Below are 71,698 nucleotides of genomic sequence, written 5' to 3'. Positions count from 1 at the left end.
GGCTGCAATTGTGGCTCTTGTGTGATGTTTTTTCTCCACACTGACCTACTGCTTTGAGGTCGGGAAGCCGCTTAACCCTGGCCTCTGGAGCCAGCCGATTGGCTGGGCCAAACACGGTATTTTGAATGTGGTAGTGTAGTGTGTGTGCGCCTCCGGCAGAGATACTATGGTTGCGTGCAGTGGCTATGGCTTTGTAACCGAGACAGCCTACACATCATTATAATGGCTCCTTAGGCAAAGAGGCTAAAGATTCTTCAGAAATGTGCACATTATGTTTCCCCCATTGTGTCCTACTTACCTGCCCTCGTGCTCCCCAAACCTCCATAATAAAAGGCAAGCTAAGTAAAGGCTATGACTCAAATAAAGGTATAGTGACATTCCTCCACCAAAACACTTATATAGGCTTAAGTACCTCTATACAAAAGCTGCTTACAAATGATACAAGCTGTTTAAGACAGCTATTCCCAGCTTGCAGCAATTCAAATAATAAAGCAGCGCGGGGAGAATGTGGAAATTTGCTATGTAGTTAACTTGCGACAGCCACCAATTAGGTTTATGATTCGGGCGCCTTTGGGCCACTGTCGCCAGGCCTCAGTCTCCCTCTGATGTCATTACACAAATCTGCTGCAGTCTGACAGAGCAACAGGGCTGTAGGACACAGGGGGAGAAGGAGAAGGAAAGTTGGCTCGGCTCCTCTCCTCTGATAGCAGCAGATAAGTCGGCCTTGGGGCCTCTTATCTCATCTGTGCATCCTGTGTAAATGTAAGTTTTAGTCTGGCAGATTACATCAGCAGAGCCTGCTGGGGACAGAGGCCAGCCGCCAGGGGACCACGATGACTCCCCTCATGCGACAAATGCATCCCCTCCACCCTTCATGGACTAACAAAGTAAGACCAGGATGTACTGTGGGAGATGGCTCCTCTCAGCCAGTTAAAGCGAGTCCCTAGAGGAACCAGAATTAAAACTGTCAATTTCTATTTAGTGCAGAAGTTCACCCTGTAGCATTTGTTTTCACTGTCAGCTGCACACTGTGTGCCGTGATAATGATATTAGTGGACAGCATGCCTCACTTTTCATAAACGTCTGTATTACAACTGTGTGGAGGTGTGTGTCCTGACGGAGGAAGAACACACCGCTGACGTGGGATAGGCTGCTGCGGTCCAGAGACCACAAAGGTGCCATGTGACTGTGAGGGGGTCATTTTAGGATACATAAACACACCCTCCCTGTTTGTCTAAAAGCCTCTCTATTCGTATACTGTATGTACAGCAAATTCCAGTCAGCCAGACAGACAGGCCGCATCTGGGGACGACCAATGGAAGGGCAACCCCCCTCTCCACCCCCCATCCTTCTTTTCTCTCTGCTCCCTGCGACTGTCATCCCACCCAGAGAGGGGAAGTGGTGAGGTTGCAGCGGTTGGCCAGATGGGGCCAGCTGTGTGACCACAGACCTCTGAGGGAGAGATGGAGGGAGGGACCCACAGGCCTTATTACAGACCCAGCTACACACTGGGCCTCACAAACAACTACTTCACAGCCAGTGGCAGCCACCAAGTAGCAGAAACAGCACTGCAGGATTTGTACTAAGGCAGCATAAGAATTAGTGTTACTTTCAATTACAAACAAGAATAACTAGTAGCTAATGTTTCAGTGTGTACGTCACTGCAAGTGCAGTTTAGAAAGTAAACTTTAACTTTGCTGGTTCGCATGTAAAGCAAACAGAACAAGTAACTGGAATGACAAACTAACTGCAGTCATATAGATGCTGAATAACCCTGGCAGTTTTGGGTGGACTGTGTTGTACCACAGTCTGCTGCCAACTCATATCAGCTGAAAGCGACTGTTGCTGGAATGCATCGTCAGCCAGATCACAGGACAGAAAGTCTCAGAATGATGAAGTCACTGCTTTGCAATGGTCCCCAGGGCAGTGATTTGTGAGCTAATCTGGGTCTGTCTCCCCAGATTCCAGGTCTTTCTCTCCCTGGGGAGAAACTAATGGGACAGTGGGATGCAGCCACCATGCAGCAGAAGTCTTTTCAGCTCACAGCACTGACATCCATCTCTATCATCACAAAAGAAATAGAAAAATGCTGATTTCATATTGCAGCACGGCCAGCTGTACACATGTAAATGCATGTGTAGCGAGGGCCTTGTTTTTGAGCCCCACAAACACAGCGAATCAAGCCCACTTCCCACACACAGACAAACACACACACACATACACTTTCGCAGAAGCGAATGCAGAATAAATTAAGTACTGCATATATAACCTTGGCTATTTGCAATTTGTCATGCAGCCCAAGAAAGATAATTGAGGCAACCTCCCAGTATGCAAATAGAATGATAATCAGCCTCACTATAGCAAACACATGGACAGAGAAAAAGAAAAAAAGCAGTTACATTGTTAGCAATTTCTAATAGAGGACACCTATTGACCCATTTTCTCTCAGAAAGCAATTTGTCCCTCCAAAATAAAACTAATAGGTGGCAAGATGAATGGATTAGAGTGGGCTAGACTGGGTGCACTGTGCCACGAGGCACTAAATCACCAGATTATTAGTTTTATGAGCCAAGCCCATGAGAGAATGATTGCTAATGTTCCCAGAGTAACCAAGGGAAATAAAGGTAATGGAGCAATTTATAAATTCTGATTGGTATACATAGAAAACTTCCAGCCCATCTCCTCTGTTATTTCACTGCCCTCAATAAAATACGCCCCAAGCCACACAAACACAACGGCCAGCTATCAGAATCAATACAATCACAGAACCACGAGTGCTTCTTCTGCTCCTTTGTTATTTTTAGCGCAATGCAATCTGACTTGCTGCTATAAATCAAAATAATGTGGGGAAAGGGCAGGAAAAAAACCAAACAATCGCCAACATCAACTTCCATTTCTTAACTTCATTTAGCCCATCTGGGAGACACACGGATGATGATTCACCAACAGCAAACTCTGCATAGGTGAGCGTTATTGATGACGAAGATGCGCTCTGTCTAAAAATCATGCATCACAATATGTCTGCAGAGCTTCTCAAGATTGTTGCACCCCAACACACACACACACACACACACACACACAAAGCCAGTCAGACAGACAGACATGCAGAGGAAAGGCAAGCCGCTGAGGCAGACAGGTGTTCTGTTTAATCCACCCAACTCAGATGAATAGCCACCCTTCACTCATCCTGTTTTTGTAACCACAGAAATTTCCATCATACAAACCCAAATCCCTAATTTCCACCTCTTCACAGCTCTCTGATGTTTAAATTGTATGTTGCACCGAGTCCAAATGTAGTCTGAAATGTTCTGCAGATGTAGGCCCCTCTCATGTGGTTCATGAAAGCAGAGATTTATCTGGTTAGAGAGGGCTCGTTGCTTTTGCGGCCACAGCCCGCCTGCCTCATATTGAAGTCGAGGTGGGTGGCCTCAGCGTCTTCCCGTGTCCATTTCTCAGGAGCACAAACAGCACGTATCCTGTGACGTCCTGCTCATATTGTTTTGTTTTAAACAAACCGCCTAATTATAATTTCATTAAAGTCAAGCAAGCTGTGCTCTGTGTAAGCTAGACGTGTGCAGCTCCCGCAGCTTCTAACGTAATTTGAGCCACTGCGGTACTGAAATTCACACCGAAGTCAAGGTGAGAGGAGGCAAAGCAGTTTAGAAAACAATATGGCAAGATAGGAGCTGGGTTATAGCGACGTGTCACCTATCGGCTCTGAGCAGCTCGTCTGTCGGAGCATCTGTGATAGATTTGTTCTGCAGCCTCACAGAGCTGATGTCTTACCATATGCAGACACAGCATACTGTCTCTCTGTCTCTCACAGACACAGAGTACTTGACCTTTCAACAGCAGTGCTGACAGCTCACAAACTCCTTTTGTAAGTGCAAATCTACTCATATACTTTCCACCCACTTCTTGTTTTTTTTTCTTTTTAATGGTGAAACTGCATTGCTCACTTGTGCTTTCACTTCCTTGTCTCACAGGTATGAAGTAACACTGTGAACTGTGACAGCACTACATGCTGAGACTTGTCAAGTAAAGTAAGTGTTGCTTTTGTGTATTTGATAGGCATTGCTAAGTGGGTGATTCAGCAGACACAATTCAGCGCTGTCCTCTGGCACTGTATGAATTTTTCAAATGCAGACTCCCACATATGCACACGTTGTAATTCCATACTCCCGGGGGTTGAGACTGCCGGCTCATCTTCACTTCACATTTCCTGTTGTGAAATAACATGCAGGAAAAACAGACCTCAACAAACCATGAGAGCTGAAACTATGTGGGATGACGGTTTTTCAGCTTCTTCTTCCTATGATGATGATTGTTATTTTATTTTAGTATTTTATTCTGATTTTGGCGTGTCGTTTAAATTGAAGCCGCTTCGCTGTTAACCTAAAATGTCAATTCAATTCCACACATCGCTTTCAAGAACCACTGACAGCGGGATGCAAGCTCAGACACAGAAATTGATTTTCCAGTGGATTGATTCCAGCCTGGATCTTGTGCGGATCTTCAGAGAAAGAAGCTGTAATGACACATTCTGTGATCCCACAGTTTCTATACGATGTGGTTAGGTTTTATCCAAATGCGACAAGGCCTGTAATAAATCTTGTCTTACTTCCATCAGATTGCCAGCAGCTGGGAGCTGTCAAGGGAAGCCACCCCAAGCAAAATGTTATTCCAGCTTGTTAGTGTTTGAAGTCACAGCAAGCTGGGCTGCAGAAGCTGCTGCCTGTGGTTTATGGCTTGTGGGGTTGCTCAAGATATGGAGTCTCACTTTCCAAGTCAGGATGTCTCACCGCCATTGAAGCCACAACTGTAGCTGTGCGATAACACAGGCACGTTGAGAAGAAAGGACTTCAGAGCAGATATGTGGTCTTGCCTCAGTGAGTGACAACACAGTATGTGTGCAAGTGTGTGCAAGTGTGTGCGTATGTGCGCGCGGGTCTCACTTCTTGTTGTTTTTCCACATCCACCCACTGATGCAGCACAGCAACTACTTGCCCAAACACTATTACTTCCTCTTCTTTCTGCTTTCATTTAGTTACTTTTATCCAAAACAGGTGGATTTTTTTTTCATGACACTTGTAAGCGATTTATGGCTCTTTTCATTGTGACAATAGAAGCATTAGACAAGCCAGAAAAAATAGTTTGTATAAAAACTGATGACAGTTGAGCAAATATGTGGAGTAAAAGTGCAATATTTAGAATGTCAAAGCTGCACAAAATAAATATCAGTAATTTACAGCAACTGTAAACCTAGGGAGACTAATTCATTTTCACAGGTGCAGAAATTACCATCTAGCATTGCCAACACAGCAATGCTATCGACATAATGTCAATGACAATGTTGTCATCAGTGCTTCTACATGTCATCTCTACCACGCATGTCAGTTATAATTAGAGCTCCAGGCCTTTCCTCTTGTCTATAAAATATCAGAAAATTGTATTAAAAAAATATCCGTTACAGTTTCACAGAACCCAGACAGCACCTTCAACTTTTGTTTTCTCATTTTAGTCAGCAGTACAATAAGCAAAATTTTCATTTTGCAATCATTAAAGACAATGAAAAGTGGCAAAACCTGCCACTTTTGGTGGATGAATGGCATTTTTGCCTAAAAAAAGTGTACTAAAATCATAAAACACTTGAACTGAATGCTTCAGCTTATCAGTACAGGTGTAGTTCTAATACCTGACAGTAACTGTTACCTGTGTGCACTCCCTTATTAGGATGAACGCTCCAAAGAAAAGAGGAGTACAGTTGGAACAAAGTATTCTGTGTGAGAATGGCAGGGGAGAATGTGAAAATGTCTCCTATGTACTACCATGAATAAACCATTAGAGCTTCACTGAAGGACACGTAGATACTAATTGGATATGCTTGGTTGATTCTATTACACTGTGAAGATAAGGTTAGGCAGAAAGGTCAAGAGGCCAATGTGATGCTCCGTCTGATTCAGTGATAGTTTGCTCCATTCACCATCCCAAACCTACCCTGTGCAGAAAGTGCATATGTGATCATGGGACCTGGTACGCACACACACACACACACACACACACACACACACACACACACACACACACACACACACACACACACACACACATGACCTGAGGGTCAGCTGTCATGGCTGCTGCTCCAGCTTGTCCCTCAGGGAGAGCAGGTAGACAGGCTATTGATCAGCCAGAGTATTATCAGAGCTGAAGCTGTTTATCACGCTGTCTGCTCTCAGCAGGCAGGCTCCGTCTCTAATGGCCCCTGGTAGGGTGCTCCCCGGCACCTGTCCTTGTCACCCCCACACCCTGAGCATCATTGATCCCGTTGTCACCCGTCCTTGTCCCACTACGGCCCCATTTTCTGTGGGAGAGTGGCTCCTCCTGTACTATCATCTCTGCAATGTTTCTCATTGGTGTTGTCCTGCTGATTACTTGGTACTTTGTCACAGTGCAAGGTGGAAACAATGATGAGCATATTATCACGCTCCGACCTATCACATTATTCATCCTCTGGGAAGAGGCATAAACAAGAGAGAGTCATTATTTTCCTCTTTAGGAATGTCTTTCCTCTTTTGTTCTTAGTAGCTAAAGGGCTAATCCAGGGAGAGTTTGGGAGAAATTACTGACCCTAATGACATCATTGTGACATAATAAGAGTTATTTTCACATACTAATGAGGCCTCTAAATTAAACAGCAGTAGCACACACATAATTATTGGAGTCATATATGCATCCATTGGCATGTGAGTGAAAAAGTGACTGAACTTCTTGCTTTATTTATAACCTCGGTAAACACTTTCCTGGTGATTTTATGACTTTGGCGGTTACTTTAAAGTCTTATTTAAAACAACATGATGTTCACATTATAATGGCGTAAAACAGACAATAAAGTAGGGTTTGCTTTGAGACCCAGGAATACCTACAGGATGAGTCTGCATTATCCTTAATTTCTGCTCATGATGCCAAAATGCCAAACTTTAAAAGGAGAACCCACAAACTAATAGGTGCTCTCAGGTGGCTGCGTCTTTCTTACATTTACAGTCAGTCAGGTATAATTTACCCGTTCCCATGTGGACTACTTTGAACCTATAGCAATGTCACCAGATTTACTCTTTTGCTCCCAATGTTGATAACTGAAAAAGCAAATGTGTCATTTTGGGTCAGAGAACTGACGCTGCTGATTTTCTTGGGAGAACAGTTTAAAGACATTACCCAGCTGTTTTAATTGCTGTATGGGATTATAAATGTGTAAATTTACCCAGTGTTTGTTTTCAGTAAGCTTGTAAGCTGCTTTTAACACTTGCCTTGATGGCTTTTAACACTTGCCTTGATGGCTTTTAGCCACATATTGTCCTTGTTTGCAGACAAAGCTAGAGTTTATTTTCCATTAACTGTGGGCTACCTTGAAGCCCTGTATGTACTCACTTGATGGGATAAACCAGTCACACACTATTCGGCAGTGGTCAATATCAGCTCTGTGTACAACAAAGCTGTTACACTGGCCTATTAAAAAGGAGGCAGTAAATGCCAGGCACCAGAAGCTGAGGCCATAAACAAGCCAGTGGACAGTGGTTTTTCAGAGGTCACGCAGAGTGCTCAGTCGTCTGTGGCGGCTGGCCGGGGGAAACAAAGTGATGAGGATTTAATGATATCCAGCTTTGTGGCTATTGATAGCAGAGTCAATGGGCTGCACTGTGGGTGTCTCTCTGATACACAGCAGATTAGCAGCTCTGTGCCAGATGAAAACGTCAGAGATCAATAGGACACAGGGGAGAATCAATAATCGTCCCGCTGCTCTGTGGCTTTCATTTGGTGGATTGCTCTGGTCCTTTATGGCTCACCGTGCTGTCAGCGTGCCATTAACTGCATTCATAAAACATGCATCACAGATCAGTCACGGGCATCATATGTTAATGTCAGCTGCTAATGAATATGAATGCTCTGCTCATAAGCCAAGTCTTTCTCTCATTACATTGCTTTACACCTCGCTGAGCCGGGGGAGCTTGCCTTGGATGAAATGTAAATCACTGCTTTATTGGGGGAAAATGCATGACTATCATACTAAATGCCATCCAGGTGAGAACCAAATATACTCCTCTTGCAGTAGATCAAATTCTCAGTGAAGGCAATAGTCTTGTAAAAGTAGGAGAAATGAGTGCTCTAATTACAGCATCATCACAGAGTCTAGGACAAGGAAATAACAGAGAACATTCAGTCATGTCCTTAAAACTATAATCAGCATTACCTGGCTTGTCGCGCTTCATTATAGTCCAGAGATCTTAGATTAATTAGCATTATTGTGCACAGTGAGTGAGAGAATTGGACAGTAATTACATTAACCTTCTGGATCACACCTTGTCTTTTTACAAGACGTGGCTGAGCAATAAAAGATTGCTGCTGCATAGATGATTACTCTTATCCTTGACAGTGTCTGCCTTCCAAATTGATCCAATTAGCCATTCAGGGCTAATTTAATTACTTAGGGCTGCTATAGCCTCTCTATGTTTCTGTCCTTGCCACCAGGATAATCATAACTCTGAGCTCTGGAACAGATTATCTTTAGCACATGCATGAAGAAAGCAAATTTAATCTGATATGGGAAAACATGAATTAGCCGTCCCTCTTAAAGCAGCTGAATGCAAGCAAAAATACCTCTCTGTCCTGGTTTCCCGGGTATTAATGTGCTCTATAGTGAGGTTTTTCTTCAGTGCAGACTGAACCGAGCAGGAGAAGATAGCGAGTCTTTGTCACAGTTATCAGTCTCAGAAGTCTCTCGCTTCCCCAGAATATCAAATATGTGAAAAAAAGTATGTTTTATTTTATACACTAATGAAGGTGAGAGCCGGTTCATATCAAAGAGCATATCCATATGATTAGTATGCATGGGGCAGGCTCATAGTTGATATTAGGTGAAACCATCTTCATGCACACAGAGTAATCTCATCTGCTTCACTTTGAGCACAGCGGCGGGACGTCGGGCACGTACCAATCTTCTCTGCTCCAGGGACAATACGAGTTTGAGAAATGAGAGGTGGAAGCCACAGCGTTGCCAGCCACATCCATAATTGGCAAAGTGAACAAAATGAGAATGAACTCTGGGCTTGGTTTAACTTCGTTGTAATTAAGATGAAATTCACCAGTCATTTAAACTCACAAATGGACGTTTGACAGAAGGCCAAGAGCCTATTGAAATACTATTGGCGTGCAGTTTCGAAATTCATCTGTCTTTGCAGAATGGAACAGGCGCTATTCAAGTTTCTTTAATCAGCATTCAGGATTGAGATTCCAGTAAAAGTCTGAGTCAAGGTCAAATGGGACTATCAGAGAAAGCAGACAACATGTACAATGTAATTAGATGCATATTAAGCTGGAGTGTGCGCGATAGAAGCGTGTCTTTTTGCTTTGTGGAAGAAAGAGAAACTCATTTGCACAATATATCTTCTGCCATATGAAAACTAGCATGTTGACAAAAAAGAAAAAAATACCACAGAGATCCACAGGAAACAAATCTGTTGAACCATACATTGGGAAAACGTGTCTCAGTTTGTATTTCTGTTGTATCTGCTCATCTCTCTGTGGATTTGATTCATGAGCATGACATATTAGATTCAGTCCAAGTTTTGGAGCTAATGAGTTGAAGCAGATCCAGAGACTCGGTGTTCACAACAGCCAGTGGGAGCCACATTAAAGACAGCCTGTTCACAGCTTTGCTCCTACTACACGGGCATTCTTCTGGGCTTGCGTGTGAATCTCACTCAGTCATGAACAGAACGTATAAACACAGCTTTAATCAGGGAGTTGTTTGGGGAGAGTTCTTTTAATATGTATTTATAACACCAGATCAATGAGGACCCCTGCTTTGAGTCATGTCAGTTGGTAAAAAGGAGGATTTACATCAAATATTCATATCCAGTTTCCCTAGAGGATTTAACACCACAGCCAACCACTGACTTTTATCCTATAGGGAGCAAACAGAACAAAACCACAAAACTGCATTCTCTGTGAAGCTGCTCCAGATTGGGGCCTTGTGTAAGGACGGCTACAAACTGCAGTGATTATCAACAAAGAGCTGCTTTATGTTTTGAGAAGTAGAAAAAAAGGGCTCTCTTTCTGTCCTCCTACCCAACCAGTAGCATTTTAAACATGGTGACACTGCAATAATGAGGCAAACTCGTCTTTCTCGTCAGATGGATTTTGTCATTGTTTCATGAAATTAAGAGTTACTTAAGAGCGGACATAGTCTTTTAAGAGCAACAGCACCATGAACATCAAATGATCACTATATTATTAACGATGATAAAGTTTCAGGAATTTGAATGTTTGATGTTTATTCAGTGCAGATGTTACCAAACATGTGTTTTTAGTGAATTTTCTTGTTTTACATGCAGTCATACTCAATGTAGTTGTCATATTCAATAATTTATTCATTATTTATTTCTGATTTATCCACCTAATGAAGGCCTACATTCCCCAAATACATACATTTAGATCCTTTATAGACCCCACTGGATGCTAACAAATCAGAGCCCTGATGTTTCGTGGCCATTTAAAACAAAGCAGAACCAACACAAGCATACCCGTGCAAGCCATTTTAATCTTTTAAAATGTTTGATGGTATTTTCTTGAAAGTGAAAGCAACAAGTACATAATTATCTGTCTAATTAAGCTGCCAAAACACAAGCACAGTGCTGGAGCACCTCTGAAACAGTGAGTGCACCATTCATTAGCATGTGCTATAAGCTTATTAATCATCTAACAGCCAATTAGCACACTGTTACCATTTGCAGTGGGTGTGTAAATAAATTCCTGGGTTAATTTCTTCCTCTGATAATAAAGGGAACATTATGAAAATTAGCTCTGTGACTATGTAAATGATCTATGTCGTTAATTGCATAGCAGCGATAGATGTTTGCCATGAACCAGGCTGGTGATGCAACAAATATTTCCCGGGCTGTTAGAGAAATTAAACGGGTAGCTGCTGATTCCCTGGAGGAATCCACAAGCAACAATAATGACATTTACCCAGCCCTCTGGCACACTGATAATGACAATGTCGCTGCTTGGCAGCAGGCCAGTGGGAGGTGAGGGCGATGGCGTGGGGCTGGCAATCATCTCTGAGAAAGACAGACACACAAATATGTGCACACACACACTCACACACTGGCCACACTGCCAGAAAAACAGTGGGCTTTAAAGACTAAATCAGCTCTTGTATCACCCACTGGTAATTAATAATAATTGCTTTCTAATAAGGGCCATGCCATTAGCAAATTACCTCTCTACTGAAATGCAACCACAGTAGAACATGCTGTTATTGGAAATGGAATCTAATGGGATTCACTTGACCAAAATAAAGATGTGTGCACGCGCGCACACACACATACACACCCACGTGCACACACCCACGTGCACACACACACACACTAAATTCATTGAAAACAAACGATGACCACTCACAGCTAATGGAATTAGATGCATAATGCATTACGGCTGTCAAAATAATGTCATCACTTCCAGAGACATCAGACTGATGCTGAATCACTGTGCAGCTCTGACAGCAGAACTGAGGGGGGATTTCACTGCTGACGTTTCCCTGACAAGTGAGAGATGTTTGGATGTTAGACAAACAAAGAGCAAGGTGGGCTCGGTTTCCCTTTGCTTGATCTCCACCAGCACACCACCTACCCCACCCCATGTTCTAGCTCTGTGATAAATGCTTCAAGCTGGTCTTAACCATGCGTGTGACAGAAGAGGAAATGAAGGCCAGTGCAGACAGACAGGATGAATGGAGCGTTTACTTCTGGTGGCTTCCATAAAACAACCTTCCATGCAATACTACCCCTGTGTTGCTGACAATGTCTGGATACTGGCTGTGCAGCTCAGGCGCTTTGGCAAATACACCCAGCATGGCCGACCGGATGAAGTTAGGCTTCACTAATGCCAAGAAGAAGAAAAAAAAGATTGAGGGAATGGATTGATCTGCCCCTTAGACAAGTTCTAAACTTTTCTTTTTGTGTACGGCCATGTTATTATCATGTGCTTTCATCAAAACAAGAGAGCGGCCTGTGTCGTTAAGCGAGTGTATGTAACTGTTTGGACCACAGCGATTTGTTACACTGTTCGAATGTTCCGAATTAGTGTCCAACTATCAGCTGCTTAGCCCTGAATTCTCGCAGTCAGCCCCCCCCCCTTCTGCTATCCAATCAATTAACACACACGTAATACCAGGCCTATTAGAGTCAGCCAAAACTTTCTCAGCCCTGTCATCTGCTGTTGGAACAATTGCTTAATATAACACCAGACTCGAAGGAGCACTTACCAGGGTCCAATCTTCTGAATCAATAACAACAGGCAGGCTATATTGTTTCAAACAAGGAAACCGTGGGGGATGAGAGGGAGAGAGAGGGAAAGAGATGGGAGGTGGGTCAATACAAGTGCTTGGGTTTAAGAGATGCTGGCTCAGCCGTAAACACACGCACACACCCACACACACACACACATTCTGCTCTAAAGTACCACTATTCTCTGACATGGATATGAGTACCACTTCCTGGGCAGAGGGGAGGGCATGGGGTCTGGGTGTTGTTGAGGTCTGAGAAAGGACGTGGCCTCTCACCAGGCCTCTCCACGACTATGAGAAAAGCTGTGAGGTTTAACCTCTGATCAGTAACACAAGAGCTAAAGGGCAGCAGCTTGAAGGGAGACACTGTGTGACTGTCTACAGCCTTTGTCAGCAGCACTGTGGGACACCGTCAAGGAGTGGCAGCAGCGGTGGCATTTAGGGTCAGGAAAGATTTCATTTTCTTGATGATAATTCTTCAGGAGCTGTCCATCAAAGTTGATGAAAATTTAAATTGTGCTGTGAGCAGATGATGAGAAAGGCATTTGCCATCCACATAACATAAATGTCACAGTCTCGCTAGCATAACAATGACAGGGCAAAGCCACCCAGCCGAGCTAATGGAGAGCATTTTTCTAGTAAGTGAAGCTGTTGCCTCCCTGGGGCCTGTCAATGTCAGAGCTGCATGGATCGCATCATTTCCTGTGCCAGCAGGGTGAGCTGGCTGGAGACACCACAAGGTATCGATCTGTCTGTAATCACACAAGCAGTTTTGGCTTCAGAAAAACTTCATCCTGAAGTGCTTAGCTTTAAGAAGAGGATCCAATTTCTTTCCACAGTGCAAGACAGGGCTGAAGGAAGGAAGGTGGGAGGGAGGGAGGGAGGGAGATACGGTGTCAATGATCTTTACTCGAGGCCTGACACAGAAGAGCAGACAGATATCAACATGATGCCGTCTGTCATCAGCAGTGGAGGCCTAAATCTGCCCCAGTATGATCCAGTGGAAACACTTGCATGAAAGCGCAGCAGCAGTGCTGAATGTTTTAGCCCACAATCGAATAACCAATCCTTACAGCTAGGAATGGGAATCAAGAACCGGCTCTTGTAGAAAACTGGTTCCCAGCAGTCATTTTTTCTTGGAATTGTTAGTCTGCCTGCTTATCGATTGTGCTTATCAGTTCTTGCACTTGCACTACAATTGGCTGATTTCAGTTTGCATGTCAGAGGAGGAAAATAACAATGTAGTCTAGAGCATGAATATGGACTTTGGTAAAGTGAAAAACTGCATCCAGGACAGAAACAACCCCATTATGCTGCTAACACAACTTCAGTTCTTTGCAAGCATCTGTCAAGACATTTGATCCACAACATGCAATTAATTTGCACGAATCTCTCTTTATTTCTCTTTAGTTCTGCTTAGTAATGGTAGTGACTCTCAAAATGGAGCCAATGAGAACCCAATGACAATTCATAAGAGAATTGATCAATTCTGATCAATTCCCATCCCTACTTGCAGCACAGTAGCTGGTGTCAAAAACAAAACTGAGAAATGGGAAGCCACAATTCTGCAATACTGAGCCTAGAGAGCGCTTTCTATCCATGCTTATGCATTTCTTTAAAAAAAAACAAATAAATCAAGTATCTGAATGACTTTGACAAATGGAAAATTTATATGAAATATTTAAAAAGCAAGGTATTTTTTTTATGGAAGGAACTGGAACTGTCTATTTTGGGATCAGAAGAGGTGGTCTTAACTAACGGTGAATGGGTGAGTGATCACACCTGCATCTTTGAATGAAGTCAGCGAAGCTCGATGAACAGAAAAAGGATCGAACGAGAGGCTGAGGAAACAGGTGAAGAGGAGGTGTGAACCACAGCATCTTCCTAGAAGAAGTGCTCATTTCTGCCTCTCGTCTCACTTCTCTTTGATGCCTTTACATGGAAGTCAGACTCCAATCTGACTTCAAATCAGTGTGTGAAAACTGATTTGTTTAGCCTTACTTTGCTTTTACGCTCCTGCCTATAAATAAAGATATACGAGAGGAAATCTGCTCATAAATACTCTAAAACGGATTTTTAAGTGTGAATTGAAAACAAACCAAACAATATCATTGCACCTCACTCATTCAAGTCAGGGAACAAAGAAAAACAAAGCTTTAAAATGCATAAAGGAATCTTTAAAAGACAAACCTGACTAGATATTAGCTCACATGTGCAGCGGACCAGCCACCTGCTGACAGACAGACAGAAAGACAGACAGGCAGGCGGCTGTCTGCTCCTCTATGGCTGCTATCAAAAAGCACACCATGACTTCTTCCAGCTTACAGCATGCTACCTGCATACGTCCCCACAGTTGCCATGGTAATAGAGAGTGGCGTAAGTAGTGCTGGGCCAACCACAGACATCAGAGCAGCTGTTAAGCAGAAACATCAGACGACTGCTGGCGGAGGTGATTTATTAAGCCCATGTTCAAAGTCCATCTGAACCATAACAAGCCTATAAGCATGCAACGGATCGAATACATTAAACTGGTTGAGAAAACCCTCTCGCTCTTCATTAGAGTGTTCATATTACATTCCACCATGCAGGGAAGCGCGAATGAAAGGACAAACAATATAGTGAATAAAAGAAAGTGGGGTGTGCTCACAATCAAGCCCACATCTTTTTTTTTCATTCTTTTTTTTTTTGAGCGTATCATATTTATGCACAGAGTGAGCTATAATATGCTCATAAATAATTGACTTCTCCTGTGTTAAAATCTCAGGAGACCCTTTCTGTTTATTCACTGCATGGCCTTTGCAGCATGCATAGCATATTAGCCTTTCAGAAATGTCTTGTCAGGTCTGCCACTGGGCTGCGCATAGACACTCCTTTCCAGAACACCTTTCCCTGAATAATAACCTTCAACTAACCTTTAAAACACGGTGAATAATTTCAATTCTATTTTCATATCAATGGCTGAGTCAAGCCAGGCAATTATCTTTTATCCATATACTTTGCTGTCAGTGGAGAGAATAATAAAGTTTTCCCTTGTGAGGAGCCGGAGAATGAAGAGAGAGAGGGAGCCAAAAAGGCAGAGCAAGATGCTGGAGATGCTATCTAAAGACATTAATGTTGCAATGAATTATTCAGTAATGACTACAAGATCTGTCATAAAAAAAGGCTCTGCTAACATCTGCACTGTGTTCTGAGGGGGCTGAGCAGAGCAGGGGCACTGACGCCAGAACGCCTCTGAAGATAAACATGACAAATTGGCAGATCATCTGTTCAATTAGGATTGCGGAGCAGGTGCGTCGGTGAGGTGTCTCTGCCACGGGATGACACAGTTACCAAGCCGAATCAGAGGCATGATGGGAAATACCTTGTTTGTGTGACAGTGATTTAGAGCAAAGCACCAGAAGGATACCCCATTAAAAAAAAAAAAAAAATTGGATATTCCCCTTGGTACTCATTAAAATTCGACTGCAGACGGCACCCTGCCCCTCTCCCCCTCTGTTTCATCACTTCATCCTTCTGCTTTTGGCTCCTCAGCTGCCTTGACTGGACCTTCCAAGATCATTTCTTATTAATCCATAAAACATACTGCACTGGTGATTGGATTGAAGGGAGCAGTGGAGCAGCAAAACTTGAGATATGGAAAAATATCACACATTTTGGAGAGCAAGGAGGCGGGGAGGCAGGCAGGTTGGGGTTGGGGCGGGGGCGAGAGGAGAATAAGTGGTGAACAGGGAATGGGCTGCATGTGTGAGAGATGATGCTGGGGGTGTGGGTGGGTGGAGATTGGGGGGGGGAGCATCATTGAGGCAAAGGAGGGAGGGGGAGGTATAGAGAGAAGCGGGGAGATGGGAAGAGGGGGGAGTCGGGGTGCAAGCAAGAAACATGTTTTGAAATATTAATCTGTGGTTTTGGCCGTGGGCTGGTGCACAGAGATGAAAAAATGCAGGGGAACCTTTGAAGCGAGGGAATGTTCCCTGAATTTGTGAAGCAGGCGGTGCACAGACGGCCATGTTGGTGGAGAACAACTGGGGCAGGTGCAATGTTTCTGAGAGCCCTCATCTCCACTCTATCTTATACGGCTTATTGGTGCAGTGTGTGTTTAGAGTGCTCCCTTTTCTCGGCTCTGACACAAATGAGATGAGTGTGGTACAGTCTCTTAATCCCCAGTGCCTTGTAAAGCCTTTGAAAGGAATACTTACTGCGGCATAAACTATGGTTCACCGTCTTCAAGCAAGCGCAGGCCCCGCGCTCCTAGGGAAAAGACATCTTCCTACACACACTGGCTGTAGCATCATCAAACTTAAGTGAAGAGGTAAAGTGCATAACAGGATTTCACAGGATCTTACTGAACCCCAATGACCTGCTGAAATCCTGCTGAGGAACTAATAGATTCAGCACTCTGTTGTGACTGCCCTGTGTGCCTGTTATAACCACGGCCCACTTACTCACAGCCCTGTGTAGCTGAGCGGCTAGCCGCATCACCTCTCAGTGGTATCACACATTCCCAGTCTCAACACAGGACCGAACATGTGCCACAAACCACAACGCACTCGCACACACACAAAAGCAGAATGAAGATGTCTGCAAAAAAAATGGCAAAAAGTGAAGGCTCATTAAACACGAAAGAAAAAAAAATCTCATTTAGGTGGATAACTTAATATGCAGTCCTCGAATTTACCACAGCAAACACATCCACTATGAAGACAATACATTAAAACACTTTGAAAACTCACATTGGGAAAAGTCATCATCATTAAAGCGTACTCAGGCTAAGTATCTTAGATGAATTATGCTCCCTGCATCAAAAGACAGCAGGAATAACATTGAGAGTGTGTCCTTTTTGTTTCTGTTCTCTGGCAGCACCCTGCTGGGAAACTTGAAATTACCCTCTGTCTGGCTATTCTCCACTAATAATAATGATAAAGTTTTTTCTGCCTAATTATGCAAAGAACTCTCAATTAGCATAACTCGTCCTCTGTGTCAGTAGAAACAGTAGAACACCCCGCGGGCCCATGATGGTTTCATTCTCAGCCTGTTTTTTTTTTATTATTATTATTCTTTCTTCTTCTTCTCTTTTTTTTTTACTTCCTCTTGTGAGCTAATGAAGATGTACCTTAATAGAGATAGTTGTGGAGGAGTAGGAGGAGGAGGTGGTGCAGGTGTAAAGGAGCTGCTGTAGAAGAGGATGCTGTGTTTAGCATGCTGCCCTCTGCAGGCCTCCCATAGGGACTGCAGTGGTGTAAAAGCAGGCCCGCAGACTCAGTGGAGAGGCAGTGACACGCACTACCTCTCACACAGCCTGCAGCTAAGATTAAAGATGTATGTTTAGGGCAGATCAAATAGCATGCAAAATCCACAGGCCCACAGAGAGAAAACAACACATTAGAAAAGATTTTTAATAAAATCATTCATACTGTTTGCTCAAGGCTTTTGTTTGAGCCTGGAGTCACATGGCGGCTGATAACGTCCATCAAGCTCGCCATCGTCAAAAGAAACAGGCCTCCTGAAAACCGGAGCTACTATCTGAGATTTGTGCATTTTAAGGACAATGCCGCCCCACGGGGAAACCCTGAAAGGAAGCTCAAACAAATGATGTCTGGTGTAAGATCTTTTTCATGTAAATGTATAATGGTGTGCTGCCACTAGAAGATGGTAATCAGGCCTTACAGACGGACATAAGTGACCCCTGGGACTCAAAGGTGTCATATATAGTTTTTCAGAAACGCATAAGAGTGTGTGAGAGTGAAATAAGACATTAGAAGCTGAGCGAACACAGGCGGGGAGGTGTGTATTATGTACTGCTGAGTGCTGATGAAAGTGCCTGTAAGTCCTTAAGGGTTTGGCAGTAAACACAGCAAACAGACAATCTCCAGAGAGCCCCATCACCCCCCTCCTCTTCTTTCTCCTCCTCCTCCAGTACTCTTTGAGTGGGAACACCATTAAGACCACACTGAGAGCGGAGACAAAGCATTTTCTTAAAAAAAGGGAAAAAAATCAAACCAGATGTCAGTAAACCTTGAATAGATACACAGCCTCTGCTGACTCGTGCTCTATCGAGTCTCGTCAACACTGAAAGAAGTCACAGCTGAAGGTGTGAAGTGGACACCGAGCCACCACATGACACAGTGATATCCAATCAGTGAACAACGTTTTGACACCTCAGCAGCACTTCAGAGCGCCTGTGTCGGCTCAAGTGTCCACATTTCTGCTCAGTGGGGGTTTGGCTCGGTCAGAAAATCACACACACACACACACTCATAGAGGCGTGAACAATGAGCAGGGCGGAGCACTGTTTCCTGTGAGAAGTGGAGATAAAAGGTCAAATTATAGCGTCAGGTTAGACGTGGCTTTGGGGTCCGGCACTCTCTGAGATCGGAGAGACACATTAGAGGGACATGTTTTTCCATCACCTCATCGCCTTGTGAAATCCTCTCCCCTCCTTACACTCCATCGCCTCAGGCCCTCTCTGAGAGAAAGAGAGAAAAAGGGAGAGAGAGAGAGGCTAGAGTGAGAAAGGGAGAAAGTGTGTGTGAAAAAGAGAGAGAGAGAGAGGATTTCACAAATGCCTTCATCATTTAAACGGCTGTGCTGTCGCTGGAGTACAGCATGAATAATTCAGCGAGACTGCTCCTTCTTCAAACAGACAAATGGAACAGGATTACGCCTCCACAAAACAAACGGTAAACACCACAATCAAAACAACAGAATTAATTAGGTAATTAGGGAGACAAAATAAATGTGAAATAATGATAAACTCTTCTGAGACCACAGCTGCAACTCGGTTACAGTACGCAAATATGCAGATTCAAGAGTTCAGAATATATTACGGGCTCAGAAGGATTGTTTGGAATGAATGGCACTCGCAACCATTTTTAAAGAGATGAGATTCGACGCGTAATCCACATCCAAACACGCTGCCGAGGAGGAATTTCAAAGGCGTATTTGTAAGACAGCCTCGCACAAACCTATATGAAGCCAATCAATCACTGGTGATGAATATTCAAAGCCATCATGAGTTGATCATCACGCAGCGAGCGTGTTGATTACTTTTAAACCCTGGGAAAAATTGACTCGTACTCTTATTAATGCTTGTACTTGAAAGTTGAATGAGATTATAAGGCTTGTCTGTCAAGAATTTATTTGTATATACACAGTGACACCATTGAGTGGGAACAGGGGGGAAAAAAATGATTTGGGGCTTACATAACTGAAGAATGAACAGCAATCCAGCTCAAGGATTTGTAGTTCATTTGCAGCCTGGAGTTAAGAAGGCCTTTATCTCCTTCTCATTCCAGCTGGAGTATTTCAGCGCTCTATAGCCGATTAAAAGTGTAAGCAAAGACAATCCTTTCTCATCTCGGAGAAATCCAGCCATGAAGAAGGAGTGACAAAAGCGTGCGGAAAAGCAGGCCCACAGAGAATTCTGTTTGCCTTGTGATCTGGAAAGGTCGGGGCTAAACTTTGTGCTAGCAGCAATTAATGTCTACAACTCATGCACAGGAAGTGCAGTTGACATCCTCCGGCTTTCATCGCATGACAGAGTCTGTCACCGTGAAGGGGGGGGGGGGGCTTAGGTAAATACGAGCTATCCATTTCAAGAAATATTTAAATCACATTTCCAAATTGCAGCCCTTGAACAGCAGTTTAGAGCACGATGAGGAGGTGGAGGCATAATGACAGCTTCTCGGGGGTTTATTGAAAGTGATGAATGCTCAGAAGAGGGGATTGCTCGATGTGAATTCATGAATTTGAAAGAGATTATTTAAGCAGAGATAAATTTAAAAGTCTTACAGCTCAGCACTGATGCAATGTTTCAAGGGCTAAAAAAAATAAAATAAAAAATACTGAGCACCACCAAAGTGAAAAAAGCATCCCTTGAACAGGATGAACGGTCCTTTTGCCGCCGCAACAAATTAGCTCTCTAAATCTGATAGTGCTTCCATCCAAACTAGTTTCATCAGCACAAGCAGGGCAAGACGGGCCATGACACACTAGAGTGGAGAGACATTGTGTGGATACAGCTCGGCTTAATCTACCCACTGGATATGCAGCAGCAGCACGTTATGATGGGTAAGCAAGAGGATGAAAAACAAGTCTTGATGTGGACCAAAGCAGAAGGGGTCACAAAAATAAGGAACAATTGGCAGCTGTTATGCCTCGGAGTGACTGTGAATTTACTACCAAACTGCCTCTAAACTGCTGGGACTAACTGCATTAGCCACCGCTGAATACAAACCCCCGAAGACAACATTAAAGGCTCAACAAGGCAGACTGCTATACGGCCGAGCTATCAAAAGACCACAGAAACAGATCCCCTGTGTCAGAGCAAAGAAAGGAAAATACATCACTAATAAATGAACATGTGATGCAAAGAAGGGGGAAAAATCTGGGACAAAAAGAACGTGGCGCACACATTTCGTGCGAGTCAAATGGAATAGTGAATGAGGAGCTGCTGCTGCTGCTGTCCTGCAGGGGCAGGGCAGCTGTTTTTCTACAGCAGCACATCCCCATCTATGCCAGCATTCATTTACTGATCTCATTAATATCCCCACTCTAAGGAGGAGGGAGACAGCAGCCGTGAAAAAGCCTCCCCCCCACCTCATCTCCTCCTCCGCCTCCTCCCTGCATCCTTGTGCCTGTTCCACCGGGTCTCCCTCCCTCTCTTCTCATCTCCGCCTCTCTGTAGTTCAGTAATTGGGCTCAGCTCATTGTTATTCAAAACCCTGTAGAACCAATTAGCTACAGACCTCCTGACCCTGGGTTGCTATGTAATGGTGCAAGCTAAAGACTCTAAGTGAGGAAGCCAAGAGCAAAGGTTTTAAATTCCTTTAGTTCCTGATTAATAATCCTGTCAGGACGATCAGAGACATTAAAGAGAAACTCTGGTTCGGCTCCTGCTTTTATGGCTTCTCCCTCATTTCTTGGCTGTCTATTAAAGCTTAATGATGCCGGGGGTCGCTCTCTCTCCTCTGTCTTGTCAGATAAATGTACAGTTAAAGGGATAATGAGGAATCCTGATCCTCCAGCAATCTGGGACAAAACAGCCCTGTGACCCTGCGGGGAGGTAGTAAAGGGCAGCATGGGAGGATGAAGAGAGGAGCAGCTAGGCCAGCAGAGACAGGGGCGGCGTGGATAGTGGACCGAGATGTCCGGCTTCCCCTTAAGGATAGAGATGAAAGACCTTGGTCAGATAAAAACCTGGGGAGGAAGGGAGAGATGAGAGGGATGCAGATAACACCCTCATGCAACATTGATGAGGAGAGTGAATGTAAAGGAAGAGTTGCGGTGGAGGCTGCCCAGACAGCCTGCTGCTACAAGTGATTTGTTTAGAGAGTGCCGTTGTTTTAGTGCAACAATAGTTTGCCACAGAGGAAACAATAACTAATCAGCTACCCGCCACGGTTGTTTATTTACGCCTGGTTCAACGAGCCATTATTATAAGAGCATATATCCATAAAGGCTTTTTGTGCAACACATCATACCATGGCATGCTGAGGCTGAATTTGAATAACAAACAGCTCTCCAGTGATTTAAGTGGCTTTAACAGGGGACACTTCAACCAGTATGTGAAAGGTGTCACTTACACTAAAGAGAGAGAGCAATCACCAGACATCCCATATGTCTGAAAAGTTTGCATATGTTCAAATTTCAGCCTTACAGCCCACAATGTAACTGTTTTGATTTCTGCTCCCTTTCTCAAAAAGTCTGAATCGGGGGAGTCAAACTTTAGATCCAAGTTATGCAGATCCTTGGCTGACGTTGGTGTGGTAAGGCAAGACTGTAAGCACTTAAGACACTCTCACTTTCATAACATTCTCCATGCACCACAGGGCCTCCTGGTGCAAAGCTTTGTGAAAAGTCCACAAAATATCTCTACAATTTCTCTACATTTGTGAAATTTCTATTGGAAAACCATTATATTTGTCAGAGCTATGCATTCGATACTCCTCATAAAAAACTCAGTGAGTGTTGACTGCTTAGCACCAAATAATGGACAGACAGAAAGGGTAAGTAGCTAAAGACACAAACATTTGCCTCACAAGTGACCAAAAAGAGTGTATGGAGGGGGGGGAAGCAGGCGACTAAATGGATGCTAACATTGCTCAGTGTCTGCTGGATGGTTAAAGCATACAGGTTTGTCCCAAAAATGAGTTATTGCAAAAAATAACCATTTTTTAAGCTTCCCTCTTGACTGCAACACAGCTCAGATCTTTCAAATCGTTCTGCTCAGCTTAAAGATGGCAAAATTGGGAAGCAACAAGCTCGGCTCTGTCCAGGGGTGAAATTCCTATCTGACACAGACAGCAAGTGCCGATATTACATTAAACAATACACAGCTGAACTAGGTAAATCAGATCCCGAACTATTCATAACCCCAAATGTAATTTTTACAAGCTTATTGGTGGCCTTTCTAGCTGTTTGTCTCAATAATTGCATCAAATCCTCACAAGGCACAGAACCAATATTTCCAAGTCGATCCATATAAGGCCAGTAACTTGACTTGTTTGTGAATAATCATCTGTAGGTCATTTTTCGTTTCTTTTTTTTTTTTTTTGCTGCGCTCACACCTGTTTTCTGAAACTCATTTGGAGGAGTTGTGGTGTTTGCATTCCTGGTGCTGGAGTGCTTATTTGGTCCAATTCTCCAGGCTTGGCTGAGAGTTTTGGGAGGATTCATACAGGGTCCTGTAAACACTGGATGCTTAAGGCCCTCAGACACTGATGCATTGCCTCCCAGGCTGCTATAAATCCTTTTACAACAAACTCCATAAAGCTCTTTGGTGCCTAAATATTTATGGTTGCCTGAGTTTCCCTTGAGGGTTGTTTTCTGTCAAAGTACCAACAACACTAAGTCATGTGGAGCGACTCCAGACATCTTATCTGGGAGTCAGGGTAAAGGGCCTGGTGGTCTTCCCATCTCCACCAGAGGAGGAACACATAGGAGGAAAGGGCCACTAATGAGCACTTCTCCCTCCATCACTTCTCCTCACTGGCCTCCTCTGTTAGTAGACTCAATTGACCCGCCAAACAAACATACTGCTGCGTGACCTCTGCTGACCAGACAGACAAACAAACAAACTTTTCCGTGTCAAAACTACTAAGCCCATCTCTATCAGGGACCACAAGGCAGTCAATGTCGGACAAACATGCTGGAAATACCAATGCACAGAAGACAATAACGAACATGACAGGCTGTAACTCGACCTGCCTGCTGCGTGACTCGGGGAGTGGGGGGGCGGTCAGACGGCGTTATTGTGGTGCGCACCATCAGCGTGGAGATGGAGACTCGTGGAGGCTTGGGAGTAGATGCAGGTGTGCTGACGGTGAATATTCTAGGTGAAATCTGTAATTTAGCCTGTCGCAGTGTTGCTGCCAGCCACTAAACACAGTGGCTCCTTGAAACAAGTGTCTCTAAAAAAGCAGCAGTGGGCCTGATGAGTCCTCAAGCATCCTTCCCAGCGCTGTGATTACTGACGTTTACCCTCTTTAATATGTGTAATTCCCATTTTCTCTGATTCATGAGTAAGGGCCCTCAGGGGGACCACACTAAGTGGCAGTCTGCCAAAGCCCTCCTGTTGGAAAGGCTCTAAGTCACTTCTTTCTCCACAGTTAGATACAGCGTGACAGTTACAGGTTGTCTCATCCACCTTTATTATTGTTATTTACTTCTTGGAACGCCGATGAAAGCTTGATTATACAATGTCTAATGTTTTGTGCTTCACATGCAGGTGTCACACGGTTTTAGTTGATGACTACATACCTATAAAAGGTGCTGGAAAATAGAAACATGATCATTTGCAAACACTGGCTTTCCATGTGCAGCAAAATGCTACATTAGAACCCATATAATGACCAGAGTGCTTAGAGTGGCCAGGATAACCGACCACAGACGGCACCACAATATGCATTTCCCTAATCTATTTTTCATTATGCCCATACGTAGTGAGCACATTTGTGGTCTTATGTAATTACAGCAGTCCTGCAGAAATAGCACATTTGTGAAGGTTGTAATGCTAAAATGATCAGCAGTAAAAAATAAAAATAAAAATAAATCATCGGGACTAAAGTTTTTTTGGCCTGGGAGGCATCCGGGGTTTAGTTTGTTTTTACAATAAATAAGAAAAATATGTACTCAGATTTATGTATTTGGCTGAAAAGGGGCCTGTACATTTCAGCTAAAACCTGAGCTGCTTAAGAGATGACATAAGAGAGGAGAAAGAAATAAGAAGCATACAATTTATTTTTAAAAATTATAAACAGTAAAAAAAAAAAAAAAAAAAAAAGGACTAGGAATAAAAAGAGCTTCTTAGACAGGCAGAGCTTCTCGGAAGTAAAGGAGGTTCAGAAATCTGCAAAAAATGTCATCCACGAATTACGGAACAATTTCAGAATAATGATCCTCAATGTAGGATTGTCCAGACTTCGACAATCTCACCATCTACAGTCCACAATATCATTAAAATATTCTGAGAATCTGGAGAAATCTGTGTGCACAAGGGGCAAGGCTGAAAATCCTAACCTTCGGACCTCCGGGCCTTCAGGCAGCACTGCATTAAAAACAGATGTGATGTCGGTCATGAAAATCACTGCATGGACTCAGGAACACTTTCAGAAATCATTGTCTGTGAACACAGTTCACCGTGTCATCCATAAACAAGGCTGAAGCTCTATCACACCAACAAGAAGCTGTGTATGAACATGATCCTGATACGCCACCACCTTCTGTGAACCAAAGCTCATTTGAATCGTCTCTGTGGTCAAACAAATAAAAAATGTTTAAATATTTTTGGAAGCGGGAGAGGGATCATCTGGCTTGTTATCAGCACTCTGTTTAAAAGCCCGCATTCCTGATCGTATGCATTTGTGCCTTTGAAATTGACAGCTCGCACATTTGGGAGGGCACCATCAGTTCTGAACGAAATACGAAATTCTATCTTTGCATATATGCTCGCATCCAGATGACATCTTTTTCAAGAAAGGCCTTGCATATTTCAGCAAGACAATGCTAAACCGCGAACTGCATGACTTGAAGTGTCTTGCCCAAGGACACGACGACCGAGACTGTCGGATCCGGGGCTCGTACCGGCAACCTTCCGATTACGAGACGAACTGCCAACTCTTGAGCCACGATCGCCCCCATTTTAGACAGCGCCCCAACTTTTTAAATTTGTTTAAATTGGGTTTATATAATGTATTATGCCACATTACATTAAAAAACATATAATACATAATAAATAATAAGAGAAGCTCAGTAATAGGTCAATATAGTACTAATATTGAGTTTCTCGTTCTTCCTGGCAGGAGGTTTTCTTCATCTTCGCCACGAGAGAGAATGTGAGAGGTAGTTATTCCATTTAATTCCCAGTTAGTATTCTTTTCATCTCTGGGTTAGAGAGTGTGCTGCAGGCCCAACACAGAAGGCTCACTGTTGGAGAGCAGCTACATGATGACAGACCCACCAAGAATGTTACCCTGACCGCCATATGTAATACAGCACCAGAGTTCCCTTATTAAGGAGTGAAATAATTTCCACCAAAGTGGTTGGTGGTGCTGACAGCTCAGATTAATGCTCTCTGTAAAACAGCCAGAATAACAACTGCTCCTGCACGCATCGTGAAAACTAGTACGTTTGACTGAGGGAAGCCTGCCAGCTCTACAAATTCATGCATATTTGGGTCTGTGAACATCTGCCAGCGCAAATAATTTATGCTGTTCTCTCAGCTAAGGGGCAATGAATCCCCTCTGAAAAGTTTTCTCCAACTTCTACAGTAAGGCTGAGCGTGCCCCGCTCCTCTCCCTCCCCTCCCTCTTCTCCCTGGTGTGAAGTGGTGCAGACACACGCTCCAACCACAGACCAGGCTCAACGAGGAGCATCCCGAGGCGTGTGGGAAAGTCCCAGGCACCACTTCAGTCGATCAAGAGCCAACTGTTTCCTGTCCCTCTTTGGGCCTCAGGGTTAGAACGCGCTGTCAAGGCCATATCGACAACATCCTCCGTGCTGGAGAGCGAATGGGGCCTTGCCTTGGGTGGGATCTCTACAGCAGCCCCGCACGCACAGCAGATATCTGCATGTGTGCTCCGCTGTCGGGGCCCCGAAGACGTGTTTCTCCACTGGAGCGATGAATATCTTATGATATCGTGGAGGTGGATCAAAACATTTGGGCTGTCTGACACTACGGCACTTTCAACAGCTCCGTTGTTGTGTTCCAACACAATGGTATCAGGTGATTAAACATCCGAGGGGAGTCATATTGATATTCAAAACGCCACCACCAACAGATGGCATATTAATCATTAATTGATTCTGTGCCATTTTTTTCTTTGATCTACAGCACAAAAATATGCACTAATTTTTCCCCACTATGTGCTCCTCTGTGATGATAGACTATTTATGAGCGCAGATGAAACCTAACATTTCCTCTCAAATGATAATAACACAGTGCTGTCCTGTTCCTGCAGTCAACAAACCCAGTTAGACATGAAGACAGCTCATGCACCATTAGATCAACTTACAAAATGAATAACAACCATCAAAATATTTGTGTCATTATACACCCTGACAGTTAATTATAGCATTTGAAAACATACCTGGAAGCAAAAAAGAAAGTAGTAATTTAATAAATTAACAGTTTGCCCTTTGACTCACGCAGTGGAAATGTGTGGGAGGAAAGCCTAGAAAAACCTCAGATCAACTCTGTCAAATGTGTGTATGCGCAGTGCACAGTCTGTGTGTCGGGCTCTCCCCTCCCCTCCTTATTATTCCTCTAGGCTTCACCCTGTCTTCCCAGTCCAAACCGGTCTCCTGCTTTCCTCCAGCAGACTGACGGGAGGTCAGCCTCGGGCCAATCTCCGGCAGCCCCAAAGAGGAGCTGCTGTCAACAAGCAACATGGATAGTTTGAGCACCGAGGGCACTGCTGTGGCACGTCAGGGTCAGGAAAAATCACTCAGCTTAGAACTGACCAGCAGCACAGTCGGAGGAGATGTAACTGTCTCGGTACAGGCCTCCTAATGAGATATCGCCGTTAGATTCCTGCAAACCTAAAATACATGATCGCATCTCCTGTTGAGAAATGCATTCAGAAAAGCAACTATTTTTTAAATATAAAACATAAGCCTTCTATTTTACCACAGTCTAATAAGATTATGTGTTGATTTATTGAATATAAATCCTGATTCTTGAAGCTGAATCCTGACAAAGCTGGATCTTGTTACCTTGTTAGCAGTGGACCTCAAAGTGCATCATACACTTGAATGCCAGATAGTTTGAGATTCTAGATAAAAAACCAATACAAAGCAGCTGTTCTGTTGTTAATTCAACCTTCATGAATCTAATAATGCTCAGCTGTGTTAAAAAATGTCCTAGAGATCTGCTGTTTCAACTTTGTAGTTAATTTTTGAGGCTACAGCTGGTGTTGTTAATTCTAAGATCTAATCTACGATCAGATGAATGAGGTGTAAAAAAAAAAATCAAAATAAAATACTTGAAACACTTGAATCAAAAACTAAAAACTGCAAAGAGGCTGACATCAGAGAAAAAAAGACACAAATTGATGCAGGACTATGTTAAATATACAGAAATATGTTAGCTGGGTCTGCTTAATAAAGTGGCTGCTGAGTGTGGCTCTCAGCTCTGATGCTTATTTCTCAGCCAAGCTTGCCCTCTGCAGGTTACAAATATGACCGCTTTACCACCTGATTTTGATTTCACAGTAAATAGTTTTATGCAGCTGACTTTTAATTCGAATTTTAGCTCGGTTATGGCTGCGGCTCAGGAAAGTGGAGCAGTTTGGAACGCTGATGGTTCGATCCCTGACACTGTGCAATGAATGAAATGTCACGTGAAAGTGGCTCTCTCATTTTCACTCATCACTAAAGAAGAAGGCCGCTCAGAAGGTCATGAGCTGACTAGATTTGCCACTAATTGCCCCCCTACTGTTTCAAGTGACAATCTATAGAAGAAGGTTACAGCACTAAAGCACAGCACCTCATCCTCACAGAGAAACTTTAAACTATTAAACCGTCCTGTTAGTCATCACAATACGCCGTATTTGTTTTTAATTAAATCTCCCTATGTTTTATGGTGATTTGCTGAAATATGTTGAAGGTGCACACATTCCTAACACTGATAACGTAGGGCTGTATGATCTGACTGAAAAAATAAAATGAAAGAACAATGAATGATCAGGATATTCCATCTCAATCTCGAGAGGAGTCAGAGGTTAAACGACACTCCGGCCTTTCATTTATTATCTCAGTGGGTGTTTTCAGAACAAGCTCATCAGAAAAAAATCTCAATTAGCATAGAGACAAATCTACAGTGAAGAGGTGCAATCGTACCCAGACGCTGAGGCGTGGATCAAAGCTGCGGGGGGGAATAGCAGATGAAAGAGGTACACATTAAACTGTTTACTAAGGTGACATGAAAAGCTGTTTTAGCTCAGCATTCAGCCTAATGAGGGCAAGAGACAGAGGCTTATCTTTTTTAGATATTCAGAGCTGCCAGTTCACAGTCTTTTTGCACTCCTGCTCAACATCAAAAGAAAGATTGAATTTTCTGGCAAGGTAATGTCTAATATAGTGAAGTCCCTGCAGGTTAAATTAACGTTTAACTGTTTCGCTGAAGGGCTCATTTACATTTTCCTCTCAACGCTTTCACACTTCAGTGAGTACTGTTCACGGGTTTCCAATCTGAGGGCAAAGATCGGCGCCTTGAGGAGTCATGTGGTTAATCTGAGGGGGTCTAAAAGAAGATTAACAAAAGGATGAATAGAAGTTCACTAACTTTCCTGTGATTTTCACGCTGCCTTTGATGGATTACTATCAGATTTTGTGCATTTATGGTCAGTTGGGGTTCAAGCAAGAGCACAAAATATAGCCCGATTTTACAGGTGTGACTCTGATTGTAAACACCTTAACAATGATCAAAGTTTTTACAAAATTGTTGGCATGGCGGTAGACCAGTAAAACTAAGCAATAATTTACTCCAAAAAACTCTGGGAAAAGCATATAGTTAAGCAAACAACAACAGCAAAAAGTTAGTGATTGAACAATCAGTAAGAAGAGGGCCCACAAACTGGTATGGTCATGATCTGCTGCTCTGGAAATTGAAAATCAGTTCCAGTGATTGTGCATCCATCCTTTCCTTATCTGAGTATGGATCGCGGGGCAGCGTAGCTATCCCAAACTTCCCTCTCTCTGCCTACCATCTCCTTTTTTCTTAGGTTGAATACAGAGGTTTCTCCAGGGCAAGCCAGGATAGATAATCTCTCCAGCATGTTCCCAAAATACATCACCTAGAAGGCATCCAATAGGCAACACAACTCGCAGGATTTGGAAATACAAAAATCAAGGGTTCCTTTGCAATAACAAGGACTGATTGCCAGAGAGAGAAAACCTATCCTCATACAGCTGTCAGTTACATTTAGAGCATAACAAAAATGACTAGGATGTGGTTAAAAGAGACAATACAGTTACTGTTTAACAAAATAAATACAGCTATTACAGGCCCCGAACTTTCTCTTTTTCTTCTTCTTTTTTTATGGAAATGGAAAATTTCAAATGTGACGATGACATTCCTCAGATTCTGCGAAGTATTATGGAAGTTCTTAACTCCCTGGAAAAATGCTGGTATGTTCACTTTAGGCCTGTATAAGCAGTAATACAACAGTGTAAATAGACCCAAATACAGTAGTTGAGTAAATGGGTTACTCTCCAGCAATGCACTGGGGTGACTCGTGTTTCACTTGAGAAACATCACACATGTACTAAACCTCTGAGTGCAAATTGAGCAAAGGCACCAACATACTCTGAAGCCCTCACAGTTCCTTACTCTCCCACTGGATCGAGATCCTGTGCACAAAACCACTACTATGCCACACTGAAAACAGATGGATCAAATAGTCCTTATCCTTTATTTGGACTGCGCTCTGTTATTGGAAAGAATCTCAGTACGAATTACCAAATCTGGCCGCCTTTCAGGAAAACAAATGGACACAGATGTAGTTTTCCATTTTACAGGCTGTTTATGTCTTGCAAATTCCTTCTCCAGAAGAGTGGGATAGGCGTCTTTCATGTTTTAATGGCTCAGAGTGACCGCAGCCCTTTGTGGCAAACGCTCTGTTCCAATACTAATGACATACAGTCACACAAGACTCTGGCAGCAGTGTGCTGCTGAGGCTGCCTGCCCATTGTGTAATTAGTCTACCACTAAATCCTAGTCTGGGGAAACATTCACAACCACATTAAACACTGACAGTCTTTCACCTCAGAGAGCCTGAAACAGATGGATGCGTTCTGAGGGAGTAATCGAGCACAAATGCCTTTCATCAGTCAGTTAAACTGATAACATTTGTTTTCTAATAATAGGGGGTTCTCTGCCATCACTGCAGGAGTTTGTCTCGAGTTTACAATTTGGACTGTAGACAGACAGTTTGGACAGAAGACGACTGGATGACAGTCTTCTTTTTTTTATTGGCATTACATTTCTACAGTAACTTAATCTTTCTCTGGAGTGATTGCCTCACATGTGCTTCTGATAGAGAAAACTTTATTTGGGAGAAAAAAAGCAAAACAACCAGCAAAGCTGATAAGTATACCGCAAACCAGAATATCTTGATTTGGACCGTTCAAGTCTTGTCTGGCTTTGCACTTATCCTGTGAAATCCTGCCATCTGGTGGCTCTCACGAAACATTACAGTGAGTCATACTTTGGTGGGCACAAAAAATGGGGGGATTTTGTAGTTAAATAGATTAGATCAGGATTTAGACCTGCATCTTTTCCACTGACAACATAATGATCTTTTCAAGACAGAAGACAAATGTTTGTTTACTATCAAAACAATATTGGTGAGATTCTCGAGTGAGCAAGCGTTGAAATACAAACCCACTTCCTCACCACTGAACATTTTAATACAAATAGCAGAGGCAGCTGACGGGAAAATTGCACTTAAGAGTGCTGAACGGGCTCTTCCAGAGGATCTGGAGCAGAAATGTGAGTATATGAGTTAAATATAAATAGTGTTTTTGGTTGAGCTGAAACTTTTATATTATATTTTTAATATAGCAACGAAAAATGCGGACGAGTAAAAGTAAAAACAGGGTAACTTTTCCACAAGAGGGAAGGCTAATTTGCTTTAATATATAAAACACAACCACAAGTCGTTGCTGGAATACTCTGGTAAATCCTGACTCTGATCATTCCCAAAGGGCAGTGAACTCGGGCCGTTTTGTGATCTCTGATCCAAGTGGTTTCTGCAGACCTTTCTGAAGTGTCTCTTTTACTTGGCAGATCAGAGCAGACGTGAAGGAAAAAAAAAACATCACTCAGACTTAAATCTTTCCCATTTTGGTGAAGGCCACATTGCGCACATGTCTCTCTCATCTGTCAGGTAATGACAGCACTAAGGCTACTTGTCACCTGGGTCAAATGAAAGCCCTCACACCAGAGGAAACCTCTCGGTGACCCGGCCTCTGTCTGGGAGCGTGACGCGTTAATCACAGCAGTAAATGACGCCAAAGCAAGAAGCAGGCGCTGAGGTGTCTCCCTGAACGGATCTGCAGAGAAGTCTTAGTTTCATGTCAGTCTTCCTGATGGGCTGTTAAAAGCCATCAGGGCGCTGTGATCGCAGAGCGCACTGCAGTGAAAACACACATGGTTCTGGTTGAGGCTGGGGGAAATTGGATTAAAGAAATTCTTCTTGAAACGCTCGGCATCGTTCTTGCCATAACAACTGCAAGCAGCTGACAGATGAAACCACAAATCAGCCTGAAACTAATATTTAGCTTCTCTTTTTCATGTCGACTCAGTCACAACAGTGGAAGACAAGCCAGCTGGAGGGGACTGTGCTGAACAGTGGAGAGAGGTGAGTGGAGGAAGGCTCTCTGGATGTGGATAGATTATTATATTTCTTACCTCAACAAGGTGAAATGATTACAGCATGAAAGCGTGTTTCGGGGTTCATATAGTAAGGCTTTATTTGCACACGGGTCCCTGATTGTTATTTTAAGACAGGCTTGAAAATTTGCGGCCCTATAAATTGTCCCTCAGGTGGCCAAAAACTGTTCTTAGGCCTGAGCGCAGCACATGCTTTCCATCACACAGATGTTATTCCACCGCTGGCAGTAAAAGAGTTGGGTTTGCTCCCTTTGTTCAGATTATCAGAGCAGGAGAATCATCTCAACCAGCGTGAGAGGAAAAAGACAGGTGTCTACATTACCCCACTTTGTTTGAAATGATTCTTTAAGTGGAGCATTAAAGGCTTCACGGAGAACAGCCTTTTAGGTGTTTAAATTAAGACCATCTGTCCAGTTCATACTAAGTAAGTCATCAGTTACATTTAATTTCTGCAGGAAAGAAGGAATCTTGGCTGCGGCCCTGATCCGGCACTTAGCTGAAATAAAGCAGAACAGGCCGGGTGTGGCTGACACTCAAATATCCCTGTCTAAACAGCACAGACCGAGACAGAATGATTTAAAAGACTAATTAAATCGTTGTTAATCCTAGCTGAAGACAAATATTTTCACAGTAGGCGTTTTGATTGATCATAAGAAAAGCACAGGTGTTGCTACTAACCTTGCTGATAGCTCAACAATGAGTCATGATAATGAGACAGCGTGCAAACGTGCACAAAACCAGGACCCTGAAACTGAGCTGAAATTCAGGCACAGTTGATTTTATACACCAGCCCTGTCACACTGCCACTGTAACATCTCTGTAAATGTAACGGAGGTCATTTTGTAAAGTACGTATGTTCTTGTGAATAAAGTTGAGTAATTTCAAGTATTAACAGCAAATGGTTGTAATAACACAAAGCATCTGTTTTTTCCCCTCTTCCTTCATGGAGTGTAAAGACTTCTGGGTATCCAAATGTTTAAGTTCAAATAATTCACTTGGAAGAACTGTTATGGTCAGTGAGGTTATTTCAGTTATTTAGTGCAGACTTTGATCGTTGCGGTTTGGGTGCAATGTGGTTTAGAGGGTGATCTTTAAGACTAAACCTCATGTGGTCAACTCCATCTTCAGGCTAGATACCAAATTTTAGTCCATATTGACATATTAGCATCACACCGTTGCAGATTTGAGGGCTGCACATCCATGATGTCAATATCCCATTCAACCACATCCCACAGATGGACTGAGATCTGTGGAGGCCATTTGAATACAGTGAACACTTTGTCATGTTCAAGAAACCAGTTTGAGATGATCTGATTATGGGAAATTGTAGTCAAGAGGATAAAATGACAACCAAATGCCAAATGTGACAACAGTATAAAGCTTGTTTTCTATAGCATATATTTGATATAAATATATTTTAACAGTAAATGTTGTAGATTACAACAGGCACAAAATACCCGTTAAAATATTTAGATATGGTTTTAAATATTTCAGTGCAACGGCACTGCTGCATTTGTTACACCATCAAATGCCCCACATACACTGTTAGATAAGCCAAGTAATGGCTCATTCACATGACAGAAGTAGATGCAACTAATCTTTTTGATTTGGCTCTGCAGACCCCAGACATAATACTTTTCTAAAAATATTTTTTATTTTTTAAACACCATGTACTAATTAAAAATGTGGTCTTTAAAATGACTAAATGTACAAGTTGTGCATTTAAAAGCTCACTGTGTTTCAGTGTTGAGTAATTTACATGTTTACATAAAATACTTGAAATGAATGAAAACTAAATGAGAGCAGAATCAAAAGATGGAGAAAATAAGTTGTCAAGCACTAATGTTTGCACTTAAAACCTCCATTTGTATTATGGATTTAAAAAAAAAAACAAAACAAAAAAAAAAAAAAACAATCTTCTATTAAGTACACATTTCCTAAAAGGCATTAAGAAAAAAAAAAAAAAAAAAAAAAAAAAAAGACCTAGCGTACATTCATTGCATAAAAGAAAAGCTTTGTTATTGGTCCTTGTTCATTAACTATGACGCTGGGTAAAAGAGTGAAATTCAAGTAAAATTAAACTTGAGCGAAAAGTCCAAAATAATATTTAATCTATTAAAAATATTTACAGCATATTATACAACTGACTTGTCTTAACGGGTTTCATATATTTCAACAAAATATATGAAAAGAAATCTGTACCTTGGTTGTAAACAACTAATCACATCTTCATTTTGATTTTTGTAACGCTCACATAAAGCACTACATTTAAAAAACAAAACAAAGATCTTTACGTAAACACGTCTTTAAACAAAATGTAAATGTAAGGACAAACATCTGGAGAATGGTTTTATTAGAAAAATGGTGACAGCCTACATGACAAATTAAGCCAGCATCTGAATTAAAATGGGGAACGTGAAATTCTTCTCTCTAAAGAGAAAAAAAAAAAAAAAACCCAAACAAAAACAAAATAAAAAAAAAAAACAAAAAACTACAAAGTGGTACTCAAAAACATACCAGTACAGGAACAGCATAATCAGCAGCTTTCCACATGAAAGAAAATGGATTTGTCCAGGGATTAGTGTGACATCTTGCTCCAATTCTCCTCTACATCGTCAACAGATCTCTCACAATCCGCTCTCCAAAGGCGTTTTGTGAAAACATCCTTTCAACTGGGAAGAATGTCTCCAAACGTCAACACACAAAGCCTTCTGATCCAAAAATAAAAAAAACCTTACACTGCCTTGCGGTGGTACTCTGGAGGGGCAACTTCATAGTCGCTTGCATTGAAGAGCGATGCAGAGTTTTTTACAAGATACCTGAAATGAAGAAACATTTTACTCATCTCTGCTGAGCTTTGATAATCATCATGAGCCTCGTTAAGATTCCTGAATACTCACTTGAGGAAGTCCTGTAGGTAACTGAGCAGCAGTGCAAGGCTCTTCTCATCCAGGGGCGTGTACGCCAGCATTGCTCCGATTCTCACTTTCAAAACCAAACAATGACAGCCTTTTATAAGTCATGTGACCACTGACCTCCGTTTCATTTATAACAGCTCATTGCAAAACCATGCCTCACCTGCACACTTTCAATTTAAAGCAGCCCTTATTTTTAAATGTTGATGCTTGCATGAGTATATATCTTCACGCACTAAAGGATAAAGTAGGAACTAGACAGAGAAGGTCAACACCTCTACACTACTACTGCTTAAGCAAAAATCAACACCATCTAAAGAGGCGTGTGTGCAACACTTATCTCAACAAATGTTTTACCGAGCTTATGTCATTTGACTTTATTTATGATGCTTTGTTATGACAAATTAACTGAGACAACATAACCTGTAATAAACATGGCATTGCAGTCAGGGCCATAAGCTTTTGGCCAATCACAAACCTCTCGCAGTTTTGTCTCTGTACACTGCCACAGGAGACTTTAAAATAAATTAAGATATGACTAAAGTGTAGACTTTCAGTTATAATTGTTTATCAAAACGTATAAATCATTTAGGAGTTGCAGCTATTTTTCTATCAAGCCCCCCATTTTCTGAGGGTCTTGAAGGGATTAAAGGATCTGCATTGGGGGGAGAGAGAGAGCTGCAAGTTTCAACCTGCCACACACATGTAGCTCTTGCAATGTGTTTGTGTTCAAGTGTGAATAACTAAGGGTGGGCTGCCTTCAATTTTGAACAGTTCTCATATTTATGTCAGTTGGGTACATGAATTGCTGCGTTTTGCCTTTTGTTTCTTTTGGTTGGATTATCTCCATTTTGAATCTGTGGACAGATTTGCTTGATGTTCTGGCCTCAGCTCACCCCGGAGTTAATTCACCAACTTAACAAGTGGCTCTTGTGGCTCCTTGGAACTTGGGAAAGAGATGCCTTTCGTGTTTTGTCCGGGCCAGCCCTAGATGGGGTATAAACAGCCTCTAAGCTATCAATTCCTTTTTATGATTGATGCTGGCATATATTTTTCTGATTTCTCAGACAATGCCCTGACACTAAAAACCTGTCTAGGTCCAATTTTATCTTCAAAGCATCCACAAAAGATGGACCGAATCCAGAAAAGAATCTGACCTTTTATAACATTAATTATGACAATGCCAACAGGGAGTTATTTTGGGCTTAGTCCAAGTCGAGAGATGATGAAGATGAAAAACTTTTGGCTGTGCCTTCAAACTGTGGTTACAGTGGAAATGATACCTCCCCCAGATCAAAGAGTTCATTTCCAGTAACAACTGAATCATCAAGAGATTTTACAGTCGGCTCTTTCAACACAAGTGAAAAGGCAGATAATCTTTTTTAAAAAGCATCTTTGCATCTTTGGAGTTTTATGGTAGAAACAGCTCAGTGTTTAATATGTTAAAGCTTAGACAAAAACATGTTCAATCATTTTTGTGCATTAAGACCTACATTATTATAGTTTTATAATATACATTAGTTAATGGCTTTATATGAATAATTTGATAAGAAAAAAAGGACAATCTTCAGCTCTTCTACACCGTTTTCGTCGTCTAGTTCTTTCACCAAACATGATGATGTGTAAGTGCTTTTACCAAAGAGTCTGAGTAGGTGAGGAGCCCCATAGATCTGAGACATTGGTGTATCTGGGTGGTTGGCAAGGATGTCTGCGTACTGAGGCCTCTCGAATTTGTAGAGAAGTTGTGTCCCCAGCATAACATTGAAATATTCACGGATACCAGCAACCACCTCGTTTACAGCAAACTCCCTGAGCAGTGAAGAGAAAAAAGAAAAGTCAAATCTTTACTCTTAGTATTTGTTCACCATGTCCTAGAAACATTTTAAATAAAACATTTTCTCTCTCTGCATTACTTGCACCATAAACAAATTTGCTTGAGAAGATGAAAAGTAGAAGTTTTTACTTGCTGTCTGAGTTTCCTCTTGATTTCTTGTAGTTTGCATAATCTTCAAGGACTGCGTCAACATTTTTTTTGGCAGGTAGGTGGAAAAGCTGAAGAAAAACAAAATAGAAAGAAATAACCTTGGAAATGTTGTAGACAAATACAATGTATAAAATGCTGTGAAGTAAGTGAAACTTGAGTTTAAGGTCAGTGCTTACTAACCTGCTTTTGCCGTGTAATCAAGTCCCAGTCATCCACAAGCCAGGGTTTCAGCTCCTCTGGGATTTTCACTTTAACCTCCACTCGATTTATGAAAGTTTCCTCCTGAGTAAACAGGAGTGCGGGGGGGGGGGGGGGGGGGGAGTTAATTAAAAGGAAGCTTTTAACAATCATGTTTACACACCTAAATGGAAACCAAGCCTCAGAAACATTTCATAAACAGTGGTTTAAAATGTAGTTCCTGCTACACAGCTGCAACTGCAGTGGATTAAGGCGTTTTTACACCTATAGTTTGTTAACTCTGGTCTGATGCAGTTCATGAATTTGTAAACTTGTAGCTTTTTCCCATGGTTTCGTCTCTTTTCACACAGAAGATGCCAATCAAACTCTAAGTGAGCCAAAATGCGTCACTAAAAACGATGCAACAATGTTCGGTATGCTTACTCGAGTCTGGAGTGAGAGCAACAAAAGTAAATACAGGAAACAGGTGCTGTGGTCTGGAATACTGGATAACATGGAAAATTTAGTCCTAACATTTGTATCTTATCTGGTTAATATTTCACAGTTTATACACGCTGCAACACTCCAGAATGCAAAGCATTCTCGGCTACAGCAAGGTGTTCCACTCAAACCTATAAACAACCATAAACAAACCGCTCTGACGTTTGTTTGAAACCAAAGAAAGATCAGCTCCCCCAAAGGGTTTCAGTGCGGTTGTTCTGGTCTGCACCCAAGTGCGATTACTTTGTTCTCATGAACCACATGAGGAGAAAACAAAGCAGCCTTAGGCCTTTTTTATGGTCGCAGCGGCGCTTGTGTCGTAGCTGTCTCGTGATAATTTTCACTTCACATCTTGTGCCATGTTGGTCGGTCGTGCACCTCTTGATTTTTGCGACTTGGTGCGTTGTGCTCGGCTGAGCTTGTGAAAGGAACTTTGCAAATAAACCAAAAACAAAACACACTTTTGACAAAGCTTTGGCTTCTGGTTTTGACTTCTTCTCCTCCCCATCAGCGCATATGACAAGATAGTGTCTGAGTGGCGACACCTATCATTTAGGAGAATACTACAAACTTCTTGCGCCTTAACTGCAGGCATAAATGGCTGCATCTGTGTGATGGCGTGGCAGTGAGCAAAGCGACCACTGCAGCAGGTGTATTGGCACATTAAGTCTGTTCATTTTCACACAGTCTGGTATTATTTGACATTACCAACAGAAAAAAAATTCAGCAGTTATCTGAACTTACGCTTTCCACAGTTGGGTCAACACGAGCTCTTTTCTTGCGTGGAGGATGGGTTGGATCTCCCCCTGAACTAGTCCCTTCTCCTGCTCCAGGAGCTGCACAGACACAGCTTTAATTAACTGCCACTCTTGCCTTATAATGAGTCAATTTTAAGAATAGCATTTATAAATTCTAACATTGTAAGACAATGTGATGTACTTACTCTTCTGTTTGTTCTTTTTGGTTTTCCTACAAACAAAGAAAAGCAAATTAAGTGTGAAGTATTAATATGAAAAGCAGTTTGGCAGCTTATGTTACAGAGGAAAACAAAACAAAAACTCACACATCATTTTTCTGCGATGCAGCAGGTATCTTCTTATTTGGCGCTTGACCCCTCATTTTTCCTTCTACATAATGGTCTCTGTATTAAAACAAGTTCAGATATTCAGGAATACTTAATTTGTATCACACTCACTACACTTTCACAAGATTTAAAAATCACTGTAGCATGTGAACTAACAGTTTTTGTTATGTCCAAGTAGTACTATAAATAGGCATGACACATTAGTGTTGGCACTTGCATAAAGGGATTTAGTACACAAATAAAGGGGGGGGGGGGGGGGGGTTCTAAGTGGGACATTTACTCCAGCATAAAAATAACAGATTAATGTGTAAATAAAATTACAGGAAAATATTCTATTAAGACTGAATGTGCTTCACTTGTATAGTGACTCCATACAGGCCCATTGTGAGCTAGACTAAAACTTTGTTGTGTCCCAATATGTTTAAACCATAGCACACATTGTGTGCTACTGAAATTAGATGAAGGACTTTGCCTAACTTGCTCCAACAGTCATAAGGAACTCACAGTCAGTTCAAAGTCGATAGTGAAAATAAAAAGAGAGTATTGACGTACTGATTGGCCCTCTGAAGCTCTCTCTGTTTCTGCAGATTACTATCCACATACTTAAGCACCCTGCTTTCAGGAACCCATTCGTCCCAGCTGGAAGACACAACATCAAAAGAATGTAAGCACTTGTTAAACAGTTCCTGTACAAACGTTAATCGGGATTTATTGGAACCAAAAACTTACTTCTTATTCCACCCACTGTAATGAATAAAGTATTTGATTTGTTTGTCCTTGATGTTTATCTTAACACACTGCAAAGAGAGGCATGACTCATTGTCAAACACAGACACAAAGAAGACGACTGAATGAGAGACGCGCTTAATTAAGGCAGCTTACCTTAGCTTCGTAGAGCAATGGCCCATGAAAACACAGCACTCTTTCACCTGAAAAGATATCAGTCAATATAATAAGGACGTGAGTAAGGCATTGACAGGAGAGAAGAAAGAACCCCCCACACACACACACGTCTGGTTTGCTATCCTCGTGGGGACATCCCATTGACATAATGCTTTCCCTAGCCGCTTACCCTAACCATCAAAAATGAATGCTTAACCCTGACCCTAACCATAACCTAATTGTAACCCTGGCACTAAAACCACATTTTGAGTGTGAAAATTGCTTTCAACCCCGTAGGGACCTGGATTTTGGTCCCCACGGTGCAGAAAGTCCCCACCAGTATAGTATATGTCAGATTTTGGTCCCCACCAGGATAGTACGAACACACACTTGAATTTATTTTAGATGTTGTCCTAACCACACAGGCTCAAGAGTATACATACACTCCTAATATTTGATTGTGTCTCTTAGCAAGCTCCATCTCAACCAGATGCTTTTGGTAGTCATCAACAAGCTTCTGACTGGATATCTGACCCCTCTTCTTAGCAGACTTGGTAGAGGCAATATAAATTAGTTGGATTCCTGGCCCAGACATACGGTACAACTTTTTACTAGGGATGGAGTTATCTGATCATAAAACCTTTCTCCAGAAGACATTTGACTTGTTCATGTGGCCAACTGCAAATTTCAGTTGATCTTGAAGGTGCTGATTTTGGAGCTGGGGCTTATTCTTGGTCGGCACCCTGTGATACCACCATCACTGTCCACAGTGATGGTGGTATTGCAGCGGTTTCCAGTTCATGGCAGGCTTGAGACTTGGTGGTTTGTGGGTTGTTCAACTTTTCAACTTGAATAAAATTATAATCTTCTTCTTAGATCTTTACCCAGTTACTTAGACTTCTCCAACTGGTCCATCAAAGTCCCATTGTTCAAAGTATTGGTCAGCCCAATTAATGCTGTCAAACAAATGTTTTCCCCAGACCAAAATAAATAAATAAAAAAATAAAAACCACCAGTTGTAGTCAGTCATGATCACCAACAAGAACTTAATGCGCCTTGGTCTTGTCATTTAAAAGACACTGTAGAACCTTAAGCACTACTTAAAAGCTTTAAGTGAATGTATGTATACATTTGAGCCTGTATGTATACTTTGTGTACCACGTTCTTGGTTGTTAAAGTCATTAATGATGTATACTCATTCGTTTTCCAGGGTGGAAAAAAATACCATGGCATTACATGCCCATAACGACTACATATAAACGTCTGACCACAACTGCATATTTACGGAAGTTTACATGAAAACGCGACTATTAGCTCACTAATATGACTAACTGTCAAGAGAACATTCTGGTCACTGATAATGAAAAGGAAGACTTTTACTAAATAAATTTAACGTAGTCCTGCTAGTTAATTTAATAAACTTAACCACTTGTATATAATTCAACAAATGAGCGGCAAGTCAGCAGCAGGCGGTGCTAACACGCCGTGTACAAAAAAAGCTAGCTAGGACTCCGCTAACAGTCAATGAGAAGCTAACGCTGCATGAATGAAAATATAGTCTTCAGTTCACTAAAATATCTCGAAAACACAGTTTATATAGCTTCTTACTTCTGAAATTGGTTTGTGTAGTAATGACAGGACGAAATAAACCACCAAAGCGGCGAATAAAAACTCCCGAGTCCCATTTAGTGTTCACAGTAACAACAATGAGAGCTAATGCGGCTAGCTGTTTGCTACGATCAGTAACTAGCTGACACTTTGAAGCTTTTCAGCGACTCCAGCACTCGCTGCTGGTACAAGCCTAACAGAACAAGAAGGAAACAAACTGTTACCTTCTTGAAATTTAGGTTTCGGGTCCTGTTTCGGCGCCATTCACGGATTAAACTATCAAAATATGGGAAAAATCGCCAGCTCCCATTCCAGTCTGCAGCGGCGCCGCTTTCTAAAAACGTCATGACCGACGCGATGACGCTTTAATGCCCCGACTAAACCCACATCCACACTCCAAATCAGCAATGAATGCAAAACAGGATTTCTTTTCACATTTACCTTACACGTTTCTACCTTCTGTTGGACTTTTTAAGCATCGGTGTCTGTTAAAAAATAAAATGCAGGCTAGACAACAAGTCATGAAACGGCTTTAAGCTAAAAACAGCTGGTTGTGCCCATGTCCTCTGAGACAGACCTGTGGTTTGGCTCGAACGCAAGTGTGCTATTAATTAGTGTCATATGATGAACAGATGCACCAAAGACCGGTGATTTTATATATATATATGTATTATTTGTATTTGGTGTTTGTTTACGTTAAGTAAAAGTTTCAGAGTGGGTTGGCTGGTTTCTGTTATTTTTTTTTTCAATATTATTATTATTATTATTTTTTTAAGTGGGGGATAACTGCCAAAATCAGGTTTTCAGAAGTTCAATATAATATCAATACTGTAAAAATAAATAATAATAGTGATCATGAAATGACAATTAACATATAATTTGAACCAACGCAGTAAATAAATAACTAAATATAATTTTAAAAAGGAGGTAAAATGTCAACAAGGTATGCCATGTTTAGTGTCTGGATTCTGTATACAATGTTCACCAGTTAATTTCTTTTACAGAAACCAGAGACCAGGGTAGAAAAAAAAAGTTTAAAAACATATATTTTTTCTTATACTCCCAAAAATTATAATTTCAATAGTTATTAAAAATTGCAATGAATAAATAAATAAATGGATAGAAAATAAATAAAAACAATGCAAATGTGAATGTAACTGCACTACCTGCAAGTTACTGCACAATGGCATTAGGTAACAAATTAGATTGTCACTACTCTCCAGCGTAATATAAGACAAAATACATACAAAACACAAATTGTAAATGATGATTTCATTCATTAATGGAAAAAGGAAAAAGATAGCCAAACCAACTGGTGCTGTGTAAAAAAAAATTGTCCCCTACACCTAATAACTAGTTGTGTGCCCCTTGGCAGCAGAAACTGCAATCAAGCATTTGTAGTAACTGGCAATAGATCTTTCATATCACTTAGAAGGAATTTTGGCTCACTTTTCTTTGCAAAACTGTTTTAATTAAGCATTTTTGAGCAACCTGTGTAAGGTTATGTCAAAGTATCTGATTTGGATTTCAGTCTGGACTTTGACTAGGCCAGCACAGCACATTCAAAGGCAGACTCGCAGATGTGTTTTGGATTGTTGTCCTGCTGATTAAATCAAGTGTGCTTGAGCTTCAGGGCACGGAAAGATGGCCAGACATTCTCCTTCATGATTTTCTAGAAGAGAGCAGAATTCATGGTTCCATCAATTACAGCAAGTCATCCTGAAGCAGCAAAGCAGCCCCAGACCACCAAACTACCACCACCATGTTTGACTGTTGACTAGTAAATGATTTTGTTGAGATGAAGAAATCATCTGCTTCTGTGGCTCTGTGATTGGTTGCAAACAGGAAACTTTTAAAGCTGTGATGGACAGGAATATCACTGAGGTCCACCTTATGTAACAGACTGATTCAGCTCCACTACCACAAAGACAGATACAGGAAATTATTTATATCTCATGCTACTATCATCTATAATACAATTTATCTGTCTGGCAGAGCGTCATCTGGCAGATGTATTTTTAAGGACTGCATGGTAATCACCTCATAGCAAAAAGCCCCCAGTTGGGCATGACTGAGTGAGGTTTACATGTTCTCCCTGTGCCTGCACGGGTTCCTTATGGGTACCTTGACTTCTTCCCAGTCCTATAATACTGATTTTAAAATGACTATTGGTGTGAATGTGAACATGAATGCTCGTCTGAGTCTCTGCCACAGACTGACAACCTGTCCATTTCAACTGCATGAAAAAAAAGTTCTAAATACAGGGTAAATAACGTATTTTGTATGGTAAACACAGCAGGGAAGTGGACTTCGACCATGCTGACTGAATAAACAAATGCAGAAAGCCTGCAGCAGTTTGTCAGGTTTACATACTCAACCAAATTGAGAAAGACTTAAAAAGTGACATTTCCTGTATATATGCATTAATATTTTAGTTTAGATTGGTTTGTAAGTACATAAATATCATTTCAGTTATTTTGTATTTTTTTTTTAATATGTCATCACTCCTAGTTTAAATTAACCATTAAAACACAGGGATACCCCGAGCCCATTCCCACTCCTCAAAAATCAAGAAAACTACTAACAAGCAAATGTGTACAATGTTGCTTTTCTTTCTTCTAATAATAATAACTGCCAATGATATTACGTAGCTTTATCCTTTTGTAACCTAAGACCTTGATACTGAAAAACAATTTCATAAACAATGCAGATTTCTTTTAAGTGCCACGCCGCTCCTCAGAGACAGTACATTTTTTTGCTGGCGACCAAGTGATTTTGTTTCTATACTGAATGCTCTCAAAAGCTACCAGAGAAGCAAACGGAGCTGTCCTCACGCCATCTACAAAACATGCACTTCCTTGTATTGGTTTTAATTCTTACAAATATCAAACAGCACAGTAGACCTCGCAGCCGTTCAAAATGATCAAAGCTTCTATTGAGTTATTGACATCATCTGATAGCAAAACAGACAAACAGAAAATGTTACAATGCATGTCAAGCAACAATGACATCTTTAAATAGCATTAATTATATATAATTACAAAAGAAATGATCACATACAATGACAGCAATGCATGTTCATTAATCAAACAAATGCTGAAAAATATATATGATAATAAATAATTCTAATTGTAAGCACAAGTCAAACAAAATAAAGGAAAGGGAGGAGTCCAAAGTAACATAGATGATTTTGACTTCTGGGCCAAAAAAAAAGGGTGTTGTGATTCACTCGAAGACTAAGCTCTATCAGTTATCTTAGAGGCTGCTGCAAATACATTAAACATCAAAAAAGGCTGTGTCCTGTCGCCTCAATAGGGAAGAGCACTCAAACAGGTGAGCTTTCAGGTAATTTGTAGACACACATAAAGCTGAAAACTACTCAAATGCGCATTGTAATGCTTCACTGCTCCAAACAGGCTCTCTGTAAATTAAAAAACAAAAAGCAACAAGTGCTAAAATCAAACCCAGTGAAATGTATTTAATCCAATTGCACTCAGTGAACAGTTTTACACCTTTCAAATATAGCATTTCACCTCACGCGGACCAGAAACTAGTCTCCCATTGACGGTGGAGCAGAAATTTATCGGTATCAACTCATCAATTGTTTTTTTTTCTGTGCATGTTTTTAAGAATATAATATGCAAAGTAAAACAACTACACTTTGAGAGGAAAAAATGACACAATACTGCAAATCTAAGACTTATATAAAAGGTCCGATAGTGGTTCTTGCTGGACCTGTGCCCTTCATTCACACAACAACAACAAAATAAAATTAAAATAAAAGTGTTGTCTTAACAATACTGACGTCTCCCAATTTATGTCATCCAGGTACAGTTTGAACAATTTAACATCGCTCATGTTTGATTTGAGTTGAAGAAGTGAGGAGGAAAAGAGAGCACTTACGACAATAGAAGGATCTAGCATTTACTCCTGCATTTCTAGTGGCAACAGTTCCTAGAGGCATAGGGAATGCTTCTTTAAAAAACAAAACAAAAAAAACAGCACGCATCCTACATAACTTACATCATAAATAATTATTTAAAATAATGACCACAGCATGAATGTTCTACTGAAAAAAATTCTACAGTGATGGCAAAAAATGGCCGATCTTTCTGCTGCCCACAGCATGTCAACAGAAATAAAGCCATTTAGAAAATAAAGAAAGTGTTACCCATTTTCCTGTTTTGCTGAGACTTGCCTTTTGTACATCTATAACAATGCCCTTTTGCTTTATATTCTGAATATCACGCTCCATAAGGTTGTGACCCCCACTGCGTTCTGTGCATGTATACTGAAATAATGCCATTGACATGAATTATCGAAACAAAACCGTAAAAACAGGTACAAAAGGTACAATTTAATCAAAGGACCACATGAAGAGGTGTGAAAAAGTCTTCAGTATTCACAGAAAAATATCAACTGAAGTAACTCACCGGACAGGAAGCGTCCTAAGTTTATATACATATGATAAGTAAAATTGAAAATAGATTTTCCTCTCTGTACATAGCACTGTATTCTTTCATCTTCCTCTTCTTTATTTACAAAGAACTCCTGCTCTCGACGTCTCCCTTGTCTTTCAGTTCTGAGTGGATCTAGTCAAGAGAGATAATGTCAGATATGGAGCCATAAATGGCCGCTGCAGCTGCTGCTGCTTCCACTGAGGACCTTGATAATCCTGAAATGGAATGGCTGTCCCTGTCTCTGTCCCGATCCCGGTCTTTGTCGCGGTCCCGCAGACTGCTCGAAGACACCAAACTACTGGTGCTGCCGCTGTTGCTGCCTCCGTTGGTGGCAGCCAATGTGCTGCTCCCCGGGGTGCCTGGCTGTTCACGTAAGAGCTGAGGGGAGCTGTAGGGCAGGAAACGGTTGAGGAGCAGGTCATGATCCTCTGAGGCTGAAGCCGACGCAGCTGCTGCAGCAGCCATCACCATATTGTAATGCTAACAGGACAAAGAAGAGTGACAACAGTCAAGCATACTGTGAAGAAATATGTTAAAGCCTAGTGCTATATTTACAAAACTTCATGACACTGAAGAATTGGGAGAATAAAACAAACCAAAAAGCAAAAACAGATGACCAAGTTTTAATTTTAAGACAAACTACTAAGACCTGTGCCTGTCTGACTGCATGCATGCTTTAATATAATATACAGTAGTTCAACTAACAGCTGCTAAAGATAGAAGCAAAATGGCAAATTAAGTTGTTTTAGTGAATATTAAGTTTATAGTTGTTCCCAAATGTCACTGGCATGTTTTCCTGTGGTGTTGGATGGCGCTGTGTGTGAGTGATGTGCTGGCAGAGTCGTGCAATTTGGAAAGAGGGATGCAAACCAAGTTACTTTCATTAGTAACAGTCTACAAAGACAATCACTAAACGCCTCACATGAAGACACCAGTTGTTGTAAGAGGATAACAGAAAACTAGTTTTAGCAGAAATCTGAGAATCAGTTTTCCAAATGACCTCAGATTTGACACGGACCTCAGCGTACACCTGGCAAGTGTTATTTGTTAGAGAGATAACAATTCAAACAGCACTTTAGTAACTTAAGTATGTGAGAAAAAGTGAGGTTGCTGTATGTACAGCACTAAATGTATGAATAAAGCTTAGTTTTGATTTGCACAGCTATGACTGGATAAAAACCATCTGTAAATTTATTTAATTCAATGTACAGTTCTAAAGATTTGTCTTACTGAAAATATATCACTCTTTTACAATCTATTTAGGCGGGTTTGTGGTCGCTGGATGAAAATGAGTAACTGTACCTGATTGTCGCCTTGGAGGAAGGAGAAGAAATTTTGATCTGTAAGAAAAAGAAAAGACTTTACAAGCTGCGTTCAGAGGCATGAAGTCATTACAAGTGAATAATTTACAACCAATGTATTACAATGAAAATTCCCCAGGTCTCCAGTATATGGAATATTTCCCACAACAAAAACCTTTCTTTCAATTTAATCGATACATTAGAGCCAAATATTTTTACGGAGGTAATTTGAATATCTTTTTATTTTATTAATCCCTCCGCAAATTAGAGAATTCTGTCAGGAGCCAAAAAGCGTCCATATTCTCCATTTTTTCTGTTTCCTTTTCGCTCAGTGTGTAAAAAAAAAACAAGTTCTGAGAAAAAGGTTGTTTTTTTTTGTTTTTGTTTTTTTTTGGAAAAGTAGCATTTAAAGTAAAAACATCTTCCCCAATTAATTACTTACACTGGTACATTTGATAAATTATCTGATTAGAGAGCCAAATTATTCAGTACAACAATAAATGTCCTGATAGGGAAAATTTTGTAACAAAAACCAAAGTCTTATCTTTCTCAGCATGCTTAAAAAAAAAAAAAAAAAAAGTGTTACAAAATTTCAACTGACCACTGCACGAAAACAAAACAGAACAAAAAAAACAACCAACCAAACAAACAGGTTTTTGTTTCTACCGTCTCACCCTTGCGCAAACCTACGTGACTAATGTACAATTAATGACTTACAATAATCACTGTGAAGTTATCTCCCTATGACATGGCTACACTGTAAGACATCAACATTATCCCTAGTTCTGTCTATCAGGAGGTACACTCATGCTGGTAGTCAGTAGAGGTGGGAATCACCATACATCCCACGATACGATATTATTGCAATTTTTTAAAAAAATTTGCGATATTTAGATTCTGTACATAAAGGTAAACTTTATCAATATTCATTTTATCTAATATCAAAGTCTCGCACTCAGTCTTTCTCTCATTTCAGTCAGTTTTATTGTTGACAAACTGAACGGTTTGTATTACAGTCTAGTCCATCTTAACTGAATGCAACCATCTGGTACAATTATAGCTATTCTGAACTATGCAATTTATGAAAACTATACAGCCCCTTCAGCAACTGAAGAATTTTAAAGTAAATTAAAACAAAATATAATTTTACATTAAATAAAAAAGTTTTAAACTTAATTAAAATAAAACATGTCTTAAATTAAAATAAGTAAACTGTCATGTTTATTGCTGCCAAAAAAAAAGTTAAACACATTTGGACAGTGAAGGAATGTCAGGATTTTTGCTCAGAAAAAGGATCAACATGCTCTGAAGTCAGAGCACAAAAACCTTTTTTGTAACAAAATATCGATTTCTGCTGTCCCTGTATCGATACATTGTTAGCAAACAAAATATCATGATACTACACAGAATCGATTTTTTCCCCCACACCTAGTAGTCAGATGACAGAATTTAACACATACACGCTATGATGGCAGTGAGATAAAATTCAAAACCTATCCTTTAGGGAAATTGACGGGGCTACCTGGCAGGTCACTGGCTGTGTGATAGTAGTGGCGGTAGTCCTGGATGAGAGGTGGTGGGGGAGGAATGTAACTGGTCTCCACAGGTGGCATGCTGGGAGCTCTGCTCACAGGTGAGGCCTGGCTGTGCAGGTTTAGTACTCTGGGAGGAAATAACATCATATGTTTAGAGACAAAAGCAGACAGAGTTGAGCACAGACAACCCAAAATATTTTTTACAGTCATCTCACTTCCTTTGCAGTTTCATGACTTACCCCTTGCTTGCAGGTGGAGAGACAGGTGACAGCGAGGGACAGGCTCTTTTAGGAGGCGGCTCGTCATCTAGCTCATCTTCTGAGGAGCTATCCAGTGTCAGATCGATCACATCTACTTTCTTGCAGTTGTCATTAGAAGACCGTTTGTGCTCATGCGCGTCGGTTCCAGACAGATCTACAAGGAAACAGCGATGTCAGTCTGCGTTCCCAGATCATGGGGAAGATTAGATTTAAAGATTAAAATCAACTGACATACCGCTGTCTACACCGTTGTAGGAAGCAGAAACCTCCTGCACTTCTTTCTTTGACCTCATAGGGGCCCAGCTTCCATCTTCTTTGAACTGGATTTCATCACAGTCAGAGCAGCTATTCAAGATTTCCATGAACAACCTAGAAAAACAAGCCATTCCAATTCTATTACAATAATCTTAAGTACTTCTGAGTCACTTAAAAGTCAAACTTCAGAATTACAATACAGCTGTGATTCATCATGAGCAGATTGAGCAACTGATACTAAATAAACATAAACAAGGATTTGTATTATTGGCAATTCCTGTCCAAGAATCCAGTCCAGAAACAGCTGTTCAAGATAGTCAGGAGACAATAAAACACAAACCAAAGAAAGTCTGTTTCAAGTTAAAACAAGAAGTTTAATTGAGTTTAATTGCTTCTAAAGCTACACGCTATTTATGCAGCATGCAGTTTTATTATTATATATCTTGACAACTGTCAGACCAGCTGCAGGATTATCCTAATAAAAATCAGGAATGCAGGATGTTAAAGTTAAGCCAACTTTAACTTCATAACCAGATGACTGCATCCGTTTTTGCTAAAGCTGTCTGATCAGCAACATCCACCCAGAACAAGTGGGTTTAATCAAATTAAAAAGGCATTCAGCGCATCCCTTTTTTGCCAATGTTAAAGAAACCTGCTCCACCCTTTCTGGTCAGAAGACGACTGGATTAACATTTCTACAAAGTAGAGGAAGGAGAGCATTTCTGACTACATCATACTAAACGGATGGGCATGGGCATGGAACCATACCCGACATTAAAAAAATAAATAAAAAAAGACGTGCTCACCCGTCAATAATTAGGTGCTCATATGGTGCCTTCTTGTCACAGACTGGACAAACCCATGTTGGCTTCTTCTCATTCATTTGAATATAAAGAGTAGCATCGAAGCACTGGAGGTGTGAGCATGTCATTGCTCGGCAGGGGATTGTCAGCCTCATCTTCCCCAACTAAAAAACAAAACAAAAGAAAGATAATTCGATAAATGTCGCTTCCATTGACTGACACAGTGATCAGTTTTATACTATATAATAGCACAGAACAAAAGCAACAGTCCCCAACCACTTTACATCCAAATACCGTAAACCTCAGGTCACTAAAACTGTAAATGTATTTCTTGTTGCTCTAATAGCAGGCTAAGAAGCAACTTAACATCAAGGAGGATAGTGATGAATGGTACTTACAGGACACAGGAGAGAGACTCTTAGACTTGTGGTAGCAATCTCACTCTCTGGATCGGCCGTCAACTTCTCTTTGACTGTAAGAAAAACAAAGTTTAAGTGCTAGAGTCACAACTTTTTAATGTTTAATGGAATTTGTTCTTTGACACACTTAAGGTTCAAAATGTTGCTTGCGTAACAATGTTTTAAGGTTACTATAGTTTGTTGAACTAAAAACATAACAAAACTAAAAAAGTGGAAAAAAGTTAACATGTATTGAAAAACGTAAAAAAAATAACATAAAAGAAAAGCTCTGAAAAACATTGTATTACAGTAGAGTCTTTACCTTAGAATATAAAATGCCTTGAGGCTACTGTTGCTGTGATTTGGTGCTACAGAAGTAAAACTGAACTGAACTGAAGCACAATGTTGTTGCGTAGATTTATTGAGACCAAACATTGTTCCCAGTGTGTCTGTGTTAAAGGAACAATTGTGACCTTGCTACTGACAAATTATTTCATATTGCAAATATAAAAAAAACAAACAAAGCTAAAGTAAAAACTAAACACTTTAAACATTAAAAACCAAACTGAAACAAGCAATCTCAGGGGAATTACTCTGATAGTATTGTAGAGTCCCACATACAGTAAGGACTACAAAATTGTGAAGCAGAAAATGTAAGCTCCACCACTGGCCTTTGTTCACATAAACAAACAGAGGGACTTTTCCAGAGAACATATGAGGAATGCAAAGAAAAGTACCTTTACCTTTGTTTCGACTCTGTGGTCAGACCAGTTAGAAAACTGTAGCAGAGTTACTGTACGAAACTTCTGTTTCTTAAATGTCATTCTCACAAATCATGGGGCAGATCCAGTTCTTTGTACTTCCCAATTAATATCGTGACTTACTCAGAGCCCTGGAGTGGTCAGGGTTCCTGATTCCTTTGGCCCGTAGTCTTTGCAACAACACTGCTGACGACTGCTGTCTGACCAAATACACAGCCATGGAAAAACACTGAAAAAAGAGGAAATAATAAGCAAACCAGGTCATGCTCATGGTTCATGTTCTCCTCACAACTCCGCAGACCATATGTTTAAACATAAAAAAATGAGAATCCAGTGTGTTTACCCTGCCAATTTCTGAAGTCCATGACACCACAATTGTGTTGGGGACTGTAGTAGACAGCCGGACAAGAGACGTTATGTTAATGGGGCGACTGGGCCTTTTTGGTTCAACTCCATTTTTGGTGGGAGGAAGATATCCCTACAAGGAACACAACAAATTTAGTAACTCATAGTCATATTATTAAACACTGGAAATGCTCTATGACAAGCAAAGAAAAACAAAACAAACACCAAGGACTCACCGGAAGATTACAAGCCTTTCCATTCACCTTCACGCACAGATTTGGGGGGAAATGATCCTCCTGGGGACAGCTTGTCTCCGATAAGCAAAATCTGAAAATAAGAGAAAACAAATTGCATCGAGGATAAGTTCAGATGTTGTGGAAAAAATGGCAAACACAATTTGTTTCTGTTCAGTTACCACTTTGACAAAAAGGCTGGCTTTCTTTCTTTCTTGCTTATTTTAGGTTTTCGGTTGTGTCAAGTACAGCCATCTCCATCTATGATACAGGAGAGCACTTCTTAACGGATGTCATTCACCACTTTTTAATGTCATTAAGTATTCTCTGTCATATATATGCTGGCTTGGGAAATCCTACAGGCTAGACTGGATAAATTATGTGTTCTTTAAAGCAAAAGAACACATAATTTTCACCTTTACTGTTCAGTGTGGTAACAATGTGTCCACATCCAAATATTTTTGTACTTTTCTTTGGTTATTTTTGTAATCCCTCATGTCTGTTGTGAATATAAACAAAAGCCTGAGCCCCCAAGAGAAAAACATGCCTTGTATCCTTCACTGTTCATTTGAAAATTTGACCTCAATGTAATTCAACTCAATTCTTATCTTTGCGTAGCTGGGATGGGCTCCAGCCCCCCCCCCCCAATGACCCTGATAACAATAACCAGAAGAGCATGGATGGCAGGATCTCAACTTTGTCACTTATCATTAACGATAGCTAAAATCATAATTAGCAGGTTGAGGCTTTCATTTCTTAAATTTGAAAAGAAAAACACTAGCAGCATGCTTAAAACAAACAAAACTGTCGCAACTTTTGTTCAGGATTAAAACATTTAGAAACAAGTTTCCAGCTGCATGAGCTCTCTTAGGCTTTTTGTTCTTTGGCACGCTTGAGGATCAAAATGTTGCTTGTGTATCAGTGTTTTAAGGGTTCACTTATTACTTGGAGCCACTTAGTTTTCAAACCTTTTTCTGTTCTGTCACTTAAAAGAAAAGTTTGTCTTGATGTGTGCACAGTTGCTCTTTTTTCTCTAAACTTTCGTTCATGTGACATTACTATTTCTGGCTGATTCAAAATGGAGAGCAGCTGAAAACAGACCCATTACTCACACCGCCACATCACACCGATTAAAACAGATGCTCAAAAGAAAAGGCTATCTTAGTCATACCTTAACTGGACTTGAACGGCAAAGTCACATTTGGTCCCGGATATGTCCCTGAAGAATTCAAAAAGAAGAAATATTTAACACACAACACATGAATGACTCGGTTTTCTCCGATATCTGATTATAAAAGGTTAATTAGCGATAAAGCTTTAAAAGTGACAGTTATTTGCCTTCTCATTTATTTAACTCGCCGAATGTACCAAGAAGCTTTCTCACTTACATGGAGCTGCTGATCTGCTGAACTTGCTGCGGTGTTAATGCAAAGGCATAACATGCTTCCTGGAACCGCTGACTGTTGTCTGAAGCTATGAAAAAGAAACCAGAAACACAGAGTCAGTGGGGAAACCTACAGAAATGACCGGGGTCAACAGATGCTGAACTTTTACCCGGTGCTTTCATGGGATGCACCCAATGGAGAGGTGCTATCACTAAACACAGCTGAACAGGAAGTTGTGGACTTACCCAGGCTGGTTGGCTTTATCAGCTCATCCAGCACATCGTAGAATGACAATCTCTGGAGCTTGACATCAGGGTGTACAGGGTGCAGAGCGGAGGAAAGATGAGGCAGACTCAGCTCGTGCTTAGGCCCGAGTAAGGAAACAGGCAGCAGCGGTGATGGGGAACCGTGGCTGTCAAACCCCAGTTGGGCAAGGCCAGTGGGCAAGCTGGCTGCAGCGTGAACACCGGGAAGAGCTAGGTCCACTGGCGAAACCATTTTGGTTGGAAAGCGCCGCCTGTAGAGCTCTTTGATCTTCATCTGCACTGCGGGACTGCAACCAGCCTTGAGTAGGTGGAGAGCTTTGGTCAAAAGTTCATGTTTGCGCCCATGCTTATTCCGTCCCGCATATCCCAACAACACTTGGAGCTCAGAAACACGAAGGCTCATTACCATTTGCTGGTGAAAAATGAAGAGTGAGGAAGAGAAGATCTATAACAACTTAAAAACAAAAATTTCTAATCTGTCATAAAGAAACAAAAAACTATTTTATCAATTAAATACAACTGTTAAATAATGTCTTCTTCTTATTATTTTTTAAAAATAAATAAATAATGCTTTTAAATCCTTTGCTAGCTTGCAATGTCCACACACAACATTTTCACTGAGTCATTAATATTTGTCTGTAAACATAGCCCCTCTGAGATGACTATGGAAGAGACAGGCTTTTGGTTAGATGCAGAAATGCACATTTTTAAATGCAACTTCTTTGTACTTTTAATTCACAACACATCAGCACATGTTGCTCGTGGTAAAACAGGATGTGGACATGGTCAGCTGTACAAAATAATGGAAGCCACTACAGAAACTTTTTGAGACATTGTCCAAGATAATCTAACTCTGGTAATGTTTGACAATGAAGGTGGCAACGCTGCAACAGACTGCATTAAACTATATGGTGGTTTTATTTTTTTCAAGGATTTAGCAGGACGTGAGTTTCTTTTATGTTTGTTTAAAAAACAAAACAAAACAAATATTTTAGAGTGAAATGCAGTGAAGCAAAGCAACAATGCTAGCCTGCATGACAGCCTCTGAGACACAGAGAGAATAAAAGTCAATTTTAAATAGTTTGTACTATGTTACATTATACTGTAAAGCCTCCACTCATATTCTTGTGCTGACTCTATGCTGTAATATCTTTGTGGATGACTGCATTGCAGACAAATAAAGCAACGTCATATAGTCCATATGCAAATATTTTGGTAATCTCCTCTGACAATCAATCAGTGACCTACCCGGGATAAATATTTAAGCAATGGAAAATATTCTCATGACGCCTTAGAGGTGCAAATTATACTGTGAAGTTGCATAATATGTACTTTTTAAAGCTGGCTTGAGAAAACTTAAAACATAGTTTGGAGATGACTACAATGGCATTTCTTTTTTCTGTAACACACTCCCATAACAGGGTGGTGCCTGCCATATTCAAGAATAAGGGATCACAGAGAGCTGTCTCTCTCAGTATAGTATATACCACTAATAAAGACAGTCTTGGTGGTTTTAAATACCAAATGACTAATTAGTGTTAGAATCTGTGTTCTTTTAACTGCAACACCAGCAGTGCAAATCAGAATCACGCATGAAAACACATTTATAACACATTCCCTACATAATGATGTAGCCAGATTAAAGAAGTGTACTGTAGTATTGAGCAAATCCAACTCCTAACTCAAAAGCGGTACTCTTAGAAATTACAGATAGATTTAAATCTTTAGTGAGCTTATCTCAAATGCATTTTATGCTGTACAAAAGTAACACTTACTGATCAACCTCAATGATTGCTACAGTACTGTTGATATGATCACCTTTGGCAATGCAAGGTGTGAGTACCGCAGATATTAGTTCATTTGAGGTGAAGATCAAAATGAAAGCCTTTTACGTGTAGTGTAATTGTCCACAGTGGAATAATAATTCATTAAGAATATTAAATTAGAAAGTGGGTACACACTGCGGTGGTTTAATAAGTAAAAACTAGCTAACGCCACCCGCATGATGCTGGTGTGACCTCACTGAAACAAAACAAGACTTTTCATTGTGTTAACTTGTGTTTGAAAACAAATCGCGTTGGATTACATTAAAACAGGAGTGTGGACAGTGTCTGTAATTTGTTGGACTAGATGTCAAAAGTATAGCCAATCCAAGTTAACCTGCACTCGGATTCCAGGGAATAGACAGAGCCCATCTTTAACACACACTGCGGTTCGCATGGCGAACTACTGATAAGGCTAGGAGGCTAACATTACAATGCCAGTGGATTTCACACGCTGACAGGAATATTAGCTTCATCTCTTGCTAAAGCCCACATCCGGCCTTATTTAAGTGCAGATGAACCACAGACAGAGCCTAACGCAGAGTGTGCAACAATAACAAAGCTAGTGCTACCGAGCTAGCTCGTCAGCTAACTGTCTATCTAGTCGTTTCTGCTCTGCTGTTTTCTTATCATATGCCTTCATAACAACACTCTTCGGGTGTCTACTGTTAAGTGTCAACGGCGCTAACACCTGAAATTGAAATCTCAGTGTGTGAAACGTTTATTTATCAAGCTAACGTATGTACTCGCTTTACCTTCAGTTCCGCACTCTCCGCCATCTTGTTACACTGGTTGCGCAGGCGCAACAGCCATCCTCAAGAAACATAAAAAAGTCAGTTTTCATTCTCCACAGTGCACAGCAGGGGGCGCTGCTGGAACACAAACGACCACAGGGCGCCTCCGAGGTATTACAGACTACTTTGAACAAAAGCAGGGCGCACCTTCAGATCTTAGTTGGCTTGATGCGTTTTGCTCTGCAGTACGTAAAGATAAAACAGGGTCGCGATTAGGCTTAAGACGCAGTGTTCGTTCCCTTTATTCGTGCTATAATTTGTAAATCTTTTATTTAATTTGTCAACTGACAATGGAAATATTTGATCCTTATAATTAAGTCATTTAGACGTAATTAATATTGGCAATTTTAACTTGGGAATCCGTCACTTTTTCTTTGTCTTATCACTTTATTTATTAAAAAAAAAAAAAAAAAAACTAAACACCTGATCATTTCAAGTTGTTTCCTTGGGCTCTGGGAAGTTGGATCTAGGTCTCAGTCGTCGATTACCTAGACGAATATTCCACACTCAAAATAGCCTCGGGTTGCTTGTTTTCCGCGTGTAGAAAGCTGTTTTCTCATGGATATGGCATTATTTTCCCCTCCACAAACAGTTATTTAAATAACGCTTACAGCATATAGCTTCATTCATTCATTCACAAAGGTGAAAGGTGCACTCACATAAGTGGGTTTTGCTAAATTAGGAGTCCACTGGCTCACGAGATCCTGTGTTGATTGATTACTTGCAGGGAAAAAAAGAAAAAAAAGTTGTGGGAATCAAAAAGGTAAAAAGAAATGTAAATATGGGGGGAAATAAATCACACTTCTTTAAATAAAATGATTTATTCATTAGCGACAAAAACAAATATTACATGGAGGAATAGGCTATTCTTAATAGGATATGTCACTGCTTACAAGGTCGCAGATGCACTAATTCAGCCTACTAATTTCTGTGTTTTTCAAATTTCCAACAGCAAATAGGCATAGTTTGACCGCTACAGAAATAAATATGCTGTATTTCAACGCGGAGGCTTTTTTGTATTTTGTTTTGTTTTGTTTTTTTACTGTAATTCCCACCACTCGTTTTAAAGTGCATAACATCCAAGGTAAGCTACTGGCCTGCATGGAAGAACACATTAAAATTAGTAGGCTTATTTACAATACTGAGAGGATAAGGAGCAATGAACCGTCTAATCAAAGCTGCTATTGTTGATAGGGGGAGGAAAAAATGAAGAAGAAGAAATAACAACCCACCTTTACAACAAACATACATTGTCATTGCACTTTGCCACAAATAATAATAATCGATGGGATAATTCCAATAAAACAAATCACTGTATGCGAGATACATAAACAATGAGGGTGGAGATCCACTTTTTTTTTTTATTTATTGTTTTTAAATATTACAGATAGTTACACTTTAGACTACTTTCAGCTTGGCTCAGAGTGTCCGTGGTGGTTTTTAAATCTCCCGTGGTGTGGTTTTTAACAGAAGCTGTGGCTGCGTCCTCGCGCCCCTGTGTCTGATTCACGGTGGTAGCAGAGGCGATTTGAAGGAGCAGGATCCGGTGCAGTGGCGAGGAGTCAACATCTTACAGGAGAAATGGTGTAAAGCGTCGTGAGCTTCTATGAAGAAGGAGATCAAACAATCAATAGTGCACGCGCATGTGAGCGTAAATCATCCTGCTGGGGATTACAGAGGCTGCTGCTGTTTAAATATGTAGACCTACATAAGACAAGTTAAACACAACTGCACGTTTACAGTTAAATGATGATATGATCGATTCATGATATGAGTCGGAGTTGCTCAAAACAAGTAGTTTGGAAGCGTTTTAAGAGGCTGTGGACTATCCACTTAAATAGCCTGTCCATCCACAATTACCCTTCGACCTTCTCTTTCTGGAGCAATTCAATGGGGTAAGTGTGCACGCAAGAGGCAAGAGCTGGCCACTAATATCTGTTGATATAAATCGTAGTAAAGTTACGTTATGATACTGTTCACCACTTTGCACCTCTGATGCCAAAAACATGTGAAAATCAGGCTTGTCCGTTATATATGAAAACGGTAAAATAAACCTAATTAAGCACACAGGCTGTCGTCGGTGATTTTACATGAAAAATAAGCTATAAAATATCTGTAAATCCCACAGTCAGAAACATCTTGAAACGCTGTTGTGTCCGCTGCCTTTGCTTTATTTTTCTCACCTCTGACTATGTGAAGCTGCTGGACCATCTCCTCCCTGTAGGAAAGTTCCCTTTTCATTTGATCCTGAAAATTATCTGAGAAGCAAATGAAAGATCTGAGTCAGTAAACCAACCACAATTATTTCACAGACAGAAAAAACCCTTCATTTTAGCCACCGCTTTCCCCAAAGTTACTGACAGCACCATGTAGGAAATGTTTGTACCTCTGATCTTTGTCATTTTTAACAATCATGTAACCCCCACAGCATAAACAAACAAAGTGGAATGTTTGTTTAGAGAGAGGCAATAGTTTCTTATAAATTAAGGCTTTTAAGAGGCTGATGCCATTCATAACAGATGCATGCATTAAACTTGTCGGGCAACTGATCAGTAGAGGGCGCTCTTCTCAAGCTAAAGCTACAAACCAAGGGCATCAACGGTAGCAAACACCCGGGCATGCCTTCAGCTGGAAACAAAAACATTTTCTTATGACAATAATTTTTGTTATTTATAGCATTTAAATGAAAATAAATCCGACCTATAATTAAAATATTGATGCCACTGATGAAAGTTAAAAAAAAAACATTTGCAAGGACATGTTTATATTAGGAGAAATATAAACGGAATACCCTTTAAATATGTTATATCATAACCATCTGCTCAGATTTTTGTTTGATAATGTTTCGTCACCACTCTTATATTCATAACAGTCTTACTTTCAGATATAGTAATAGGGGGATTATGCTAGGTATCAAAATTAAAATAAAAAATAGTTTTCAATATTAATGATATTACAGGGTTAATATTAACAAGTTTTACTGTCTTGTCCCTAGATTTTTAATAATAATTTTAATATTATTAAAAATATTAATTATATATATATATATATATATATATATATATATATATATATGCTAAATGGGCCACATATAGGTTTAATTTCTTTCCAACAATTTTGAAAAACAAATAGTTTTATATGGAAGCCTTCATCATCACTTAACTACCTGTATGTGACATCATTTAGTTTCCATTCTTGCAGGTTTATCTTAATTTTTATTCATCTTTACCTGTACTGCAACCAGTGCACATATTTTGGGTATTACATCAATTCTCAATTTTTATATGAGTCTGCCAAATATTCATATTGCTATATAATATATTTCAGAAAAAAGGTATTTATTTATTTGTAAGAAAAGGTGGATAAAATTATTTTAAGTTACAAAAAAAATATTTGCTCATATCTCACCTGATATTCACCTGATTAATCACCTGAATGCAGCTGCTTCTTGAGGACATGGTTAGTTTCATTTTCAAAATTATGATCTTTACATTGCCAGTGTGAAGCTGTTAGTGTCATATCCAGATGGTCTTAATGTATGGACTGCAGATGGGAATGTTCTGTAACATTTTTCATTGTGGTGGATGGGGAACAGTTTTATATATAATTATATTATTATAGATATTTTTCAGTTAGTGTTTCATAAAAATCAAACACTGACTTTTTAAAGTTACCCTTTTTTTTCTGCTGTCCACATATATTTAAAAAAAACATATACTCAGTATATCAATATGAAAAACGGGAAAAGGTAGATCAGATTAAAAACAGCAGTTATTTAGTTCCGCTGCAGCACATGGGAACTACTGCTGAGGTGGATTTGATAGATTAAGGCTTGTGTGTTGGCCTCAGAGAGGAGGAACATTTGCCTTTACATGCACCGTGGCAGAGATTAGCTTACCTTTTAAATGTTGAAATTCACGTTCCAGCTTTTTCCTCAGCTCCACTTGCTCCAAGAGCTGCTTTTGTAGCTCTTCTACAAAAATAAACAAATAAATAAACACAGAAAAAGAAACAAATCAAAATCAAACAAAAACGCCGAGTGTTGAAGGAGAAAAGATGAGGGCTTTCCCATCAGCTTCCATGTAGGACACTTTTGCTATTTTTAATGACAGTGATGAGCACATCATTATCATCATCTGCACTGAAAATTCAGAGCAGGTCTTCCTGGACTGCAGACGACACCCCCGCCAAACCCCACATTTATGTAACAAAAGATGAAAGTGGAAAGTCTGAGGTGTTGTCTTATTAACTTTAACTTCAGTGTTTCTAAATTTCTTAATTAAAGGTCGCTCCACCTCGAAAATACAAAGGCTCTGAAGGTGCAGATGAGCGACAGGACGTTGAAACTGACTCAAGTTTTGCTTGATTTATAAAATTTAGGCCCGCTAATCTACAACCTCTCATTAGCTTTTTTTTTATATTCATAAATGTATGTGATGGAGAAAAACTCAATAAAGTAGGCTACGTCAAATGTAAACAACAACAACAACGATAATAATAATAATAATAATAATAATAATAATAATAATAATAATAATAATAATAATAATAATAATAATAATAATAATAGAAGCAGTAGATAGCTTACCTTTTGCCAGACTTTGTATGTCCCTTTGTGTTGGTAGAGCTCTGGGTGGCGCGTCCTCGCCTGAGTACACATAATATAAATTAAGTTCTTCGGCAAAAATGTAGTCCCACATCTCCCGAGCTTTTTTTTTTTTTTTTGAAATCCCTTTTTTCTGACCTCGGTGTAACTTACCTTCATCCGGCTCTCGCTGGTGCTCCTCGCTGCTTTGTTCGTTAAAAGATTTCGTTTCGATCTCCTCCACTGTGGAAGACGGCTCTTCTTTACTTGCACTCTCATCTTAAGACAAAATAAGTCGATATAATTTTTTCCCTCCCTTTTTGTTTTTTCCAGTTTTTTTCAATTTATTTTATTTTATTTTTTAAACAAAGGCAGGAAAATAAAAGTCTAACCGTTTGTTGTAAGTAGGCCTACTCCAGGCGGGTAATTCGCAGCTCTGAATTGATACGGACTGCTCCTTTGTTGCAGCTCACTCCTCTCTGGTGTGTAAACCTAAAGGAAAAAGAATTACCACTTCTTTGAAGTTTGGTGAAAAAAAAAATATTTGTAATGGAGTAAAACATTAAAAAAATGAATAATGAAAACCTTTAATTAATGTATAGATATTTTATTAGAGAAACGATAAAAGATTTTATTCCCCCTCCTAAGTGATGTGGACATGCCTTTTGTTGTTACTGTTACACTGTTTTAACATAGACAGAAATTCCCCCACAAGCACACATTTCTCTGCTGAAACGTACACATACAGGCAAAAAGAACAGAACCCGATCTTCAGGGGGAAATTACAGCTCTGAATTATCGCCCGTGTTTGAAGTCACTCACTTCGGTGAAAGGTGCAGCTATGTGGCTCTCTGATAACTGCTTGGTCTGCAGTTCTCTTTCAGAGGACTGGGCCACGTGCAGGCTCGTTTTCTGGGAATCGACCAGGCTGCTCTCCTGCAGGCCTTTAGAGTCAGAATCGTGTGGTGAAACGGTGTGTGTCAAAGCTAGGGGAGTCCGAGGACACACCGAAGACAGAGGCCGGGAGCCCTCCTCCTCTTCCTCGTCCTGCGTTTTGTTTGTCTCCACGTCCACGTCTGGCTCGCCCTCGCTGTCTACGCACGGGGACACAGAGCGGTAGCTCGAGCTCTCGCTTAAAAAGTCGGGCGATAAGTAACCGGTGCGACAGCCGTTGTACGCGCTTCTGTTGCCGTACAGCTTGGCGATGCAGTCAGCGTCTTTGATGACAGGTCTGAACGCTGACACGTAGCTGATTTTCCGGGGCTGGAGCGACACCCCCTCCGTCGGCCTCCCCTCGTCCCCTGACTTGTCTTCTTCGTTGCGCAGAGACTGAGTGCTGGAGCATCGGTCGTTATCGACCGCGCTGTCTTTCGACGTGTTGGTGCTGCGGTCACTGTGCTCGGACATGTCCATGTCAGTCTGCCTGGGCGGACACAGCAGCTCTGGAGGGGGCTTGTGCTGGGCTTGGGGATATGGGGGCATGGGCAGCGCGCCGGCCGCGGGCCAGAACATGGGGAAGGAGTGGTAGGCGCTGTCCTTGGTGGCAGGCCACAGCACACCCGGGAGGCCGGCTTTGCTTTGCTCGCCCATCATGCCGTCTTCTTTCTTTTGGCACAGGCCGAAAGCCGGGAACCCGTATGGGTGAGGGAAGAGGGGCGGTGGGATCTTTTGCATTATCCCGAAGCCCTTGCTGGGCACCGGGATGACCGGGTAGCTGCGCGTGCTCGTCATAGCACCCCGGCTGCCCTCGCAGCTGAGGATCTTTGCGGGGATCTCCGGGGAGCTTTGTGGACGGCTGGGCTCGTGTGATTTCAAAGGAGAGCTAGAGCCGGACCCACTGCCTGGCAGCGTCCTCTTGCGACTCCCCCCGTTGAACATGGCCTTCACGTCTTCCCACGCGTGTAAAATCTCCATGGCACTGCCTTTATCTGTTAGTTTTAGATGCCGCCGCCAAGAATTGAAATTAGCTGCGTCTGGCTGCGTGTACTTGGACTCCGGCGTGCGGTGGGAGTGAAATATGAATTTATTCGGGGAGAAGTACATGTTGCAATAGGAGCACTTAATGCACTTGGCCCTGGAGCTGTTGTATCTGGCCGGGATGAAGCTGCCTCGACTCCCCCAGGCGCACTCGTGGGACACATCAAAGGCAAAATTCTCCGGAAGTTTAGGGGGCGAGTGAGCTCCTAGGAAGGACTTACAGAGTCTCTCTGCCTCGCGTTTAGTGATCATCCCGCAGCGCCTGGAGGAGATGGGCATCGCCCCTGCTCTCCGCAGGATCTCCAGCTGGACAGGGGTGCATTGGACGCAAGTGATCCCCAGCGCGACACGCCTGTTGTGTATCTCGTTATAGCTATAATTCTTCAATAAGGTGTTGGATATTTGTGCGAGGCACAGTCTCTCCTGGCCGTCTATTACCAAAGACACGATCGGTATTCCGTACAGCACCGTCTCTCCGACCTGGTTGGGCTTCAAGTTAGTGCTCGGGTAGGAAAGTTCTTGTTTGGAGTTTGGCGAGGAAGTGGAGTCTCGCCCCGCAGGTATCGAGTCCATCCTTGGAGGCCTAGAAGCTGCAGGGGAAAAAAAAGAAAAGCAAGGTTTGATATGAACACGTGAGTTAAACGAACGCCAAAACTCCAGCTTTATAATTAGCCTTCACTGCCGCGTTTTTAGGTCGAGGACAAGTCATTTGCAGGCCTTCGTTTTTAATTTAAGACACACGAAGCTGATGCTTTATTTTTAGAAATTAGTCTTTAAAGCAGACACTCGTGTTTAGGACATTGCAGAGAAATCATATAAGCTACTCCACGCTTAAAGTTCACGGAATTATATTTTCTTTAATATCTTAAACCTCTTCAGTGTATGAACACGATTATATCAAAGAGACTGCGCGTAAATAATAAGGAACACCCCAAAAACACTCAGTGCATCTGCTGCCCAAAGTCTGTTCCCAAACTCACCTCAGACACTCGCGCAGCTCCCCTCCGCCGTGAACTACAAAGCTGTGATCAAGTGAATGTCGGAGCAATGACAACTCCGCGCTGGAGGACTTGAAGATGTTTGCTTTAGGAGTGGGACGCAGTTGTCCGTGCAGCACCGCCTCCCTCCCGCCTCTCTGCTCCCCTCTCAGTGTGTGCGGATGGTTTGTGTTGCGCCACCAGCAGCAGCAGAGTCCACATGGCAGGCAGACTGTGGTACAGCCCCCCCACTCCACGACAACGATCGCAATCAAGTGACGGCAAAACTTATGGCAAGACACTCCCACTCACACAGGCAGTCTGAATTAACTATGGATTCATGACCAATGAAGATGAGCTGATCTGAGTGCTTAGTCTTAAAGCAGCCTGGAGGTTTATTGGGTAAAGTGTTTAGAAAAGATACATTAAATAAATAAATAAATCGTTGTTGTTGTTGTTGTTTTTTAAAGCAATCGGCTTTCTTTTATTTTAAATATGATAAAAAATACATTTAAATTTAAAAAAAAGATATTATTTTATCATAATTCCGTCATGATGTGGTGTCGGTTACATGCGTTTCATTATTTTTTGCTCCTTCTCAGGGTTATTTGGCATTATGCACGGAGGAGGCTGCAGTGGGATCAGGCATTCCGCTAAAAACAGCAGGGACCCCTCAACACATTGTTGTGCGCGTCCGCCTATGAATACAGGCCTTCATCATGTGCTGTGTTCCCACGGACACGCCGTTTACCAGCTCCCCGGCCTAAACACGCGCTGTGACAATCACCAGCTGCTCTATAAGGTCACTTTGGTGATCTCTCGCTTGGGTCCTTCCCTCTTTTTTGAAAGAAAGGCATCCACGAGAGGAAAACTGTGAAGCCTCGTGTCATAAACGACCAACATTTACCCTTTAAAAGCCAATAAAGGTTTGGATTAATTGTTTTCATCTGGCACAAGTGCTGCGACAGGCAGTCATGTAATATTGATGAAGGTAACAGGACGCGATCCCGTTGGCCCCATCAACCTCAGTGGGGCAGAGCGGTAATAACAACTTATCCGTAATTGTTCACTTATTCTGAGAGGTGTACCATGTGATGCCACGCGAATAATAATAATAATAATAATAATAATAATAATAATAATAATAATAATAATAATAATAACAACAACAACAACAATAATAATAATAAAACAGTTGCAAAATGCAAATAAAATGCATATTACTGTTATCAGAATTATGAATTTAATGCAAATTTCTGTCCAGTCAGCGTTAAATGTGGAAGTAGAAACACTTATATTCGCCGAATGCAAATTAATGGGATTAATGTCCACGTTGTATGATAAAAAAAATATTCTTTTATTTTTGCTAAAAAGGAGAATACGATGGTGTTGTTCATCTCAAATGAGTAACCAGATTCAGATTGAATGGCAAGATCCGTTGATCACTGAAGCAGCAGAGTAAACCCCCTTAACAGCCGGTGTTACATTCAGATGAATCAAAAGTTGTGTTGACAGACTGAACCACTCCAAATGAGCATGCTTTCAAGTATTCAAAAGACTGACAACGACCTCCTGTTAATGCTACAGACTTATTTCGCAGGACCCCCTCTCTGCAGGAAGTGGTGTGTAAAAAGCGATTTTTCAACCACACCTACAGGCGAAGAAATGGGAAAAGTAGCCCACCCTCCAAAAAAAAAAAAAAAAAAAAAAAAGTCAGTGAGGTCATCGTCAGGTTAGTGCTTATTCTACCTTTTTTATGTGTGCAAGCCAGAACAGCTCGTTTAAAAGTGTGTCTGCATTAATCACAGTGCTGCATCAAAGTATGATAATCACCTGAACACTCTATTAAAATAAAAGTGCCAGCCCAGGGGAAATCTTACCTTACTCTTTAATTGTTTTGAAGCTTTGATAGGCTTTTTAATCTAAGATTAATTTATGCATTCTTAAATAACTCTACATATGATTAATAAGCTTGAAAATTAAAAGGAGACTGAAGCAATTATAACAAGTGGTTGGTCATCACCTCATTAGATGGTATTAGAAAGATGCAGTTTGTGAGTTAGTGTGTTCAAATGCGTGTATGTGTGTGTTTGCCTGATTAGGTTTAAAAAAAAAAAAAAAACACTGGAAGGGTAAGAGCAGCGCAAAATGTGCAAGAGACTGTTTGATGACAATCACTGGCAAAAGTGCTGCAGGCTAATTATTCTGGATCTTCCCGGTTTTGCTCTCTCTGAGAGGGCGATGCGCAGTAATTCATGGATAAAAGACACATGATCCAGGACTGATCAGGTACGCCAGCACGGCTCCTCATCAAGATCAAGTTGAGACTGTTCAACATGATTCCACCGGTGTTGATCGTGAGCTGGGAGGACAACAAAAGAGAAAGATCAGCTGTTTGAGAGGCCACCGGAGAGACGCGCTGAAAACAGTGAGACTTGCTAAATGCTCGCTAATGTGTAAACAAGTCATCACCCCTCTCCTGCTCTGATGTTTATTTGTCTCCTAAAAGCCCACCCCTGGGTCCTGACCCCCACATCCTCCACCGCTAAACGGAACATTTCTTCTCGCAGGAGGAGGTGTGCAGTGTGTGTGTGCTGAGTGTGAGTGAGGGGGGGGGAGTTCATCACAGCATCAAATGAGGCTGAGCGCAGGGACCCTTTTGTCACAGACAGGGACTCATCTGCCAATGGTGAGCTGTGAGGTCCTGAGGGAAGGAAGGAACAAAGGTGCTAAAAGGCTATGTGACAATGAGGGTGCTCCGAGGAGAGCCTTCAAGTGTGGGACACAGGCTGCACGGGACAAGCTGTGCCCATCACTCCGCAATTACTTTTTTGTGCAATCCAGAGGCCTTGTGCGGGCATTCATGGAGAGATGCAAGGACACAAGCTGCCATGTCTCTCTGAGCCTTGCTTGCAATATAGAGCAGACCTGAAGCGCATCGTAGAAGGCGTGTGTCGTAAATCACAGACTCGTCTGTTTTGGAAAAAACAGGCCAAAAGAGAGAGAGAGAGAAAAAAACCTCCTGGCAAATTCAAATCCTTTTTTTCTCATGATGAACTCTGCACCCATCAGAGAGCAAACATCACACTGATTCAAAGATGCATTTTGCCCATACTAATATGTGTAATACAATTAGATCGAGCGTGCAGCTAAAGCAGTCACTAAAGGCGATGAGCTTCATGATTGAAGATGCAGAGTTCAGAGCACAGAGTTCACGATCCTGATGGCAGCGAATGAAGATTTTGGTCGACGCTGGACAAAAAAGTAATAAAATAAAATAAAATAGAAAAATCAAAGGAAGAAAAATAAAAAATACACAAAGAAATCAAACGGTCGTAGCAGCATTTAACTTAACTTTGAGGTCAGATATGTAAAGCTATATTTACCACCAGTACCGAAAAATAATGCTGACAAAAAGACAGTAATATACTAATATATTCTAGATATTAACACTGTAGCAAATATGTGTTAAATTACATTGGAAACAACCTAATATGCATTAATTCATTTTTAACCATAGAAGACCATAGAAGTTTTTTTAATGTGTGAAGTAAAATTGACCTTGAAGAAAGCAGTTGACAAAGAAAAAAGGACCTCAAAATAATTTTGCTATTTCTTTTCTACAGTATAATAAAAATAAACAGAGTTTTGTCAAACATAATATAACATAATCCAATCTGCATTTAAACTCTACACTGTTCATCCCCAACAAGAACCAAGTTCAAAAGCGCCTTAATGCTATAGCAAACAGATCTCTCTGCTGCTAATTCATAAGAACAACTCTTAAATTGCCATTATAGGGACTGCTTGAGTATTTAGGGACCCTAAGTTCTGTGCACTATCACTGTATGCTACAGTGTAATAAAGGAAGATACAGGAATTTGTCTATATCCAACCCCGAGCAGTTTCAATAGTGTAATGAGGAGTCAAGTGAGAATGGGAATTATCGTAATGATAACAAAGGTCTATGCACCATAGCTTGGGGCTGTTATTGTAGGGCATTACCATAAAGATGCGATGTGCTTGTATTGCAGGGTTTTTGTGAGGGAGCAGGCCAAAGCGATAATAACTATTAGTAGATGACAGTGCTTTGTGGGATTCCAGCTGTGGAGCCCAAATTTCCATACAGATAGAATAGCTCTGGGTGGATGATATGCGTATGTGGGGGAAGGGTTGTGTGACTCCAGTGGAGTCATCTGTGCGTGCGCGCACACACACATTCAGGATCTGGAAGTGGCAAATCTCAGTGCTGGACTCAGCCTTGGTGTCCCCAGTCTTACTTGGGTGGGAGTGGTGGTGTTGCTGAGGAGAGCCTCCGGTTCCTCCGCGGGTCTCTGTGGAGGAACTGTCCAGAGTGCTGAAACAGCCTGCTGTTGCTCTATTGGCAGTTTTCAAAGTCGGGAAGTGCAAAGTGTGTGCGCGCGTATGCGTGAACAGAAAACCAGAGATTTCCATCAAGATCACATGCAGGTGAGAGGGCGTGCAACATACTTGTCAGCAACATGTCTAACACAAAAATATAAAAGCCTCCCTCCCCTCGCCAAAAAAAGCGTGTTTTCAAGGTTACAAACTTTGAAAAGCGCACGAATAAATATACAATGAAATACAAGGTGCATCCAACACGCAGGAGAGTAAAGAGGTGTTGCTTAAAGGACAACACAGGGCAACATTTTTTTTTAAGTGCATGATTTACATTCTTGTCACTATAAAACCAGGCACAGCAAAGGTGAAGAAGCAGCTGGTGCAAACCAGAGACTCCGCCTGGTCACGTGACTGACAGGGGTCCTAACCACGGTTAGCTAAGTATTTGTTAAACATATTAAAAAAAAGAAAACAAACTACAACACACACACACACACACACATATATATACAAGCTGGTGGTGGGATTATTTGACCTCACAATATTTGTATTGGAGTTGATAGTCAGAAGAGATATTTAATTGCACTGGGATGCTTCGACTTCATTATCTGGTGGGGTTTTTGACCCAGTATATTTTGTGAAGAGGTTAGGCTTGTGTATTAAAGAGTCTTAATGTTCACACTGAAATAAAAACAAATAATTATTGCATGGCTTTAAGTTTCTTTACTATTTCCCCGAGTTAAAAGTGAGCATGCTGGTGACTCAACTGAAAATTTCTCATGAATCTTTGACCTTCCACGTGGTAACAGATGAAAGTGTCTTGACTAGAAACACACTCAGAGTATATTTATCTTTGGAGAAAACCAGGCCAGCTATTATTGATCTTTATGCTAAGTTAAGCTAAGACTCTAGAGTCTAGCTTCAAGTCTGAATGACAGACAGAAGAGCAGCATTGGTCTTCTAAGCTAAGTCGCTAACTCTCACCAGGGCCGCAAATGTGGGTATCCTCCAAAATGACAAACTATTCCTTAAAGAGTGAAAACTGGAATGGGTTTTACAAAGTAATTAATTCAACTTGAGCAGTGTGTCATTATGACCGTGAAAGGACGTGCAGATGTGAGGAATCAAGGCTGAGTAAGACAGAAAGAGAATGTGGTTGGAAGGTAAGGGTGATGAATTATCCATGGGAGGAGGTTAAGGTAATAATAGCAGCAGATGTGGTGGTAGTGCAGAAATCCAGTGTGCTGTCTCTTGTGTTCTGCACAATGAGGTGGTGTAAATAAGTGCAAAACATCTGTAAACAATGACGCGCATGTTTTCTGTCAAACAAACACAGCTGGTTCAAACTGGGCCCCCGAGATCTAGAAGGTAAGAGGGCCGGGATCCCGGGACTAAGCAGCTTTTCTTTTTTTCCTTTTTTTGGTTGACTTCCAATACCAGGCATGCTGTGTGCGTTTATGTAAGGGTGAGGCTAGCAGGGAGGAGACAAAGATAGTGAGAGCAGAGAGCGTGAGGACACCAATCACCCTGTAATTATCCCCCTGGTGTGTGAACTGCCCAACTCTCCGTCCTTGATAGATTCACCTGACCCAATAACACAACACACAGCCACAGCGGACTGGAGGCGGGATGAAGACAACAGCATAGATCAGCAAGGGATCAGCAATGAGACAAAGACCTAACATCTGGGAGCTGTGGTGAAATTAAAGAACCGTAAGACTGAACCAATCCTGTTCCAGCTTTCCATTAATAGCCTGGGAGCTGCTTGAGAAACAGCAAAAGTGAGGTAACACAGGATTCAATTTCATTTGATATTGAAGAAACACCCCTTGGCTTCTCTCTCTCATATTCCTTCCCTCTGCCGCTCACATCTCTCTGCCACCTTAGAGTGATGTATTAAGCCATTTAAATTAACAGCGGAATGACTTATTCTAATACACCTGTCCCAAGGAGAGCCTGGGACGCTTGCTGGAGTGGGACATAAACACCACACACCACCTCTAGACCCCAGGCTGGGCGGTGATGCATGTCGCTTTTTCCGGATAGCCCAAACAATCTGGCCGCCACTCTATCCAAAAGGCAAACATTCATATAGTCATTACGATGTGAAGAGGGCGAATAACACCACTGAGCCTGTCATTACTGGACACAAAAACAACATCTCGCCAAGACGAGTAAATACATGTTGTTTCCGAGGTGGAACAGAGAGAACAACAAATCAGTAAATACACCAAAGTCCTATAAAGGAAATGATTTTTTTTTCTTCTCTGGGAGTTTGAGGCAGCGAAGCAAACACTGTGTTCTTTATGAACTTCAGCAGCGGCTTGCAAAATCTCACATTACTGCTTCTCATACTGTCTGTGTCTGATGTACAGATGTCTAAATCATTCATACTAAGGCCACGGTCAGCTGAATAGAAATGAGGATACAGTGGGTGCTTTGTCTGTCCCTGAGGGGGTGTTCAGAAATAGATCTGAGAAAAGCGCAGTTTGATTGATGCTGCTACACTCCGAATAATGACCGGTTTAGAGGTCAAACTACTTCAGCGACATGCATTATATCATTAATTACAGAGATCAATAAACAAAAGGACTCAGTCCACATGTTTTCAGTGCGCCTATGCCTCTTCTTTTTCATCCTCCTGGAACATTTCATAATTTATAACTGATACAAAAAGATGTTCATCAGTTATTGATCGCATTCATAGAATATTACACGAGAAAAATGTGGCATAGTAATTACACGTGATGAGAGGAGCACATTTCGATCTCACAGTTACATATGCAATTAAAATATTATTCATTACCTCTTAAATAAAAGCCTGGTTCTGAAATCCCATTAAATTTGGGATAATTGTGTGTGTTTAATTATAAGCTGCAGGAAGGAAGGGAGGAAGTTTCGGAGAAAGTAACAGAATGTGCTGTGACCTAGATAGCAGGGGAGACATTTTGTTTTAAAAGTGACCTTGCTGTGAAACCTCAGCTCAGAATAGCTCAGATTTTCCACAGACTCTGAGTGCGCAGAGCCATCACCGCTTCAGTTCTGGCTGAACACAGCATTAAAGCAGCGACTGGGGTCATGAAATCCTCGATTTCTGATGCAGATCTGAATTAATAATCCGATGTGTTAACGCACCGATGCGCAGAGAGGTGACAAAAAAGGGGGAAAAAAACAACATAAAGTTAGTTAGTGAGGTGTTGGTCCACTATGTGAACTATTCAGGAGATGATACGTCACTGGATTTTTGGATGATTGTTGTGGAGAGCGGTATCCGTTATCTCCCACAGGATGTAATCTGTGTTAAATACAATGTAAAGCCAGTCAGGGACCACTCATTCTGACAGACCCCCATGTCTAAATATAAATGTTTAATTTTAGGAAGCAGGTGATCACTCAGAACAACTTTGCATTAATTTTCAGAGACAAAGAAGAAAAAAAAAAGCAGCGACCCCTCAACGGTTCAGTTTTTCTTGTATTTTCTTTCCTTTAGAAACTACAGATGTTTCTGATAGCTGGAAGTATATCGATTTAAAGCGAGCTGTACTTCACTTGAGTTCTTCTGTGTTCTACTTTGCTACACTGTTTAAAATGGAGATGTTACAGCATCTGACAGATGCAGCTACAAGTTATCAGAGAGTTAATTAAGGCACTTGCAGCTAGACTGAGCAGCTAGTTTGCTTAGCTTAGCACGAACAAAGAACACGTGTGAGTGCGCCAACTTATTTTTACACTTCAGTTTTAGTGCCAATTAAATTAGAGATGCTGTTCTCCAACGCAAGGCTAGCTGTTTCCCCCA

At 41.2% G+C, this 71,698-nt stretch overlaps 3 protein-coding genes across 5 annotated transcripts; all 3 read right to left on the bottom strand.

Moving 5' to 3' along the window:
* Positions 1 to 33,863: 33,863 nt before the first annotated feature.
* morf4l1 (mortality factor 4 like 1) lies at positions 33,864 to 41,729 on the bottom strand. Of its 2 annotated transcripts, XM_084933540.1 has the most exons (12): positions 41,607 to 41,722; positions 39,775 to 39,821; positions 39,622 to 39,689; positions 39,445 to 39,531; positions 38,872 to 38,949; positions 38,752 to 38,777; positions 38,553 to 38,644; positions 37,311 to 37,412; positions 37,110 to 37,198; positions 36,783 to 36,955; positions 35,132 to 35,216; positions 33,864 to 35,050 (listed from the first exon to the last, which is right to left on the bottom strand). In XM_084933540.1, exons 1-12 carry the CDS (start codon positions 41,644 to 41,646, stop codon positions 34,966 to 34,968), a joined length of 972 nt encoding a protein of 323 aa, XP_084789666.1. In that variant the 5' UTR covers positions 41,647 to 41,722; the 3' UTR covers positions 33,864 to 34,965. The 2 variants fall into 2 exon arrangements, with proteins under 2 accessions (XP_084789666.1, XP_084789667.1); XM_084933541.1 differs by lacking the exon at positions 39,775 to 39,821 and having other exon boundaries at positions 41,607 to 41,729.
* Positions 41,730 to 44,236: 2,507 nt separating this feature from the next.
* Positions 44,237 to 56,006, bottom strand: pias1b (protein inhibitor of activated STAT, 1b). Its single transcript, XM_084933539.1, has 14 exons — positions 55,963 to 56,006; positions 53,364 to 53,796; positions 53,122 to 53,206; positions 52,905 to 52,952; positions 51,737 to 51,827; positions 51,499 to 51,633; positions 51,279 to 51,384; positions 50,395 to 50,468; positions 50,000 to 50,160; positions 49,174 to 49,307; positions 48,918 to 49,092; positions 48,666 to 48,805; positions 47,145 to 47,182; positions 44,237 to 46,322 (listed from the first exon to the last, which is right to left on the bottom strand). Exons 1-14 carry the CDS (start codon positions 55,984 to 55,986, stop codon positions 45,975 to 45,977), a joined length of 1,992 nt encoding a protein of 663 aa, XP_084789665.1. The 5' UTR covers positions 55,987 to 56,006; the 3' UTR covers positions 44,237 to 45,974.
* Positions 56,007 to 56,809: 803 nt separating this feature from the next.
* On the bottom strand, positions 56,810 to 64,726 carry skor1b (SKI family transcriptional corepressor 1b). Of its 2 annotated transcripts, none has more exons than XM_084933537.1 (8): positions 63,544 to 64,726; positions 61,409 to 63,153; positions 60,979 to 61,078; positions 60,761 to 60,865; positions 60,590 to 60,649; positions 59,900 to 59,974; positions 58,185 to 58,259; positions 56,810 to 57,605 (listed from the first exon to the last, which is right to left on the bottom strand). In XM_084933537.1, exons 2-8 carry the CDS (start codon positions 63,134 to 63,136, stop codon positions 57,508 to 57,510), a joined length of 2,241 nt encoding a protein of 746 aa, XP_084789663.1. In that variant the 5' UTR covers positions 63,137 to 63,153; positions 63,544 to 64,726; the 3' UTR covers positions 56,810 to 57,507. The 2 variants fall into 2 exon arrangements, with proteins under 2 accessions (XP_084789663.1, XP_084789664.1); XM_084933538.1 differs by having other exon boundaries at positions 56,810 to 57,602.
* Positions 64,727 to 71,698: the final 6,972 nt, after the last annotated feature.

Source organism: Perissodus microlepis, chromosome 7 (genome assembly GCF_051167445.1).
Source record: "Perissodus microlepis isolate ML-2025 ecotype Zambia chromosome 7, ASM5116744v1, whole genome shotgun sequence".
In the NCBI taxonomy this organism is placed as follows: Eukaryota; Metazoa; Chordata; class Actinopteri; order Cichliformes; family Cichlidae; genus Perissodus; species Perissodus microlepis.
Note: the sequence above shows the minus strand (reverse complement) of the source record. Positions and strands in the feature narration are given on the sequence as shown.

What these genes read in the sequence shown, in the direction of transcription:
- morf4l1 (XM_084933541.1), bottom strand. Translation starts at nt 41,729, where the DNA reads ATGACGTTTTTAGAAAGCGGCGCCGCTGCAGACTGGAATGGGAGCTGG. An exon ending in GCATCGCAGAAAAATGATGT is followed by an intron (nt 38,778 to 38,871) that starts GTGAGTTTTTGT and finishes CTTTGTTTGTAG; the next exon opens with GAAAACCAAAAAGAACAAAC. An exon ending in CAAAAAGAACAAACAGAAGA is followed by an intron (nt 38,645 to 38,751) that starts GTAAGTACATCA and finishes GTGTCTGTGCAG; the next exon opens with CTCCTGGAGCAGGAGAAGGG.
- pias1b (XM_084933539.1), bottom strand. Translation starts at nt 55,986, where the DNA reads ATGGCGGAGAGTGCGGAACTGAAG. An exon ending in CAGCAGATCAGCAGCTCCAT is followed by an intron (nt 52,953 to 53,121) that starts GTAAGTGAGAAA and finishes TGAATTCTTCAG; the next exon opens with GGACATATCCGGGACCAAAT. An exon ending in TCCTCCAAGGCGACAATCAG is followed by an intron (nt 46,323 to 47,144) that starts GTACAGTTACTC and finishes TTGTCCTGTTAG; the next exon opens with CATTACAATATGGTGATGGC.
- skor1b (XM_084933537.1), bottom strand. Translation starts at nt 63,136, where the DNA reads ATGGACTCGATACCTGCGGGGCGAGACTCCACTTCCTCGCCAAACTCC. An exon ending in TAGCTGCACCTTTCACCGAA is followed by an intron (nt 61,079 to 61,408) that starts GTGAGTGACTTC and finishes TTTTTCCTTTAG; the next exon opens with GTTTACACACCAGAGAGGAG. An exon ending in TGAATTTCAACATTTAAAAG is followed by an intron (nt 58,260 to 59,899) that starts GTAAGCTAATCT and finishes TTTGCTTCTCAG; the next exon opens with ATAATTTTCAGGATCAAATG.